Below are 72,089 nucleotides of genomic sequence, written 5' to 3' on the forward strand. Positions count from 1 at the left end.
TTTGATTTTTCAACCTTCCATAGATGAGAAAATATCTTTCAAAATAAATCTATCCCAAGTGAAATTCTAGGAATGCCCTTGAAAAGTTGGAGGAGAGAGAGAGAGTGATGACTAGGATAGTGATGACTAGGATTCCACTCAACCAAATAACAAAATCCCCAATGTGTCCTCTAAAAATCGTGGGGCATTAAATGCAGCCCATAAAAATCGTGGACACCTTGTAGGCCTTCAAAATTAATGGAATCTAATGGCAATGTGGGTCCCTCCATGTGGGTAGTAGTCATTCTCTCTCTTCAAGAATGCAAAATTATCGAAATGGCCCTGTACTTGCAGTAGATCTCCACCATTGTTAGAAATATCTTCTATAATGTCAAAAACGTCCTTGGGCAGTGGTAGACTGACTATGGGCTTGCACTATAGCTCCTTTCTGACCCATTATCCTTTCTTGGGCTGAAAAGAATAATCAATTGTACGGTGGGCTAGACGAATGCGTACTTGCGCTCCGTCACGTCCAACTTGCTCCAAATTTAATCCTCTTACAGCCATGGAAGAAAAAATGACAATTTTACATGTAACTTGGGACATGCAGCTCCCGATAATCCAGAATAGCCCAAAACCTGAAAAACACAAGAAAGCACCAAAGTAACTCTGTCCAATGTGGTAAAATGTATACTTTATGTCCTAAGATTTCACACATAAATGTGCTCATCAGATTCCCCCACACTTGAACGTTACTTGTCCTTAAGTAAAGCAAAAAGAAAAACTAACCTAAAATGCAAAAAAAATCCTAACTCACTTTCGTAGGAATCATAGTTGCACTTAGCATGTGCAATAAGCCTTTCAACCCCTAGGTTACCCCTAGTGGACGAGTTGTGTCTCGTGGGTGTTTGTAATGAATATACACCCAAAATTCAATAAATCAAAAAGAATGATGTAAATTTTTCTCATGGCATAAGTAAGATAGTGCACACAATCTCAAAGAAATATTCAACTAAAGATTAAGGAGCCAAATGTTTTCCCACACTTGAATTTTATCATCCCACATCAATTCAAGTAACAAGCATACATCAAGGTCAAGGGATCTCCTCATATTTTCTGAACACTACTCACCTTCAAGTAAACCACTTATAGCACCGATGGAACCAAAGACTTAGGCATTGAGTATTTTTTACCATACTTTCTTTTCCAGGCATTAAGGCAAAAGCTTTTTTTTTTTTCTCTTTCTCAACAACAAACTCTTTTTCTACTCCACTACTGTTCTCTGAATGACATGGTGGAGCATACACCAGACACCCAAATACTTGGTAGCTTTGCTTTTTGCATGTATTCATAAGACATTGAGACATTGATGCAAGAGTTTTTTTTTTTTTTTTTTTTTTTTTTTGAGTTTCCTTCCAAGGAATTTCGATCAAGTCACCCTGCTTCATGAGGCACAGTGCCCTATCTAGTCCCAAGAGATTCCACTTTTCTTTCTGTTTCTCTTTTTTTTTCATTCACTTTTACTTTCATGCCTTGCCACAAACAAATTAGTCTCAACTACTAGCCAAAAGATCAAAGGGGTCCACAAACACATAGAGAAATCTAACCATCACATGAAGTAGCACTCATATTTTCAAACTCAATACCCATCACCGGATACAAACCAACTACCATCCTTGAAAAGAGATTTTTTTATTATTTCGCATACTAGGGCACCTAATTCCCTCTCACTCTTGCTTTATAAATCGAAGATACTTATGCACATAACAAAAAACTATCGCCACAATCAAAATTCACAATTAAAGTCCAACACACCCCCCCACACTTAATTCATGCAGTGTCCTCAATGCATGCAGAAAAGAAAGAATAAGGACAAGGGAGGGGATACATACCAGGATATCAGGGGTCAAGGTAAAGAGGCTCATGGAGATCCATGACCTCTTCTTCAACTGGAGTAGGCATCTCTATGTACGGCTTTAATCTTTGGCCATTGACCTTGAAAGTAGCTCCTGTACTTGGATTGAGGACTTCAACAGCCCCATGAGGATAAACTTTTTGAACAATATAGGGGCCATCCCATCTAGAACGCAGCTTACCTGGAAAGATATGGAAACGAGAATTGTACAACAAAACTTTCTGGCCTACCTCAAAAGATTTTCTCAAAATGTGCCTATCATGGAAAGCCTTGGTTTTTTCCTTGTAAATCCGGGCATTCTCATATGCCTCATTCCTAAGCTCTTCCAACTCAGATAGTTGGAGTTTCTTATGGGCGTCAAAGTTAAGCTTCTTGATAGCCCAAAAGACCTTGTGCTCAATCTCTACAGGTAAGTGACATATTTTTCCATACACCAGACGGTACAGAGATTAACCAAGATCGGTTTTGAAGGCTGTTCTATGGGCTCACAACGCATCTACCAACCGGTTAGACCAATCCTTGCAGTTCGGGTTGATGGTTTTCTCAAGAATTTGCTTGATCTGCCTATTTGAAACCTCAACCAGGCCACTGGTCTGGGGATGGTAGAGTGTGCCAACTTATGAACGACACCATGCTTTCTCATGAGGGCCTCAAAAGGCCAATTACAAAAATACTTGCCCCGATCACTAATGATGGCCCGGGAAATACCAAAACGGGAGAAGATGTTCTCCTTCAGAAATTTCACAACCACCTTGTGGTCATTGGTCTTACAAGCAACTGCCTCAATCTATTTGGACACATAGTCCACAGCAAGTAATATGTACAGGTTACCAAAAGAGTTAGGGAAAGGCCCCATGAAATCAATACCCCATACATCAAACACCTCAACCACCAGAATTGGGTTGAGGGGCATCATATTTCTCTTAGTAAGATGCCCTAAGGATTGGCATGAAGAACATGCCTTGCAATAAGTAAAAGCATCTTTAAACAGATTAGACCAATAAAATCCACACTGTAAAATCTTGATCGCAGTCTTATTAGGCCCAAAATGGCCTCCACAAGCCTGATCATGGCAAAAAGATAAGACAGATTGTTGCTCATGATCAGGGACACATCTCTAGATTACTTGATCCGGGCAGGTCTTAAAAAGATAAGGATCATCCCAAAAGAAATACTTAACTTGTGAAAAGAAACGATTCTTATCTTGGGTGGACCAATATGCAGGTGTCACACCCGTAACCAGATAATTAACAATGTCAGCAAACCAAGGTTCACTAGACACTGCCATCAGATACTCATCAGAAAAATTCTCGTTGACTGGAGAATCAACAGTCAAGGAATTAGGCAGCCGGGATAGATGGTCTGCAACCAAATTTTTACACCCTTTCTTATCCCTAATTTCAAGATCAAATTCTTGTAACAAAAGGACCCACCTAATCAGGTGAGCCTTGGCATCTTTCTTCTGCACAAGATATTTGATAGCTGCATGGTCAGTATAAACAATCACATGCGATCCAACTAAGTAGGGTCTAAACTTATCTAAAACAAACACAACAGCTAAAAATTCTTTCTCAGTGGTGGTATAATTAAGCTGTGCATCATTAAGAGTCCTACTTGCATAATAAATCACATGGGGTAATTTGTTGATTTTTTGCCCAAAAACAGTCCCTATAGCAAAATCAGAGGCATCACACTTAAGCTCAAATGAAACTATCCAATTTGGAGCTTGAATAATGTGGGCTGAGGTTAAAGCTCTTTTCAATTGCTCAAAACTATCATGACACTCAGAAGAGAAATCAAAATGGGCAGTCCTTTGCTAAAAGAGAAGTGAGAGGTCTAGCTATCTGGCTAAAGTCCTTGATGAATCTCCTGTAAAAATCTGCATGGCTAAGAAAGGATCTAATGTCCTTCACACTCTTGGGTGGTTGTAAATTGGCAATAAGGTCCACCTTAGATCTATCAACCTTGATTCCTTCTTTGGACACAATGTGACCAAGAACTATGCTTTGCTTCACCATGAAGTGACACTTCTCCCAATTCAGGACCAAGTTCTTTTCTATGCATCTTTTAAGAACCAAAGAGAGATGATGCAAGCAATCAGAAAAAGTAAAGCCGTGAATAGAAAAATCATTCATAAACACCTCTAGGAAGTGCTCTACCATATCAGAAAAGATATTCATCATGCACCTTTAGAATGTAGCAGGGGCATTGCAAAGCCCAAAAGGCATACGCCGGTAAGCAAAGGTTCCATAAGGGCATGTGAAAGTGGTCTTGTATTGGTCCTCTAGAGCAATAGGAATTTAGTTATAGCCTGCATAACCATCAAAAAAATAATAATATTCATGGCCAGCTAGTCTCTCTAACATCTGATTAATAAAAGGTAAAGGGAAGTGGTCCTTCCAAGTTGTCGCATTCAATTTTCTATAGTCAATACACACTCTCCATCCCATTTGGATACGGGTTGGAATCAACTTATTATTGGCAATCTCAACTACAGTGACTCCTCATTTCTTAGGCACAACCTGCACATGACTCACCCATTGGCTATCAGAAATAGGATAAATGATGCCATGATCCCAGCATTTTAGGATCTCTTTCTTGATTGTCTCTTTCATCACAGGATTAGCCCTCCTTTGGGGTTCCCTAGAAGGTTTGGAACTCTCCATCAGATGTATATGATATTGAACAATGGAGGGGCTAATACCTTTGATGTCAGACATGGTCCAACTTATGGCTTCCTTATGGTCCTTTAGAAGCTTAATCAACTCTTCTTCTTGAATAGAAGCCAAATCAAAAGCAATAATAACAGGAAGAGTATGATCATGTCCTAAGAAGGCATACTTGAGGTTGGAGGACAATGCCTTCAACTCTAATGTGGGGGGCTCAATAATAGAGGATTTAGAAATGGAAGTGGATAGGGGTCCAAGGGGCTCCAAAGGTAGTTGGATGCTCCAAACCTCAGATAAGGAGGTATCATCAACACCCTCCAATTCCTGCATATATTCTTGAAATCCCGAATCAAAATCAATCTCAAAGAACGTATCAATATCATCGAAAAATCCTTGAAGCATATGCACCTCGTCATCTATATCAGACTGTTTGCCCAACCTAAACACATTGAAGTCAACAGAAGTATTGTCAAAAGATAATTTCATGAGACCATTCCTGCAATTGATTAAAGCATTACTGGTAGCTAGGAATGGCCTACCCAAGATGATAGGGATTTGGTCCTTGAAGTTGGCAGTAGGTTGGGTATCTAAAATAATAAAATCCACAGGAAAAATAAATTCCCCAACTTCAACAAGACATCCTCAATCATTCCCTTAGGAACTTTAACCGACCGATCTACAAGTTGAAGAGTGATTTTGGTGGGTTTCAGTTCTCCCAATCCTAGTTGTTGGTAGACATGAAAGGGTAAGAGGTTCACACTTGCACCAAGGTCCAATAAGGCATGATCAATAGTAGTATTGCCTATAGTGCAAGAGATGGTGAGGCTGCCGGAATCCTTATGCTTGGCTGCTACTGGCTGCGAGATGAGAGAACTGATGTTAGCAGCCAAGAATGCCTTTTTGGGCACATTGGTGGTCCATTTTTGGGTGCATAAGTCTTTGAGAACTTTAGCATAAGCGGGAATCTAGGCAATGACATCCAACAAGGGGATATTCACCTGAACCTGTTTGAACACATCCAATATCTTCTCCACAGAAGAAGATTTTTTGCTAACCAACCTATTTGGGAAAGGGGTAGGTGGGGTATAAATTCTTTCAGGGTTGGGCTTTTTAACTTCCTCAATAGAATCCTCTTTGGTTTCCTCAACCAAATCATATGGAATATCTTCAAGTTCATCAGACGAACCTGGAACAGTAGGCACTTCAATGGCCTCTTCAGAAGGGGGAGAGTCAATAGGAGTGTGAGATGGTAAAGACTGAGGTGCACTAGCCTGTTGATACTCATGGCCACTCCTTAAAGCATAAACAACATTAACCTGTCTGGAGGGCCCTTGATGCTGTTGGCCTTGTGCAACATTGGTGGGAGGAGCTTGGGTACCTTGCTGAATATGAACTTGATGCCTAGGATTTTGCTCAGGTTGGCTAAGTAACTTCCCTGTTTCCCTCTCATGCAGGATTATGACAAGCTGGGTGAGTTATTTCTCTATGTTATTGTGGCTTGTCATGAGAAGAGCTATCTTGTTGTCCATCTCATTCAGTCTTGTTGCCTCTCCTGTATTGGTAAACCTTGGGGGTTGCTGATAAGGTACAAGGAGAGGAGGCCTAGCAGAATTAATAGAAGGTCCTGGATGAAGACGAGGGGGGAAAGGGTTAGGAGACAGCCCTTGGTTGTGTGATACAAAGTTGGGCCTTTGGACACCAAGCTAGCCTTAATGGTTAAAGTTGGATGGGCCTACTTGGTTCCCTTAATTCCAGGAGAAATTGGGGTGATTTCTCCATCCTGGATTGTAAATATTGCTATATGGGTTATTTTGGTAGAGAGCACTTACATTCTCAATACTGAAATTTCCCACCAATGTGTTAGGGCATTCCTCAGAAAGGTATCCAGGGGTTTGGCACCAACTGCATACCGACACATGGTTAACCTGATTAACTGGTATAGACTCTTTAAGAACTATGGACTCCAACCATTTTATGAGGCTGTCAGGTTTGGCCTCCTTGGTTGGCATACCCTCAATGAGATACCCCTTAGTGGTCCTTTCAGCCTCTTGGAAAAATTCTCATTTCCTAGTCATATCAGCCAAGTTGGTTAAGAATGTTCGTGCATCATTCTCCTCAAAAAAAGAAGTAAAGCCTGCTGGACACATGGACTCTACAAGTTGCTTGGTCTGATAATCAATACCCTCATAAATAATTTGGCATAGTTGCCACAAGTCAAAACCATGGTGAGGGCATTCTAAGAGGAGGTCCTTGAATCTTTCCATGAATTTAGAAAAAGACTCATGTGGTTTCTGCCTGAACTGGAGGATGTCACTCTTAAGCTTATTGGTGTTGTGAAGAGGGAAGAATTTTCTCAAAAAGATAATGGTGAACTCATCCCATATATTAATGGAGTTTGTAGGCAGTCTATAAAGCCACTTCTTGGCCTGATCTTTCAGGGCAAAGGGTATAAACCTAAGCCTAACTGCATCATCAGTTAAATTCTGGACTTTAATTAGAACACAGACCTCCTCAAATTCCCTAAGGAAAAGATATGCATCCTCATTAGCCATCCCATGGAAATGGGATAGCATGCTGATGAAGTTGGTCTTGAGTTCATAGTTATTCCCTGTAACAACAGGCAGACAAATGCATGAGGGTTGTGCAGTCCTGGTGGGGTAGAACCTATCCTTAAGAGTCTTGGGTTGTTGGTCAATCATAGTCAAAGGTGGGGGTTAAAGGTAGTGGAGGAGGTGGTATTCTAATAAGACGATTAAATGAATCACGAGTCCACACCGTAGCCACCTAAACAGATATGAGGTCTCCTTTGAAAAATTAAAGAAAAAAATAAAAGACATAAACACTAAAAATAAGAGGGAGCCCAAGGTAGATAGTGCATCTATCCCTCAACAATTGAAACAATGGTTCCAAAGCTGTAAGGATGCCATATAGGTTGACAGCAAGGGAACCCGTATAGTCTTCTATAGCCACCTACGGGCGACCCCAAATGGATTCTAATGTAGAGTGGAGGACTACTATACGTTTATGTTTCCAACGCTCTCACTATGTCGCTTTTCTGTTATCAAGAGTGGTCACCTCCAAAGATAAGTCGCATGCCAATCCACCCAACTAAGTCAAGATGTAGCGTCATAGGTAACTTAATCCTATGAGGGACACCAAAAGATGGAGGGCTGAAGCATATGAAGGACTTTAAATTGGACGCACACTATTTGAAACAGAAGAGAAACAAGAAGAGGTTTTCAAAAACTAATTTTTTTTTTTCAGAAAAAGAAGAGAAAATAATAAACTAAAACACTTCGAACTACTTAAAAATCAGATAAATAAAATGGACAATAATCTCCCCGGCAACGGCGCCAAAAACTTGTTTGAGTTGAAATAAAATCGCAAGCGTACGGGTCAATCGTAGCTACAGGTCGAACACGAGGAGATATACGCCACTCTATTTAACTAACTTAAAATTAATGCAAAGTGAACCAAATTAAAGTGTTAAATTAAACTAATTAAACTAATGAAAATCAATACATCCTAATTCATAAGCATCTAACAAAATTAAGGGATTAAAGCGACATTCTAACACATGAGCATCTAACCTATCAAACTAAAGCGAATTGAAAGGAATAAAAATACAGCCACACATACTAACCACATAAAAAGAAATAAGGAAATTAAAATGCATCCACAAACCACAACCATATAAAATTAAAATAAAAGAAATAGAGGGAGAAGAAGAAGAAGATAGAGAGAGATAGAGGAGATGGAGAATGAGATTGAGAGTTTAGATAGTAAAACCTGGATGTGCTTGCATGAATGTAATTGAAAAGCTTGAATACTTGCATAAGCTTACCATGACCTCCTCTTCTAAATCTTCAAGTTTTGTCATCAACTTAAGAACTTAGACTAGAAGGCTTAAAACCTAAACTAGAATTAAGAAATTACAACACAATTGAAGACTTAAATTGAAATTAAAGCATAAACTAAACCTATTATAACCATTAACTAAAAATCATAAAAGCAAACTAGAACTTAGAAAAGCCAAAAATCACAAATTAGAAGGAGAAGAAGAGAAGAAATTTCACTAAGTGAATGAGCAAACTTTACAAGAGAGGTAAGGGGTATTTATAGGGAAAAGGGGAGAAGAGAGAAGAGGGAAGTGTAGGAGAAATATTCCCTAAGAAAAGAGAATATTCTCTTCTCCTTCCTCCTTTACATTGCCTTGGTTCCTAAGAAAAAGAAAAAAATAGAAAGAAGAAAAGAAGAGAATATTGTTTATATAAACCTTCTATTTCTAGAAAAGTTAATTTCTAATTCTAACTTGTGCTTCTTTTTCTTTGTAGATATCTTCTCCAAGCAATAAAATCAAAGCATCTTTGATTTTTCAACCTTCCATAGATGAGAAAATATCTTTCAAAATAAATCTATCCCAAGTGAAATTCTAAGAATGCCCTTGAAAAGTTGGAGGAGAGAGAGAGAGTGATGACTAGGACAGTGATAACTAGGATTCCACTCAATCAAATAACAAAATCCCCAATGTGTCCTCTAAAAATCGTGGGGCATTAAATGCAGCCCGTAAAAATCGTGGACACCTTGTGGGCCTTCAAAATTAATGAAATCTAATGGCAATGTGGGTCCCTCCATGTGGGTAGCAGTCATTCTCTCTCTTCAAGAATGTAAAATTATCAAAATGGCCCTGTACTTGCAGTAGATTTACACCATTGCATAGAAATATCTTCTATAATATCAAAAACGTCCTTGGGCAGTGGTAGATTGACTATGGGCTTGCATCCTCATTAGCCATCCCATAAAAATAGGGTAACATGCTGATGAAGTTGGTCTTGAGTTCATAATTATTCCTTGTAACAACAGGCAGACTAATGCATGAGGGTTGTGCAGCCCTGGTGGGGTAGAACCTATCCTTAAGAGTCTTGGGTTATTGGTCAACCATGGTCAAAGGTGGGGTTAAGGGTAGTGGAGGAGGTGGTATTCTAATAAGACAATTAGATAAATCACGAGTCCACACTGTAGCCACCTAAATAGATATGATGTCTTCTTTGAAAAATTAAAGAAAAAAAAAATAAAAGACATAAGGAAAAAAAAAATACTAAAAATAAGAGGGAGCCCAAGGTAGATAATGCATCTATCCCTAAAAAATCGAAACAATGGTCCCAAAGCTGTAAGGATGTCATATAGGTTGACAGCAAGGGAACCCGTATAGTTTTCTATAGCCACCTACGGACGACTCCAAATGGATTCTGATGTAGAGTGGAGGACTACTATACATTTATATTTCCAACGCTCTCACTATGTTGCTTTTCTGGTATCAAGAGTGGTCACCTCCAAAGATAGTCAGTCTACCACTGCCCAAGGATGTTTTTGACAGTATAGAAGATATTTCTAAGCAATGGTGGACATCTACTACAAGTACAAGGCCGTTTCGATAATTTTGCATTCTTGAAGAGAGAGAATGACTGCTACCCACATGGAGGGACCCACATTGCCATTAGATTTCATTAATTTTGAAGGCCCACAAGGTGTCCATGATTTTTATGGCTTGCATTTAATGCCCCACGATTTTTAGAGGACACATTGGGGATTTTGTTATTTGGTTGAGTGGAATCCTAGTCCTCACTATCCTAGTCATCACTCTTTCTCTCCCCTCTAACTTTTCAAGGGCATTCCGGAAATTTCACTTGGGAAAGATTTAATTTGAAAGATATTTTCTCATCTATGGAAGGTTGAAGATGCTTTGATTTTATTGCTTGGAGAAGACATCTACAAAGAAAAGGAAGCACAAGTTAGAATTAGAAATTTACTTTTATAGAAATAGAAGGTTTATATAAACAATATTCTTTTCTCTCCTTTTTTCTATTTTTTTTCTTTTTTCTTGGAATTTAAGGCAATGTAAAGGAGGAAGGAGAAGAGAATATTCTCTTTTCTTAGGAAATATTTCTCCTACACTTCCCTCTTCTCTCTTCTCCCCTTTCCCCTATAAATACCCCCTACCTCTCTTGTAAATTTTGCTCATTCATTTAGTGAAATTTCTTCTCTTCTTCTCTTTCTAATTTGTGATTTTTGGCTTTTCTAAGTTCTAGTTTGCTTTTATGATTTTTAGTTAATGGTTATAATAGGTTTAGTTTATGCTTTAATTTCAATTTAAGTCTTCAATTGGGTTGTAATTTCTTAATTCTAGTTTAGGTTTTAAGCCTTCTAATCTAAGTTCTTAAGTTGATGACAAGACTTGAAGATTTAGAAGAGGAGGTCATGGTAAGTTTATGCAAGTATTCAAGCTTTTCAATTACATTCATGCAAGCACATCCAGGTTTTACTATTTAAACTCTCAATCTCATTCTCCATCTCCTCTATCTCTCTCTATCTTCTTCTTCTTCTCCCTCTATTTTTATTTTATTTTAATTTTATATGGTTGTGGTTTGTGGATGCATTTTTATTCCCTTATTTCTTTTTATGTGGTTAGTATGTGTGGCTGCATTTTTATTCCTTTCAATTCGCTTTAGTTTGATAGGTTAGATGCTCATGTGTTAAGACGCCGATTTAATCATTTAATTTTGCTAGATGCTTATGAATTAGGATGCATTGATTTTTGTTAGTTTAATTAGTTTAATTTAACACTTTAATTTGGTTCACTTTGCATTACTTTTAAGTTTGTTAAATAGAGTGGCGTATATCTCTTCGTGTTCGACCCGTAGTTACGATTGAGCCGTACGCTTGCGGTTTTATTTTAACTCAAACACTGGCGACACTTCTCACCTAGATCTGACAAAACTAGTAGCTGCAAAATCTCTCTTGATGATGACGGAACAGTAGTGCACAACTCCGGTCGTCGACCGATAAGCTGCCACTGTGTCGGCCTTCGGCTGAGTTATGGAAGGGTGTTTAGATCCGTCACCAATTTGTGAAGCTCTGTGCTTTGCTAGATTCTTGTGTTGGAGCTCACAACACTATTCTCCTAGATCTACTGAAGTTCACGGTTGCTGCTACTACAATTGAAATGGAGCTGGCCACGAACACTCACGAATCTTGCAATCTTGCTATTGCGACTCAACTGCGCCTAAGTTGGAGATTCTGCTTTCGCAGATCTACCAATGTTCGCTACTATGACTACTTCAACGTTGGTGTAAGTTCTTGGTGAGGTAGTGGACGAGGGAGGATGGTGGATTGCAAAAAGAAATAAAAACACGCACTAAGGCAAAAACAAAACACGCACTAAGACGAAGAGACTACATCTTGGCGGACAAAAGGTTCTGATATAGACACTGTTAATACTTAATAACTAATTAACTATAACTTATAAGAGTTATGTTGTAATTACCAAGAAAAAAAATAAGGGTTGATGTTTGTTTATTTGTATGCTTAGGAATATATATTTCCTTCATATATATATATATATATAGACACAATGGGGATGAAATGACCGTCCCCCCCTGAAAGGTAGGAATCCTACCCCCCCGAAATGCCAACGCGTACACTCTCATTGGTTGCCGCACACGTGGTCCCTGCACTCCCCCACAGAAAACGTTCCCCCATATTTCAATTATTTGTATACTTAGAATTTTCAAATTATTGGAGTGCCCATAACCGTTAAGAAATTGAAATCAGACTGTCCCATTATTTAAGCAAATCATATCTTAATAAATTGATGGAGAAGGTTTTCCTTCACCATGCGGTAAAGGTTCACCATACCATCGTAGGGTTTATAAAACCCATATAGGATTTTAGTATGTTCCCCAAAATACCCTTTCACGCACATCTGAATCTCCTCAGCCTTAAGGGGTCATTCACTGTAGCTAAAGTAAAACTCAATCCTAAATGAAATAGTTCTATAAATGACCCCTTAAGACTAAAACCAATTAGATACCATCCTGATTACCAAAAAACCATCCTGATTGAGAGGCCTTTCTGCGATTCTTGGGGTTTACGGTTGGGGGCTCGGGCTAGGGCTCGGGCTCAAGCTTGGGTTTCATCCAGCCCGAGCCCCGCCCACTACAGCCACCTAATTCTAGGTTAGTTGGGCCTTTTCAAACCCATCAACACAAAAAAAAAAAAAGAAGAAGTTGAGAGTTCCTCTACACGTACGTTTACCTGCACCTACATGTTAGGTGCCAATTCCGGTCCATTTACGAGATAGGTTGGTCGGGTGGGAGGTCTATCTTTTTCCCATATTGGATACACCCTACAAGCATGAGTCATGATTGTCTTAATGTGAGTCAGTGTGATCACTGACCATCCGGTGCTTCGTAGTTCGAAGTAGCGAGAGTGTAGTAGTACTGCAATTCTGCAATAAACGGCAGCCATTCTTACCAAAACCACTCAAGTCTGTCCATCTTTCTTAGCCACTTAGCTCTTCTGAAAATGAAGTCCAATGGCCTCTCGGTAACTATCTTTATCATTTATAGCGTAATGTTTTCGTTTCCTTTCAACTTGTTAATCTTCTTTCTGATTTCCTCATGTTTATATTCTGAATCATAGTTGGCTGCAACCGATCATCTTCAAATGAGTGGCCGCGAAGGATTGGGGAGGAATCCCACTCTGTTATGTGCGCCTATAATGGGGCAATCCGTCGACCAGATGTTGAGTGAGATTAGTAAGGCCAAAGCCGGTGGTGCTGACCTCGTTGAGGTTCGTTTGGATTATCTCAATAACTTCAACCCTCGTCAAGATCTCGAAATTCTCATCAAACAGTCTCCTTTGACCACTCTCATCACTTACAGGTGCAACTAATGTATTGCATGGTTCTCCTATTAGTTCTCTGTTTCTGCAAGTTTCTAACTGCTTTTTTTTCTGAGTTATATAGTAATTCTTGAATCATGAAAAGTTGGAAGTGGTTTGGAATGGACAAGTTAGAATTTCTTTTGCCATGAGAAAGTTTAGGTTGCATTTAAGTAGTGCGCGTACTTTATGTTCGCTAGAGAGTGTTTCAGTGCGCGGAAACCAAAAATTGGAATTCAAAAATTACTTTTCTAAAGAATTTCAAGGCAGGCGACCCCGCTGAGATGTTGATAACTAATCAGTTGGGCCACACTCAGTTGCTTCAATGCGTTGATGAATTTAAACGCTGATGATCAGATAACCATATTGAATTTTATTTTTGTGGTTTGAACTCCCTTGCTTCTGTACTTGCATTTGGCTTTTTGAGGCCCTAGTCTGAATTTGAAAACTATAAGTGAATTCTTTAATCAGTTTCGTGAGGCAATATGGCAAAACGTATTGGATCAGTGGCTTTATTTTAAACCTCAAAGTGAAGGGTTTTAATTCCTGATAAATGAGACTCCCTGATCTATCAATGGGAGGGAAGAGGTTTTGATCTCCCATTGCATTATGATGAAAAAAACAAGGGTTAAAGTTATTACTTAAGTATTTTACGTAACCAGTTACCCCTTGCAGGTTCACAATTGAGCCATTAGACACTGCCTTTCCAGCCCTGATGATTTACCCTCATTTGTAAATGAGAAATTTATTTGTCAGAGATTAATGAATACAGTTTGGTGTTCGTGGCTCTTTGCAGGGTAATGCAGTCACTTTTAATTTTGGTTTTGTTTTTACCTTAAACATCAATTTGATTGCGTAGTACATTCTGTTTTATCAGTAATTTTGAATGTTAAAAAGGTTTGTTTCTTTGAATCCCCGGCTCTTATTATTTTATTCCAATACAATAGTATTAAAGCCGTTAGAAAAGTAGATCTAGAAACAGGAATCCTTTTTCTTTGACAATTTGGGAATAGAACCAAAATAAGGTGAGAAATATGAGTCAGACCCATGGATTGTCACAAAAAATTAACCTAATGTCTTCAACAGTGTACAGACGTCAATGGGTGTGCTTAAGGTATAAAATTTTGTTAAGGTCTTTTAAGTATCTCTTTTGTTTCATTCTGAAGTAATCTAGACGAGTCAGTTCTGTGCCTGGAATGAGTATTCACTGTTCAAATATTTGTTCAGTGTTCAAATCTTTCTATTGATGACATTCCACTCTGGTTGTTACAAGTCATGTCCTGATGCTTGAGAGGCTTGCCCTTCCTTGATGTTATTGTATCAATTAAGTCAAAATGTATTTCTTCCGCTCTGAAATGAGAAAGTCCACATTTGAATCTTCACCTATCAGATTCTTACATTCTTTTTTTTTTTCTTGTAATTTCCGTTGCAGACCAAAATGGGAAGGTGGTCAGTATGAAGGTGATGAAACACGACGATTGGATGCTCTTAGGTTAGCCATGGAACTGGGGGCTAATTACATCGATGTTGAGCTTCAGGTTACTTTCTCATTTACATGCCTCAAAATAGTTCAAGTCTTCAAATGGATATCATTAACCCAAAAAATAAAATAAAATTGGCATGATCTTCAGTGTTTACAGTTCTTGTCCACCCCCCCAATTGTATGTATGTATGTATATATATATATGAGATATGAAAAAGAAATGGCAATTTACTGTATTTCGTTTTTTTTGTTTTGACGTATTTATGCTCTGTTTGTTCCATTCTGAAAACCAAATGTCAAATTATGTACTTGTTTTTATCATAATAACTTTAGTACATTAACCACGTTAATCCACACAAAATATTCTCAGGGATCACTACTTACCTATTTCTACTTAATTTGGATCTCTTCGTGGATTTACTTTTTTTAGTAAGTTTAGGTTTGTTTATGTTGTAATATGGGTACAAGGGTAAAACTGTCATAAGGGTATTTTGGTCTTGTACTCTATTCTGGAATGTTCCTCTATCTATAATAAATAAAGGTGGCCTGTGTCACATTGACACATGTCATTCTACCTAATTTCAGGTTTCATCATGGTATCAGAGCTAAGGGAAATCAATCTAGGGATTTCGGTTATGTTTGAGAGTAAAAACACAGCAGCCGCCGCCTTCCTTCCAACCTCCACACCACCACCGTAACAGCAGCAGCACCACCACCTCTTCCACCTTCTTCTTTCCGCCACCACCAACCCTTCCGGCTTCTCTCTCCTTTCTTGCGTCTCTCTCTCCTCTCACGAGACTACAGCCCCCTCCTCTCCACCTTCTTCTCGTTTTTTTCCGCCTTTTCTTTTCTCTTTTTTCCCACCTCTACAGCCATAACCACAGGTTTTTTCTCCTGCTTCTCTCTTTCAGTCTCCCTTGGTGGTAAGTGTATCCCACCAAGGGCCCTTTTTCCTCTCATCCACTGTGTCCTAAATCTCCCACTTATTTTGGAGATTTTTTTTATGTGGTGTTTTGGTAAGTGAAGATTTGTGATATTTTTTCCCTTCTCTCTGGCTATGTCTGACGACGAAAATTTTGCCATCTCTTCTGGACAAGGGGGAACCTCTGTGCATCGTGAGAAGAATTTCCCTAGTTTCCAGACTAACTCTATCAAACTGGATGGCAATAATTACCTCATGTGGGCGAGGTCTGTTTCGCTTTCCGTTGGTTCCCGTAATTTGAAACGCCATTTGATGGGGTACCACTGTTTGTCCCACTGCTGTAGGGAAGGCCCAGAATAAATGGGATCTTAATGAGTGCTTGGTAATGTCTTTTCTACTTAGTTCCATTGATCCTGCGATTTCTTAGAGTTATTTGTTGTTGGAGTCTGCTGTCGATGTCTGGAGTGTTGCCAAGGAAACCTACTCTAAGGTAGGTAATGATGCCCAGTGCTATGAACTCTGTCGGAAGATACATAAAATGGAACAAAAGGATCTTACTCTTAGCCAGTACTACAATGCCATGAGAGGTATCTGGCAAACTTTGGATTTCTATGGGAAGTTTACTGCTACATGTTAGGCTGACACTATTGCATACCACCAATGGGAAGAAAGGCTTCGGGTGTATGATTTTTTGGCCGGACTGAACATGGGGGGTATGATCCCATTCGTGCACATGTCTTGAATAGGGATCCCTTTCCAATCCTTGCCCAGGCATATGCTATTATTGCTTATGAAGAACGCTGGCGTGAGGCTATGGTACACCCTCCTCCTATGGAGCATGCTGCCCTTTATATGGCTCCCTCTAAAGGGGCTTTGACTTCCTCTGCGGCTTCTCCTTCTGTTTAGAATCATGGTCTGCTGCCCCATCTGGCGACCTCCTGTTAAGTGTGACTACTGTGGGAAAGAGCGTCACACCAAGGATCGTTGCTGGAGACTTCATGGCCGTCCACTTAATTCCCTAGGGCGTGGTCCGCCCAAATCTGGTGGAAGTGCTGCTCATCAGTCCATCTCTGAGGATGATTCGTTCAGTTCCACCAGTACACCTCTCTCTACCAATGAGATGACCCACCTGTGGAGTTTGATGTCACGGTTGGAATCTACTACTTCAGCACCTTCGGCCCATGCAAGTGTTACCACTACTGCTCCTACCTTTGCCAGATCTTCTACAAGTATTCAGTTTTGTGGTCAGAGCTCCTCTGTCAAATCCCTTCTTGGATTATTGACTCTGGTACTACCGATCACATGACCAGTTCTCCCAAATACTTTTCCCAATATTATCCATTAGTTGGTAATAGGAAGGTTCGAGTTGCTAATGGCTCTTTTTCTCCTATATCTGGTAAGAAGGTTATACATTGTTCACCTTCTCTTTGTTTATCTTTTGTTCTTCATGTCCCACATTTTTCTACTAACCTGTTATCCATTAGTAGTATTAAACGTGAGCTCAATTGTAAAGTGACTTTCTTTCCGTCTCACTGTGTATTTTTGGACTTGGAAACGGGCAGTACGACTGCATGTAGTAAGATGGAAGGTTGCCTGTACCTGTTAGAGCAGCCTCCTACTGCATTATCTATTGTGGCTTGTCTCAGGATCTGGATTTAAAGCACTGGCTGATTTACATACGTGGCATCGTCGATTAGGACACCCACCGTTAAGAACTCGTATTAGCTTATTGCCTAGTTTTTCTAAGGATTATAATTTAAACAATTTTCATTGTGATGCTTGCATTTTTGCAAAGCAAACCAGATTTACATACCCAGTGTCGGATAATAGAAGTTTAATTCCTTTTAGCTTGATTCATTCTGATGTGTGGGGCCCTACCTGTGTGGTTTCTTCTTCTTGTTTTCGTTGGTTTGTGACTTTTATTGATTGTTTTAGTAGAACAACTTGGGTTTATTTAATACACCAGAAGAGTGATGTTTTTTCTATTTTTCAGCATTTTCATAACATGGTTTCAACCCAGTTTGATGTTAAAATCAGAATACTAAGGTCTGATAATGGCATTGAATATTCGGTTGGGGCATTTCAGTCTTATTTTTCTTCCCATGGGATTGTTCAGCAAACTTCTTGTGTAGATACTCCACCTCAAAATGGAGTGGCAGAGAGAAAAAACCGTCATCTTCTATAGTTTGCTAGGTCTTTGATGTTTGCTATGAATGTTCTTGTTCGGTTTTGGGGAGATGCTGTCACTACAGCAGCCTTTCTTATTAATAAGATGCCATCTTGTGTCCTAAATAATAAGAGCCCCATTGAAACTCTTCTAGGTAGTGTCACTTTCCTTGTTGGCCCTAAGGTTTTTGGCTGTCTTGCTTTTGTTCGAAATCATCATGTGCATGGGAAATTAGACCCCAGGGGTCTTCGGTGTGTTTTTTTAGGATACTCAGCTACCCAAAAAGGCTATAAATGTTACCATCCTTCTTCTTCAATTTTTTTTGTTTCCATGGATATCATTTTTCAGGAAAATGTTCCCTTTTACCCTGTCCCCTCTTCAGGGGGAGTCTATTCACGAGGAAGAGGTCCTTCAAATTCCCATAGATCTGTCTTGGGAAGAAGAAGATGTTCTTGAGGATAGGGTTACTAGTCAGGAACAGCAAGTTGCGATATCTATTCAGGGGGAGACTCCTGTGTCCCCTACTGTGCCCACTGAATCCATTGTTCAGCCAAGTAATTAGCCTGGTAATGGAAAAATGGTTTAGGGAGACAAGTCACTACTGACATATGGCAGGAAGGAAAATCTCGACTAGAACAGGCCTACTACCATCTTTCCACTAAAATTGACTGCAGAGGTTCCAAGTTCTACCATCTCTGAACCCTCTGGTAAGCTTCCATCTGTTCCTCCTAATTATGATCCTACTCTTGACCTTCCTATTGCTACTAGGAAAGGTAAACGTAGTTGTACTCAACACCCAATCTAAAATTTTGTTTCTTATGACTCATTATCTCCCATTTTTCAGACCTTCCTTACTTCCTTGTCTTCTGTGTCTCTTCCAAACTCTTGGCAGGAGGCAGTGGCACACTCAGATTGGAAAGAAGCTATGAAGGAAGAGATGAGAGCCCATGATAAAAATATCACCTGGGATTTGGTTTAGCTTCCACTGGGAAAGAGAGTTGTAGGGTGTAAATGGGTGTTTGCAGTAAAACACAAGGCTGATGGGAGCATTGAAAGATATAAAGCCAGGTTGGTTGCTAGAGGCTTCACCCAGACGTATGGGATTGACAATCAAAAGACTTTTGCTCTAGTGGTCAAGATGAATACTGTGAGGGTTCTCCTGTCTTATGTAGTGAATCAAGGATGAAATTTATTTCAACTTGATGTAAAAAATGCATTCTTGCGTGGTGAGTTGAATGAGGAGGTCTACATGGATATTCCACTAGGGGAATAGATTCTCCAAAGACTCAGGGAAAGGTGTGTAAGCTCCATCGAGCTCTTTATGGGTTGCAGTCTCCTCGGGCATGGTTTAGTAGGTTTCATAAAGCAATGGTCTCCATTGGGTTCAAGCAGAGCAATGCAGATCACACGCTATTTATTAGGAATTTAGGAGGACTACCATACATGTGACTATGTTGATTGTATATGTTGATGATATAGTCATCAATGGGAGCAGTCAGGAGGAGATTGATTCTTTGAAAAAATTTCTAGGCATTGAGTTTGAAATCAAAGACCTAGGGATTCTTAGGTACTTCTTGGGTATTGAGGTTGCCTATTCTAACAAAGGAATCTCATTATCTCAAAGAAAGTACACATTGGATCTATTGTCTGAGACAGGTATGTTGGGATGCAAGCCAGCAGATACCCCTATTGAACCTAATTGTCACCTGCGGTTAAAGGAAGGAGAACCTGTAAATAAGGAGCAGTACCAGCAACTGGTAGGACGTTTGCTTTACCTGTCCCACACTCGTCTAGACATTGCATTTGCAGTAAGTCTGGTTAGCCAGTACATGCATGATCCCTATTCTACGCACTTGGATGCTGTCTACAGAATTTTGAGGTATTTGAAAGCTGCTCCAAGAAAAGGAATTGCTATTTTTCCCTATGGTCACATGAAAATTGAGACATATACCGATGCAGACTGGGCAGGATCACCTGATGACAGGCGTTCTACTTCTGGCTACTGCACTTATGTTGGGGGGAATCTTGTCACCTGGAGAAGCAAGAAGCAAACTGTTGTAGCTCGTTCTAGTGCTGAGGCCGAGTTTAGGGCTATGGCCCAGGATATATGTGAGGCCCTTTGGCTCCAAGGTTTATTGCAAGATCTTGGAATTGAGGTTGAGAAGCCTATGTGGTTGTACTTTGATAGTAAATCCACAATCAGCATAGTTCATAATCTTGTTCATCATGATCGAACAAAGCATGTGGAGATAGGTCGTCACTTTATCAAGGAGAAACTTGATAGTGGTTGGATGTGCATTACATTCGTTCCTTCAGATGATCAGCTTGCAGATGCTCTTACCAAAGGATTGAGTCTTAGGTTATTTGTTTCTATTGTTAGCAAGTTGGGCATGATAGATATATATGCACCAACTTGAGGGGGAGTGTTGTAATATGGGTACAAGGGTAAAATTGTCATAAGGGTATTTTGGTCTTGTACTCTATTCTGGAATGTTCCTCTATCTATTATTAATAAAGTTGGCCTGTGTCACATTGACACATGTCATTCTCCCTAATTTCAGATTTCATCAGTTTAACTTTTGGTTTGTTTTTGTAATTTTTATTTTTTTCCCGGAGTAATTAGAATAGAAAGATAGAAGGTTTGCTTCTTTAATGCAGTCCAAGTTTAGTTTTAAGAAAGTATTTATTGCAAATCATAGTAGAAGTAGAATTGTAGAAGTTAGGGGATGTCTACACAGAGCTTGTAGGATGAGTCATACATGCATAATATTCATGAAATTACGAGCATGTGATGCTGATCAGAAGCAGGATAGGTACTTTAAAAAGTACCAGATGAAGAAGAACTTGAAGCACTCTTGAAACATTGACTCAGTTGTTAACTCAGTCCTTGCCTTAGCTTGCATTTCATTCTTTCAACCAGTTTAGCTGGTTCTGTTCCAGGTTTCTGGTCCAGCAATAAACCAAATCGTGGATGAGCTTTAGTTAGTCTATAACCATTTATTTCTGTTTTATTGTAAGTAGTGGGCCTGGCCCGTATTAATACATTGTTTGTTACTAAAAGCACTTTTAAGTAGTCCACGATAGGAGTTATGATAGTTTTAAAACTCTATTTCAGTTTCCTATTTTGTTTTAATTTTCCTTCTTAGAGTATGAGGAATATTAACTCAAATCTATTTATTGTTGTTTGAGCCACAAAACTCCCAACGAGTTTATGGATAAATTTTATTGACTTTTTGCTATATGGAGCCGTGGGAAGCAGGTTCTTCTACTGTGAGAGACAACGGCCTTCCCAGTGGGTCTCTGAGTCGACTGGAGGGATTCTGGTCAAGATCAGGAAATCTAATCATATCCCCTTCTCCTATTCCTTCTCTTCTTCCTGACAGTTAAAAGTACAGCCCCTGTTATTTGGCTTCTTATTTTGATTTTCTGTGGAATTACTAAGGATTCGTCAACCTGTTCATTGGGGGAGATTTCTGGAAATTTGTAAACTCGGTTGCTGTTTTAAAACCTGGCAGTACCCCTGTTTTTGTGTCATTCCTGCTGCATATAGGAGTCCTCCCCTAGGAACATCTAGCCCTTGGAGTGGACTGATCTTTGGAGGGTTTGTTCCTCGCTCCATAGGGAACATACAGTCCGCAGAGAGCTCCCACACCACAAGCACCACCAGTATCATTTGAGGTCCTATTTTGACAACAACACTAGTTTTCCTACTAGATGCAACAGTGATTCATAGAAGGTAAAGCTGGAGTTAAAGGAGTATGGTGGTAAGCTTGATCCACATGTATTTCTTGATTGGTTGAATGCTATTGATGATTACTTTGTTTGGTATGACATGACTGAGGCAAGGAAGATGAAGCTAGTCAAGACAAAATTAGTTGGGCCAGTAAGAGAATAGTGGAGATTGCAAGAACGGAGGATGGAAGATCGATGCACCCCCCCCCCCCCCCCACTACTTGGTATGACATGAAAGATGAGTTAAAGGGCAAGTATCTTCCACAATCTTTCGTAAATTGCCTTCATGATATGAATACACTACGGCAAGGCACCTTATCTGTGGCTGACTATACAGAAAGTTTTGATGCATTTTTAGCAAGGACAAGAGTTGAAGAAAATCGCATACAATTGATGTCACGATATAAGCTTGGGTTATGGCTGGAGGTTAGAAGGGCTACGGGTACAACCAGCGTATATGACATTCAAGGCTGCTATCAAAAGGCCTTAAAAGCAAAAAGATTTGTTGACAATTCCTACTAGACCTTTTGGTGATCAAGACGGGGAGTATAGGAGACCATCGGCTCCTACTTGACCACTCACATATACGGGGAGACAAAACACCACCCACAAACTGTTGATAAAGGAAAAAGCTCCTATGAGCAGAGGTGGCAAAATGAAACACTATTCTTTTTTGAGTGAATAAAAAATTCATTACCAAAGAGAGAAACAATAGGGACTCCCCAAGAAAATAAGGGGGAGAAAGAAAAACTACAATACAAGCTAAATTATTCTTAGAAGAGGAGGACAATTTAGCATCTCTTCTTACGTTCCTTTGCCTCTACCATCCCCACAATCTTGACCTCTGCCACGAAAACCAGCACCATGGCCACGGTCACCACTATTTGAAACAAAGGCTGAATTATTCTTAGAAGAGGAGGACAATTTAGCATCTCTTCTTACGTCCTTTTCTGATTTTTCGTAGTTTTTATATTAATTGTAGTCTTGAACATTGGATCTTCGGAATTGTGTTGCATATACAGTTATAACATTTTGGGAAAATTACACTGCCACCCCCTGAGGTTTATACTAAATACAGTGCGACCCCCTGTGTTTTCAAAATATACATCCAACACTTTTAAGTGGACGGTGTTAAATATAAAATTTAAATGACAATTTTACCCTTCAATTAAAATGACTCCATTCTAATTTTTTATTTTTCTAACACAAAAAATGGGATCCACCACTATTGCTTCCTCTTCTTCTTTCTTCTTCTTCTTCAACCACCGCTTCAACCACCGCCCCACCACCGCTGCAACCTTCGTCCCACTTCTTGAAAATGGTTCAGAGGCTCACTCCAAGTAATGCGATCGACAATTTCAATCAATCTCTGCATGCACTAGAAGAGAAAGGATGGTGCTTTGCAAACTCGCCCGGCTAAGGTTTTCCAAGGGTGTAGCTGAATTTGAAGAAATGATCTTTCCCCAATTAAATCGGACACCCACTTGGCAGATCCAAAATCTCCTCGACTTTCGTCAATGCCTCGTAAGGTCCGAATCCGCGGAAGCAAATCAGCAATTTTCAGAACAGAAAGTTGTGATCCATTCACCAAACTCTTCCTTCGACCCGTTGCAGCATCACTCGTAGTTTCCCACCGCTTCTTCAACTGGTTTTCATTTGCCTGATTCCGCCCCTGTTCAACCTGAGATCCCTGTGATTTTCCAACTGAGACCCGTTTCTCATCACACCTTTTTGTGTCGTACTTGTCATTTTAGGCAATAATCTGTTCTTCTGATCAGGTTTTGTGAGATTTCCAGTAACCTGTGCCGAAGTCTGATTGTAACCGGCTTGCTACATCCTACCCGGTTTTAGCGGTTTCGTGGAGGCGACCGATTTTTCTCCCTCTTTGAATAGTTTTTTGGGTTGAATGGAGAACATGAGTGAATCATCTTGTTTCACAGATGTCTTTGAGCCTACAGTCGTAAGTGCTTGTTTGGAAGCTTGGATCTTGGAAACAGACGAGCGTGATTTTGGGCTTGAACTCAAGCTCCGTCTCCTCTGCCTTATCTCAACTTCTTTGATGTCTTCAAGCTTCCAAAAGCACGATTTCCGGCGGTTCTGTATGGACTGAATAGGGGTGATTTTGAGCCTACTCATCTGCCGAGATCTTAGGCTGGTGGTGATTTCTGATGGACCCAGACTAATGCCCCTCTGCCGGAATTTTGTACCTGTGATCGTTGCTGGAGGTTCTTCCATTTTTGTTGCCATGACTGAATTCTTTGTGCTCTGTTTCAACTCCATGAACTTTCCAGGAACTGTCCGTCCGCCCCTTTCAATGGTATTCCAATTCTTCTCTCCTTTTTCAAACCGAAGTGCTTCTAATTTGGATGTCAAACGGCTGATCTCCAATTCAATTTGTTCGATCTCAGTATTATTTGCTGTCATCACTGATGGCTCATTTTCGGTCTTGGAGGGAGTTGGGAAAGAAGAAGCATACCCTCTTTGAAGAGCTGCTTTAATGGCCTCATTTGTGATCTTCCGTGGGCGTCGTTTTGTTGCAGGGACTTGAGGGGTGTTGGAGATTTTAAAGAAACATTCGCTTTGCTGAAAGCAGGACTCGGATTTTCTTTGCTGGAATGAGATGCCGTTGATTTCGAAAGATTGATAGAGAGATTGTAGGGAACACCAAGAAGCCTTGATGGCGGCCGATTCGTCTGAATCTCCATTGTCAAATGCGGCGTTGTTCCATACCTGAAGATCTGGGGCATTAATGGCGTCTATGTATTGAAGAATGCTCTTTTTTCTCTTCTATTAGAGATCAAGAAGAGAGATGGAAGAACAGGTGAATGAGAGTAGATGGATGAATTCTTGCTTGTTCTTTGTGTAAGAAAGGTTTCTTGAAGATGGAACGATGACCCCATTAAGGGCATATTTGTCATTTTAAGGCATCAATGGCCAACATGTCAGCAACTAACGGTAATTCTCTAACGGAGTGGGGCTGAGTGTAACTAAGTACCCTAAACGCAGGGGATCAAGGTGTATATTTTAAAAACACAGGGGGTCGCACTGTATTTAGTACAAACTTCAGGGGGTGGCAGTGTAATTTTCCCAAACATTTTATTGAAGAGCTATAAGTAACTAACTTCAAAGCAATCTATTGTGCTCTAAACCAAAGTAGCTTACCATTTTGAATAGTAAGCTTTCACTTGTTCAAATAAATGAACAATAAATATTAAAATAATGTACTGAAAATTGTATGTGCATGTTCCTGGAAGCAGTTGAATCTCACAAGAACTACTATTGATTTGCAAATGATCTTTGGATGATTAACTCTTGTATGGAAATATGCTGTAGGAGATTCCAAATGTCAAGTTATCATAACTTTGCTTTTCATAAATGAAGGTTGCTCGTGAATTCCTCAGTTCCATCTCCGGAAGAAAGCCTGGAAATTTCAAAGTCATTGTTTCATCTCACAACTATCAAAATACACCATCGATTGAAGATATTGCGAACCTTGTAGCTAGAATTCAAGCTACTGGAGCTGACATAGTAAAAATTGCTACAACTACCTTGGATATCACGGACGTGGCACGCATTTTCGAAATAACTGTCCATTCCCAAGTAAGTACTGCATAAAGTGTATCAGTCTTTATGATCTTAGAAATTTCCTTCTTCTCTTACATTCCACCAGTTATTCTAGATTGTATAAAATTTGAGTACTTATATGATACTATATTATGATGATAAATTAGCATGTGATGTTGCTGAGTTGAAGTTGATAAGTATTACACTATAATAGTGGTGTTGAAGTGCCTATATTACCCCTTCTCTAAATCTTTTTTATTCCTGAAATACAATATTTTGTTACTGACAAGTGCGATTATGCCAAAACAAACAGATGATCCATAGCTTCATTACTAAATACCTTGGTAACATTCAATACATTCAATTGAACTTGAGCAAAAAAATAAGTCTTAAATCCATGTTTGGTGAAAATTGGTCATTTTCGTTTGATATAAATGACACTTTAAGTAATAAGATCAGAATAGCATTATAGTACTGGTGTGGGACAGGTTTGGGAAATCTACTACATGTCCAAGGATTGAGAGAATTTGGGTTTGGGAAGGTCTACTAACACAAAATTCACAACATACATGCCGAAAATAAGGTCTAACAGCAGCCAATGATAAAAATTTCAAAATAAAACTGTAGAAAATTCATTCTTAGGATTCATGGATTTAACAAAGGATACATGATATGTCAGTACCTTACTTTGTTGTCCCGCGAGTTGGAGTATTGTGATCAAGTGCTAAGACGCTACCAAATTCCAAAGAATGTGTCCTCAGTGCCTACTTCTTGTCAATTGATGAATTCCCATAGTGTTTGGGGCTGTAATTTAAGCCAAAAGTGGAAAAACTGAAACTGGTATGAAAATTGGTGTAAATCAAGTTTAGGCAAATGGGGAAAGTTGGATTTCTTGAAGTTTTTAAGTTAAAAGATGGTGAAGCAGGTTTGGGAATCCACATCAAACCAAAAACCGGTCTTATTCTAGCCCAACGAGAAAAGGAATAGGGGAGAGAGAGGGCACACGCACTGACATTTATCCACAATGCAGTGATGTATGACTGTTTACGTCTGCGTTCTCCTTTCATATGTCCTAAATCCCTGGGTGATGTCTCATCAATTCTTCTCAGGTGGGAAGAACTCACCTTCGGTGAAAATGGACTTTGATATTTCTCTAGCAAAAATGAATTAAGGCGCTGAAGCTCGTTTTTGGTGATCCACGTGCAATCGGTACGAAGTCTGTCTCTCCACTAGACAAGGAACTTAAAATATCCCCTAGCACGAGTGGACATGATCTTCTCTTCTAAAATGTATTCTACCTTTTTTTTATTCTTCTTGGCATAGCTTGTAATGATGGTAAAGGAAGGATAGAGAATGAAAAAGTTTGAATGTTAGTTGGGTTTGGCTAAGAATTAGAAATTGATCCATGAGAGAATGATGTAGCAGGTGTTGGTGTGGTCTGAGTAGTTGATGAAGAATGCTTGAAGGGGTTTGGGATAGTGGCTGATCCTTTATAAGGTAAACGATATTCAACATTAAAAATGGGGCTGATGCCTATTTTTGGGGCAACTCCAAATAGTAGGCATTGACACTGAGTTTCATTAGAATCTTGTAGGGACCAACACTTTTTGCATGCAGTTTCTTCCATGTACCCTGTAAAACGACCTCTAAACCAGGTCTAATTAAACTTGTATGATTCTAGGTCTAGGTTCAGCATCTGTGTATGCCTCTATGTTGTGGGCCATTACTGTTAAGGATTCGAACCAATCTCCCAGTTCACCAATGACAGATTCCGAAGAATCGGCTGATGTAGCTATCTTGGGACCTAAGGAACCGGATGGGACCTCGTACATAAGTTTTGCATGCGAGAAATGTTGGGTGGAGCATATGCAAAACCTGTCAATCTCCGAGGCAGGGCTGTAGGTAAGAAAGCTTTAGTAACCTTATGTAAACTATTGTCTAGTTGGGGTCGTATCGGCTGAAAACACGATTTTCTCCCCGTGGGACCTACGTACCCGGTCTGGGTTGAGCTGCCTGCATACCATCACGTCCGGGCTCTCATTTACATTGCGGAATATCATTCACGGGACTTATCCATAAGTCCTCATTGGGTTAATTACCTTTTAAATAGCTAAGAGAATCGAATTCACAAACTAATTCTAATAAGGCCCAAACCAAACGGACCCTAGTATGGCTTACCTATATAAGAAAGATTTAGCCTTAGATTTCATTTCTAACTTAAACCAATTCTGGTTTTGCTCTAAAGAAAAGGAAAGAGAAAAGAGAGAAGACTTAGAGAACTTGGTTGTTGGAGAGAGAAGGTTTGGAGAACAGCTGATCGGTTGGGTTGCTGCTGCCTCTTCCCATTGAATCTCATTCAGGTAGGCTGCAAACCCTTTGATGCTGACCTAATTCTTCTCTTTCTTTGGTTTCTGCTGACTCAAGCAACCCAAAACCTAGATAATAGGCAATTTGATCTTAAAAGCCCTAAATCCTACATGCAATTAGGTTGATTCAACCCAATTGGTGTACTCTTCATCTCCCCTAAACCAATTCATAATTTGTGGTCTATGCATGGCAAGATCCATGAAAATAAAACCCAAATCCGTAGACTGTAACAGCCATCGGATGGTGGCACTGCCCTCCAACTGGTTAACCGGTCCATGGTCTAGCTTGACCATCCGGTTTTCCCTTGCTGGTTGTGTTTTGCCCCAAATTAGTGGTGCTTTGTTTCTGGTTTTAACCTTAAGACTCTACTAACCCTATGTACTATTAATCTAGGGCTGAATCTCTATATTTGTGAGGAAAACTTTGGTGTTGGATCATCTACTAACTTCAAGGTGAATGAGATTTGACCTTAGTTTAAGAGTGTTTATTACTTTGTTTATATTATGCTTGCTGCATCTGTTTCATTCATCATATTAGAGTTATGATTATATAGTTATAGTTCTTCTTTTTGCATTAGATGTATGCATGATGTTAGGTTGCATTCCATAATTTATTGCATAATATTATTTATGAGATGTTGAGATTGTGGTTTGAGATGGTATGCTGGTATGAGTTAAAGAGATGATGATGGGAATGTTTTGGATACTTTATATGTTGTGGAAGTTCATAATGCTAGAAGGTACATATGGTTAGGATTTCATAAACCCCATGCTACGACCCTTGCCAACAGGGATGAGGTGTTGGATAACCCGTGGTAAATCCGATGTGTGATTTCGGAATGCCATTTGCTGTCTCCTAGGTCTGATGTGTGATTCCGGAATGGGAAGTACAATAGGGTTAACTTTGGAGGTTTGTTGGGGACCTATGTATGATTCTGGTACCGGCAGGTTTCCACCGTAACAAAGTGGTATTCTTAGGGTCCGATGGATGATTACGAAACTGAGGATACCTATTATAGTAGCATTTAACCTCGTGAGACTTAGAAGGTGCATGTGGTTAGGATTTCATAAAATCCATGTTACGACCCTTGCCAACAGGGGTGAGATGTTGGTTAACCCCTGGTAGATCCGATGAGTGATTCCGGAATGCCATTTGTTGTCTCCTAGGTCCGATGTGTGATTCCGGAATGGGAAGTACAATAGGGTTAACTTTGGGGGTTTGCTGGGGACTGATGGATGATTCTGGTATCGGTAGGTTTCCACCGTAACAGAATGGTATTCTTAGGGTAAGATGGATGATTCCGGAACTAAGGATACCATACCTGTTATAGTAGCATTTAACCTCATAAGACCTAGAATTGTTGCTAGTAGCATATTTAGAATAGTGACATGCATTATGCGCCATTCGTATCTGCTTGTATGCATTCTCCCTCATTGGGCTCGGTGGAGCTCATCCCTCGGTATACCTTTCTTTTTGACATGGCAGCTGGCGTGATGATGATGGATGTGGATCCTTCATCTCAGTTCGTTGTCGAGCAAGGAGCAGACACTGGTGGTGCTGAGCAGGATGGATGTAGAGATACACGTGTCTATGATAGTTGTACCTTAGTGGCTACTAGCCTACTGCTTGAAGTTGCTAGGTGATGGTTTATGTTTTGATCAGCGTATGAAATTTCTTTTTATGTAATTTAATCTTTTTGGATATTATGTATATATATAGGAATGGTTGTAAAGCTTAGATCAACAGTATGGTTAAGTAAATACTTATGTTATCACTTAGTACTCTGTCACTGACGTTTATAGTAGTATTTTGATCTTCCGCTGCATTCTCTGATTTCTTTATTGATTATTATGATTTTTAACTGTGTGGTAGGCAACAGAACTGAGATCCTGGTGGTTTTGGGAATGTTTGTGGACATTCAGTTACATAACCCGGGTTAGTCTAGGTGGGGTGTGACATACCCTCTGAATCCGCCTGATTTTCACCATAACCATGTCCCCCTCATTAAATTCCCAACACATGCGATGAACATCTGCACTGGACTTGTAATATTCATTACTTATGGCAATTTTTTTCCTTATTTCTGTATGTAGCTCATGGATATGATGGGCAAAGGACTTTGCAGGTTCGGAGGTTTTGTCTTCTAATGGCAAGGGAGTTAGGGCTTTAGATTTCCTGGGTTGATAACCTAAGACTATATCCAAGGGACTGCAACCAGTAGACCTATTGATGGAACTATCGTAAGCAAACTCTGCCATAGCTAAGATCAAATCCCAACTTGAGATGTTGTAATGCGAAAAATACCCAAGACTGCAGTTGACCACCTTGGTCTGGCCATCTGTTTGGGGATGAAAAGCAGATGAAAACTAAAGCTTTGTTCCCTAAAATTTGCCAAGTGTTTTCCAAAAGTAATGTTGAATTATGTACACCAGAATACCCTGGGCCAGGGTATTCTGGTCTTTTGGGTGTTTTGTTTATGTAGAGTCTGCTAGAATAGGGGCAATTCTGTCATTTTGTAATCTCATTTTTTTTTGGTGAATAAAAAATTATATTACCAAAGCCCGAGAGGGGCAAGGGGGAGAAACCTGGGGGGGGGGGGAATCTCATTCGTTATCATAAATAGAGAGCTTGACTGATCTTTTTTGTCATTCAAGCATTGCATTCTAAACTTTTCTGCTAACATGGTATCAAAGTTAAATAATCTGATCTAGGTTTCAGAGCAACCCCCATCGTTTCTCTTTCTCTTTCTCTCTGCCTCTTCTTCTTCTCCTTTTTTCTGGTTTTTCACCCTTATTAAAGGGCAGCACTAATGAGGTGATTGAATGATCTAGTTGCTGCCCTCCATCTTACCTCTTCAATCAATGGTATAAAGGAGTTATTTTTGCGATAGCTACTGCTTCCCTTTCTTCTGCGATTTTTGGAGATTCTTTCCCTCTTGAAGATCAAGTCTCTATCACCACTAGAGATTGATTTTTTGTGTTTGAGATCCATTCTATCAGCCTTGGACTACATCTATCACAAGTCTTCATCAACAACTGAACCCCCCTACCCTACATCGATCTCAACTTTCAAGGTTTTCTAAAACCCTGATACTTATCGATTTTAGGGTTAGGGTTGTCACCTCTTGCTGATATTTTGAGGGGGGTTCTATCCATACCAGAGGAGCACTCGACCTTAATATCAGCCACATCTACTTAGATTTTTTGCAAAATTCAGGTCTTCTCTTTCTAGGATCGATTTCTCCAAACATCGATCTATTTTTTTCTGGTTCCTCTTTGGCTGACTGCATCGATCCCTTGCTGGTTCTGTTGATTGGTTTATGCAAGTGTGTCGGGTTCAGATCTTACTACTGCTACTTCTGGGATTGACAGACAAGGACTGAGTGTCTACCTTTCGCTGCTCCTATTAAACTTGGTGGAACAAATTATTTAACGTGGTCCAGATCTACTTATTTGACCATTGCTGGTTGAGCTCTTACAAGACAAAATATTGGTAGTGACACAATGCCAGCCAACACTGGTCCTCTTCAGGATCGATGGGTTTCCAATTTGCTATGGTGATGTCCTATTTGCTGCACTCTATGTAACCTGATCTCTCTAGCAATTATTTATTATTGGATACAACCCATCAAATATGGAGTGCTGCCAAGGAGACTTATGGGCACTGAGATTCGAAAGAAGCTTCATGACACCACACAGAAGGAATTGTCAGTCTCTAAATACTATGCTGCCCTAAAGAGTTTATGGCAGCAATTGGATCACTACTCAGATTTTCAGGTTTGAATGTTGAATGTGATCCTATCCGTGTGCAAGTGCTTAGCTGATCTCCTTTCCCTACATTAGACCAGTCCTTTGCTTTGGTCCATACTAAGGAGACTTGTCGGGCTGCTACGTTGTACACTTCCACTGTTGATAGATCTGCTTTACAAGCTGGTTCCAGCCCTACTCCCATTCCCACACCCGATGGCAATGCTTCCTCCAAGGAGCTTGTAAAGTGGAACACTGCAACAAACCCTATCACACTAAGGCTACTTGCTAGAAATTACATGGGAAACCTGCTGATTTTGAGGCCAAGCGTGGTCGTGGTAAAACTATAAACAAATCTCATCGCACTGAAAGTGTAGCTACAGCTCCCACTACTGACAATGGTCTCTCCCAGGAAGATTACAGGCTTGCAGGCGTATGTTATAGGCTTCTACTGCCTCTACTACACTTCCTGCCACATCTTCCACTCCATCGGGTTCCAACTTTGCTCATTCAGATATTTCGTTTGGTGGTCATTGCGCATCGGTTTTCTCCACTCCATGGATTATAGACTCCGGTGCCACTGATCATATGATAAGTTCTTTCAATCTTTTTCATGAATATTATCCCACTACTAGCAAGGATAAAGTCTGAGTGACTAATGGCTCCCTTTCATCTATTTCTGGAAAGGGATCCATTAGTTGCTTTCCTTTTATTACATTATCTTCAGTTTTGCATATAATCTTCTTTCAATTAGTAATTTTACTAAAAATCTGAATTGCAAAGTAACTTTTTTCCCACCCATTGTATTTTTCAGGACCTGGTAACGGGAAAAGCGATTGGATATGGTAGAGTGCATGGTGGATTGTACCTGCTTGATGATGGTGGTCACCCTCCAATCACTTTACCTTTTCAATTATATCAGAGTTCCTCGTTTTCCTCTGAACTACATCAATGACATTTCCGATTAGGTCACCCCCTTTTAGTCACTTTATCTACTTTATTTCCAGCATTAGTTAAACAATGAAATGAGGAGGAATTTTTTTGTGAGGCTTGTGTTCTGGTCAAACAGTCACGTTCAACTTATTCTATTTCAAATAAAAGTTCTTCCTTATTTCATTTGGTTCATACTGATGTGTGGGGTCCTAGTCGTAAAGTTTCTCAGGTCAATGTTGGATTGTTTCCTTTATTGATTGTCACTCTAGGAACACATGGGTTTACCTGATGCACTCTAAAAGTGAAGTTTTTTCCTATTTTCAGCATTTTCACAAAATGGTTTAGACCCAGTTCAATGCCACTCTCAAAGTTTTGAGGAGCGATAATAACAAAGAATATTTGGAAGGTCAGTTCCAAACCTACCTTCTTGCCCATGGGATCATACACCAGACCAGCTGTGTTGATACCCCAGTGCAAAATGGTGTGGCTGAAAGAAAGAATCGCCATCTTTTAGAGGTGGCTCGAGTACTTATGTTTGCTCGCAATGTTCCCCCACAATATTGGGGGCATGCAGTCCTTACTGCAGCTTACCTAATTAATAGGATCCTACTTGTGTCCTTGCCTCTCGTTTCCCAGCTAGGTTATTATATGGCTCCTCATCCTTTATAGTTCCGCCTAAGGTGTTTGGCAGTGTTTGTTATGCCCGTGATACTATATCCCCTGGTAAGCTTGAGCCTCGTGGGCTCCGTTGCATTTTTTGGGTTACTTTGCCCCCCAAAAGGGGTACAAGTGTTATTATCCACCTACTCAACGTACTATAGTGAGTATGGATGTTGTTTTTCATGAACATCTTTCCTATTATTCGTCTTCACCTCTTCAGGGGGAGAGCTTTAGTGAAGATGTGTTGACTATAGAGGCCCCCCTTCAGTATATTCATGATGAGTTTGGTCCTATTCCTCCCTCTACGGGTCCCATTATGGATCCCCATACAGGGGGAGACTACAGAGATAAATAATAATGACATTCCAATTCAGGGGGAACAAGCTCCTGTTCAGAAAACCATTAGTGAATTTCAAAGGAGGATTGATGATTCTACTATGAAGGTCTATGCAAAGAGTCGTACCAAAAATAAGCAACTTCAATCCACTACAGCACCAATGCCCATCCAGTTGCCAATCCCGGATCTAGAGCCTACCCTTATATCTGGTGAGATCCCTTCTCCTGAGTTACCTATTTCCCTTCGCAAAGGTACTAAGGCTTGTACTCAGCATCCCCTATCTCATGTTGTTTCATATAACCCTCTTTCTCCATCTTTCCATGCTTTTGTTTCTCCTCTTTCTTCTGTGCTTTGGATGTAAGTGGGTATTTGTAGTGAAACAGAAGGTGGATGGCTCTGTGAATAGATATAAGGCACGACTTGTGACAAAGGGGTTCACTTAGACATACAGGATTGACTACCAAGAGACCTTTTCACCAGTTGCAAAGCTGAACACTGTCAGAATATTGTTGTCTTGTGCAGTAAACTTGGGATGGAATCTCCAACAACTGGATGTGAAGAATGCATTTCTCAATGGAGAACTGGATGAGGAGGTGTATATGGACATTCCACCAGGGTTCTCTTGTGACAAAACCCAAGGCAAAGTGTGCAAGTTGAAACGTGCACTTTATGGGCTGAAGCAGTCACTTCGAGCTTGGTTTGGGCGATTTCACAGGGCTATTATTTATGTAGGTTATATAGACAGAGTAATGCTGATCGTACTCTGTTTATAAAAAGGGTTGGTCGGAAGATCACCATTCTCATAGTCTATGTTGATGAGATTGTTGTAACCGGAAATGATGGTGATGAAATCAGTTGTCTGAAGGCTTTTCTTGGACAGGAGTTCGAGTTCAAGGATCTGGGAAAATTGAGGTTGCCAGGTCTTCAAAGGGCATCTTTCTCTCCTAATGGAAGTATGTCCTTGATTTGTTGTCAGAAACTGGTTTGATAAGATGTCATCCTTACGATACTCCTATGGATGCTAATGTTCGGCTTAAATAAAAGGAGGGTGAACCTGTTGATAAGGACCGGTACCAAAGGTTGGTAGGGAAGCTGATTTATCTCTCACATACTTGTGCAGACATTGCCATCGTAGTGAGTCTTGTGAGCCAGTTCATGCATGATCACTACTCTTCTCATATGGAAGTTGTGCTTCGTATCCTTCACTACTTGAAGTCTGCTCCTGGAAAGGGCATTTGTTGTTTCCGCATAATCACCTACGGATAGAGGCCTATACTGATGCTAATTGGGCTGGTTCTCCTGATTGCAAGTCTATCTCTGGGAGTCTGTGTACTGTACCTTTGTAGGTGGTAATCTTGTCACTTGGTGCAGCAAAAAGCAAAATATGGTAGCTCGTTCTAGTGCTGAACCAGAAATTCGTGCTAGGGCACAAGGCATCTGTGAGTTGTTATGGCTCAAGGGTTTACTGCAAGATCTTAGTGTTCCTATTAGTCTTCCTATAATGTTGTATATTGACAATAAGGTTGCAATTAGCATTGCACATAATCCAGTAGAGCATGATTGTACTAAACATGTTGAGGTTGACAGGCATTTCATCAAGGAGAAGTTGGAAGGAGGGGTGATTTGTGTTCCTTTTGTGAAGTCTGCAAATCAGTTAGCTGATATTTCACTAAGGGATTGTCAAGAAAAGTGTTTCATCCTATTTTGGTCAAGTTGGACATGTTTGACATCTATGCTCCAACTTGAGATGGAGTGTTGAATTATGTATACCAGAGTACTGGTCTTTTGGGTGTTTTATTTATGTACTGTCGACTCTCTTAGTAGAGTCGGCTAGAGTAGGGGCAATTCTGTCCTTTTGTTATCTCATTCATTATTATAAATAGAGAGCTTGACTGATCTCTTGGATCATTCAAGCATTGCATTCTAAACTGTTCTGCTAACAAGTAACTCACAAACGTAACGTCCCTATCGGACACCATGGTTTTGGGTAAAACGTGTAGCCTAATAACTTCCCTAATGAATAGCTTGGCTATATGTGAAGCATGGTCCGAAAACTCGGGTCTCAGAGCCAACTCGGCCCACGAAAAAACCAAGTTGGGCCGAGATCTCGGCGAGTTTTTGCAAATTATTATTTTTTTACTCGGAGGCCCATCTCAGTGGGTTTTAGGGCTCTGTTGGGTCTGAAAATTGGTACACAGCCTATTTTAGGCCATTTAAACATAATGCCATTATTAGATTATGCAAAAACAAAGTCCAAGTATGACTTTTACATCGGACCCTTAGTTGCTAGGTGGCGACATATTAAAATAGCATAATAGATATATTAATGACATAATTTATGTACATAGAACGCAAACAAAACATTCAATTAATAGGAAACAAGTTAATAAGCATTACAAATGTTTAAGTTACAAGTTACAACTTCATCACATAAAATGAGATTGAATGGCATATTCATTCCCTATTTGTACCACATAGTCTTCCCATGACATATTGTTGCTAAACTGTTGTGTATAGTCCTCCACAGCATTCATATAAGAGTTCTCATCCACATATGCCAACATCTCTAACCTAGGGTATAGCTGTTCCACAGTGAAGTTAGACCGTTGCCATGAAGGATGAGATGCACTGCTTATGCTACTGTCATATTGAGGAATGCCTGGGACTTGGAATGTGGACGGATCGATAGACCCAATGCCAGACTCACTACTTTGATAGTCATACGCATGTGTTAGCTGCCCAAACTGACCATAGGAACTATATTCAGAACCGGTGCTCTGCTGGCCATAATCATACTCTTAATGAGGTTGATATGATTGCCAACATATAAGAGTTCTCATCCACATATGCCAACATCCCTAACCTAGGGTATAGCTGTTCCACAGTGGAGTTAGACCGTTGCCATGAAGGATGAGATGCACCGCTTATGCTACTGTCATATTGAGGAATGTCTGGGACTTGGAATGTGGACGGATCGATAGACCCAATGCTGGACCCAATACCAGACTCACTACTTTGACAGTCATACGTATGTGTTGGCTGCCCAAACTGACCATAGAAACTATATTCAGAACCTGTGCTCTGCTGGCCATAATCATACTCATAATGAGGTTGATATGATTGCCACGGCTGATGCTGACTACCAGTATCCATACTCATGCTTCTAAAACTTGCTACCATGGTGTTCATACTCGTGTCATCATACTGAGGTTGGTTCTGTTTGCGACCCGTCCTTCTCTTGTAAGTTTTGCTGTGGCTACCATGGTCTTGATCTTGTGTGGCATGTGTAAACTGAGACTCACCTGTGAAATGCACAGGGTCCTGCTGTGTTCTCACTTCTTGTTGGTATTGGTCGCGAATCCCTTCATGACGATCATCATAATAACCACCAGTAGGCATGCCACCACTAGTACCACCACCACCACTACCAGCGGGAGGGTCATCACCACCAGCAGGGTCATTACCATCACCATCACCATCATCATCATCATCATCAGGAGGAGTTCCTGTTGCAGTCTCAAATGGTCTCGGTGACTGAGAATGTGCACGCCCCTCTTGCGACATATAGTCCTCAACATCTATGCTGATTACGGACGCAATAGTGGAATCAGGCCTACCTCCAGGCACATCCATCTCTGGTGCACCACGATCCCTCACCCACTGGAATAGGGGATCCTCATCCTCATCAGAGTCCTCCTGGAATATGTTGGTTGCCTTCCCTTCTTGTGTCCTCATCCTCATCCATCTCTTGTGCTGCCTTCCCTTCTTGTGTCCTAGAGCCTGGCCAAGTAAACCATTGATCATTTGCAAACATTGACCTCAGACCTACCACCTTTGACTGGATGCTCTTCAATGCAATGTAATTGGTGGCAAATCTAGTGACACCTGGCCTCACTAAATCCCCCTTGCATTTCTCCCTCATCAAGGCTAAAGCATAACCATGGTTATACACAAAGGTGGTCACTTGCCTTGCTCTATTGACCACACCAGCCACCAAAGCTTTTTTCCCCATGTCCTTCAGCATTAGATTAATAGAATGGGCTGCACATGGAGTCCAAAAGAGGCGGATCCTCTTACTCTTCTTGTTCATTAGTTTCTCTCCAGCCTTCTTAAAATTAGAACCGTTATCCGTCACAATTTGGATAACGCTCTTTGCTCCTATATCTTCCTTTACCACTTGCTTCAGTAGCTTGTACAAGTATGATGCATCCTTGACATGCTTTGATGCATCAACAGACTTCAAGATGACAGTCTTCCCATTACAATTCACCATGAAATTTATAATGGACTGTCTAGTAGGTCCAGTCCAACCATCAGCCATAAGAATAATGTGTCCCACAATGGCTTCAGACCCTCTATGTACTCTTTCAGCTCCTCTACCTCTTTAGGCAAATATACATTATACAACTCATATGGTGTAGGCCCCTTCCATCCTGGGCCAGCCCTCCCTGCAGCATCAAGGAATGCATTATAATAGGTTCCTTGAGCTACATTAGCTGGAATGCCATTGTATAGCATGAACTTGCTGAAGGCTTTCCGTGCATCCTATTGTTTACCACCAAACACTTGTGGGATGGTTGGCTGGAAGACATCTTGTTGCCTAAAGGTAGATGGACCCTGCTCAAAAATGGTATCTGGGGAACGTGCTCGTGGTCGGGCTTGGGGCCGTGGGATATCTCTTGTGCCAGTGCTTTTCCTCCTCTCATCTTCTTGCACTGGTGCAGCTGAGCCAGATCCACCAGCTCCTCTTGCTTGCTCATATGCTCTAATATTATCAAAATGAAAACTTTGCCTACTCGCTGCCAAAGTCTGCTGGTAAATCCTCCATTCAGCCTCTGATTGGAACTCACCAGGTGTAGGCCTATATTCAGTATCATCTCCTACTCCCCCAAGGATGTCTACACCAGGCCTCTCTAGCACTGCCTCATCGAAAGCTATTTTTTGTCTCTCCCTCTCAGCTTTCTTTGTCCGTATTCCTCTTAAAATTTATGCCATTGCCAGTTTCACTTGGCTCGGAACATTTTGGCATTTGACAACATTCTTGCCCAGATCAGACAAATGTTCCTTTAACCTAGTTGCTCCTCCAGAATTTAGAATCTTCCTACAGTAGTTACACTTTGACTTCTTTTTGTCCTCAAACATTGGGACTCCATGTAACCATGCTATATCCCCCATTGTGTAACCCTTATCTGATTTTTTACACTGTTACATAAAAAAACATGTATTAGTAACTATTACAGACTTAAAGTAAGGTAATAAACACTTAAAGTATTGTATTTATAACTATTACACATAATATGAAGCTACTAGAACAATCAAATACCTATCTCTTATTTATTCCCTAACCCTAGTATTTATTTATTAATTAAAAATAATTATACCTTCAAATATAAAATATTATAACATAATGATGTATTTGACATCATTTGAAGTTGGACATTATGTACAATTGTTGTGCATAATTTTCCAACAAAAACAGGTATTTTTCCTTAATTTTATATATATTTTTAACTATTTAAATAATATAATTATTAAATCTGAAAAATAAAATATTTTTTTTAATGGGTGAAAAAAAAAAATGACTCCATGAGGCTGTAGAGCATGCAAACTAGTCTAACATACATCAAGATCACATCCAAACAATAAGTATTTATCCTATTTTTTTTAATTTCTTCTTTGAAAAAAATCTTTTTTTTTTCAGAAATTATAATAAATAATTTAATAACCCAAAAAAAAATTCGGCCTCCATCAAGTGATAGATCGGCCTAACTTGTATAACATAACTCAAAATCACACCCATCTACCAAGATTTCATCAATTTTTTTTCAAAAAAATAGGTTTAGGGAAAATGGGTTTACCTTTCAAAAAACCTTCACAAACTTGAGCAATCCTCCAAAATTGAGCTGCAGTCTTCACTTTGCCCCCAAATTCAGCTTCCAAATGTTTCAATCCAACCAAAAAATGAACATGGGAAGAGAAGATTGAGAGAAGAAGAGAGAAGAAGAGAGTGTTGGAGAGCTCTCTGTCGACAGAATAGGCAAAAACAGACTTGTTTTAAAGTCATTTGGGTCAAATCATGGTGCCCATACCCGAGATCCACTTTTCGACCCGAGATCTCGACGAGATTTTGCATTTTTCCTCTTGTTTTTTCACTGGTTTTTGAAGCTTTTTCGAGACGAAATCTCGCGGTGAGATCTCGCCGAGATCTTGCACTTTTATGTTTCCCCTTCCATCTCGACTCGGATTTCTAAAAAACCAAGAATCTCGCGAGATTTCGGACTATGATGTGAAGCATCAAATGTCTTGGAACAACAAAAATAATCATGTCCTTTAACCGTTCTAGGAAGTCTGAACATGAAATTCATACTCAAGTTTTGCTACAATGCATGTGGGCACAGGCAATGGTATATATAGACCGGTATTTTGCCTCTTCTGTATTGCCATCTGGAAAGTATGACATTGTTTGATGATCCTTGCCACATTCTGTTTTAGATTAGGCCAAAAGAACTTGTCTTCCACCATGGCGATTGCCTTGTCTTTACTGGAGTGCCTTGATGCACCTCCGGCATGCAACTCACATACAACAAACTCTCTGATGAATGTACTTGGAAGGCATTACTTGCTTTCTCAAAATAAGAAGACATCAAGGAGGGTATGTTTGGTATTCATCCCTGGGTGTCCCTCACTTAAAGATACATAATTGTCCCCATACAACAAACTCTCACAATGCATAGTCTCTTTTAATTCTCTTTAATTTTGTCACCTTAACACTCATAGAATGCAAAAGGGCAGACATACAAATCAAGGCATCGGCAGGTTTCTTTTCTACACCTGCTTTGTGTTTCAATACAAATGTGTATCAGTATTACTGCAAAAATTCAACCCACTTTGCGTGTCAGGGACCGCTTCTTTTGCAAGCTCAAATACCACAACTCCACAAGGCCTGATGATCGGAGTAGAGAACAAACTCATGCGGAAACAGGTGGAGTATTGCTTGGCCTTCTTTAATTTTTTCACTAAATGCATGACATGCCACTTCAAAGACTTCAGGAAAGTCTGCAAGGCGTCACAGACGCTTTGGTCAGTCGTTTCTTGATTTGTTTAAAGTCTTTGGCAGCAGCCTTTGTCCAATTGAACTCTCCTTTCCGATTGCAATCATGATAGGAGCCATGATCAAACTATACAATGTGGCTAAACCGTGTAAACTATTGCCTCATGAAAACACTCAGTGGTTTAGCCCGCTCGAAAATCGCTCTGACCTTTTCAGGGTCAGTAAACACTCCCACAAAAGACACAACAAACCCAAGTAATACCACTTGGGGACTCAAAAAGGTGCACTTTTCACATTCACAATCAACTATGCTTGTTGGTGAACAGTGAAAATCTGCTTCAGATTGAGAGAGATGATCATTCTTGGTCCTACTATAAATGACAATGTCATCGAAATAGACAACCAAAAACCTCCGATGAAAGGCCTTAACAAAAGATGGTGAAGCAGGTTTGAGAGTCCACATCAAATCACAAACCAGCCCTATTCTAGCCCAAAGAGAAAAGGAATTTGGGGAGAGAGAGAGGGGTGGTAGCCTAGGAGAGTAGAAATAGGGGACAGAAAGGGGGGGTGGGTGTAGCCAAAGAAAAAAGAAATAGGAGAGAGAAAGGAGGGCTTGGCTTCACATCAACTTTGATTTACTCCAAGCTTTGCAAGGAATCACTCATGCTGTAGAGAATGGGAGAAGATCCCACATGTTCCAACATATTTTCATTGCCTCCCATCCCAGAATACAGTTATTTAAAACCCAAAATAAAAAAAAAGAGAAATAACTCCCTAATAACTACTTCTCCGGTAATAATTACTCCCTAATTACTCCAGCAATAACACCCTAATAACTACTTCTCCAGCAATAACTTCCTAATAACTTCTGCACTTAGCATTACAATATTAGTACATAACAGTTTGACACCAAATAAAATACAATACAACAAAATAAAACAAACTACACATAAGTAAACAAAAATATGCATCCACACAAGTTAATAAAGACATCTAGCCAAAATGCAATGATGTGTGTTTGTGTACATCTACATCTCCTCTAATATGTCCTCATCAAGTACACATGCCTCTTGAGTTGTGGCTCTATCTCATTTTGTATCTTCTTTTACTAGAATCTTTGGCGATTGTGTAATTTCTCAGTATTTGACATCGTATTGGGTCCAGAATCCAGGTGTTGGTTTGGTTTGTTTTCATTTCTATAATTGAGTCACTTCTGTCCTTGTTCTAGTGGTGTAGCCATACTTTGGGTTGATCATGTAAGATCCGTGTAATTTAGTGAAAGTTTGTAACTTAAATTCCAAGGAGTACGTGTGTTGGATGTACAAGAGTAGAATCCTTATACATGTTTTGTACTGTTTGTCTTGTCCAAAACTAGTTACACTTTTAAAATTTCTGGCATTATTGAGAGCTTGCTTCTTAAGGTGTGATTGTCCTAAACTTTACGCTCGATTGCCTTGGTTTTTTTCTTATAATTCCTTGCTTTTCAACACAATTTCAAATTCTAATAATCCAAGCATCAACTGTAGCTACAATCAGCTTAGAACCCTGTCTACATTGCTGCCAGCTTGGGCATCTCCATCTTTTGACCTTAAAACTTCAGAAAGCCCCATCATATTACCTTCACCTCCTTTGCCACCCTTTGAACTCCTTTTGTCACTTCAACCTGTAATAGTTTGGCCATTACATAGCTGGTTTTAGAAATATCGCACTCAATATAACTTAATTGGTTAAAAAAAAAAGAAGATACATGGAGATGTAGGAATGTGTGGAGGCCTAGAGCTTTGGTTGGAAAAGTAGACAGGAATTTTTTTTCCCACTCCTTTTTACTTCTGTCAAAATTTTTATTTATAATCTATTTCCTCTTTATTGGAGATACTGGAAAAAGTGGTAGCTATATATTGGGAAAATAGTTAATTCATGTACTCGACACTTGTTAAACTGATTTTTTTTGGCCTATATTGAGGAAATTGATGACAATAAGCCAAAAAAATTAATTATATAAGGACGAGAAAAAGCAACGGAATGCTTGATTTTTGTGCCTTTGAGAATTGATTTTATATTCCGATGTTCTATGTTATTATTTTGTCTTTTATCACTTTGCAGATGACGCATGAAATGAATTTCAGGTTCCAATAATTGGGCTGGTTATGGGTGAGAGGGGTTTGATATCACGATTGCTTTGCCCAAAATTCGGTGGATATCTCACTTTTGGTACAATTGAGGCAGCAATTGTTTCAGCTCCTGGGCAACCAACACTCAAAGATCTGTTGGGTATATACAATTTCAGACAGTTGGGACCTGATACAAAGGTATTCGGAATTATTGGCAATCCTGTGGGGCACAGCAAGTCACCTATTCTTTACAATGAAGCATTTAAAGCAGTTGGGTTTAATGGAATTTACGTGCCATTATTGATCGATGACATTGGAAAATTTTTCGATGTCTACTCGTCCTCTGATTTTGCAGGATTCAGGTTTAATCCCCTCGTCCTCCTTAGAACAACTTAAATGTAGTCTACATGATTAATTGAAGTGCTATTGGCGCTTTTGTTAAATAAAAATCATTATTTGTAGGTGGTCTAGTCTTTGTCATGATAATGATTGATCTGAAGAGTTCCCACTTTCTTATTTAGTGTCAGTTGGTTTATTCATTGTCTTGTATGGTTTTACTGGTTTCTGTGTATTCGATGTTAATCTTTAATAGAATGGATTTGCTTCATAGATTTAGTTTAGTTTCCAATGGTTAAGCAAATTTCAAAAGAAATGATGTTTATAGAAATTGAGTAGTAATATTATCTTGACAATTCTCTGTTATTTAATTTGAAATGCAGCTGTACAATTCCTCACAAGGAGGCTGCACTTAAGCGCTGTGATGAGGTTGATCCTGTTGCCAAGGTAATCTGAACGGATGATCCATCATTTGATCATCTAAACCTTTGAATTCTTTTGATCTTGAAGGGGAGTTTACTATCTTTCAAATGTCGGTTCTGATTTATTTGTTCTGTTGACAAATCCTTTCAGGATATTGGAGCTGTTAATTGCATTATTAGGAGACCAAGTGATGGAAAGCTAATTGGTTACAATACAGACTATATTGGTGCAATTACTGCCATCGAGGATGGATTAAGAGGTTTTTTTTTTTTTATGTTTTACAAGCTATTGAAGGATTATAAAGACCTTATTGCTTAAAGGTGCCTTGGAATCTATTTTTTCTTTACAGGTTCGCATACTACAAACAATTCAAGTGGTTCACCCTTAGCTGGTAAATTGTTTGTAGTCATTGGAGCTGGTGGTGCTGGTAAGGCACTTGCTTATGGTGCAACGGAGAAGGAAGCAAGAGTTGTAATTGCCAATCGGACTTTAGGTACGATAGATTCAGAATGCTTGATACTAAGTGAGAATTCATGAAAATTTTTTTCCTGCCTTTCCCAGCTTCACACCTTTAATTTCATCTTTAGGCTTTAGCTCAGAGATGTATTGCTGCAAATCTATAATCCAGACTCATTAGGCTTTACTTAAAAGTGGGAGTGGAGGGGGTCAAACCCTTACTAGATCATCATTTATGAAGATATCTCTTAGGTTCTGTATAAAAAAAATACAGTGGTTGAAACAATTTTAACGGAAAGGAGAGTACGTCTTTACAGTGTTATAGGCATGTGATTTTTCTTGCATCAAAGAAAATTACTTACAATCAAACATGTTAGATATATGGGCCAGAATACCGTGGGGGTATTCTGGACTTTTTCCCTGTTATTTTATTGTTTTTGTATATGTGGTTTAGTCCCACATTGCTCATGTACAGATTTTACTATTTTATTATTCTTATAAATAAGAAGGTGCTTGGGCTGAATTAATCATCCAAGCATTCAGCCTAATTCTAATCTGTTAACATGGTATCGGAGCAGATCTCGAATTAGGGACCCCCCCCTCTCTTCCATTCTCGATTTCAGTTCCTTCTTTCCTTTTTTTCATTCTCGGTTTCTTCCTTCTCTTCTCTTGCTCTTCATTCTCCCACTAGGGCAGCACTAATGAGGTGATCTACAAGATCTAGTTGCTGCCCTCCATTACCTCTTTCTATGGTGTGATTTTCTACTCGATAGGGACTATTACCTATCTGCGATATTTGGCTTCTTCAGTTTTTTGGGGACTGCTTCCATCTCTGCTACAAGGGACCACTCCTCCTATTTGAAGACCAAGAACTGCAGCAGGCCTTCTCTTTTATATCTGTTCCTATCATCAGATCTGTTCAAGACCCCCTAAGATCGATTTTTCAAAAAAAAACAGGGTTTTTTCTAAAACCCTGACAACTATTGATCTAGGGGCTGGTGACTTCTATTGATTCTGATTTTTTGAAGGCTGGTTCTCTACTTATACAGACACACTCGACCTTGGTTGGGGCTGCAACACCTTAGTTTTTTGGCATCTTACATCCTTTATCGATTTCAGCATTTCAGGGTTTTGAAAAAACCCTGACCAATATCGATTTAGGGTTTGCAGATTTCTGTTGCGGCTGATTTTCGGCAGGGTGGTTATCAGCGGTTAGTGGGCAAACTGATCTATCTTTCCCACACATGACTTGACATAGCAGTTGCTGTAAGTTTGGTGAGCCAGTTCATGCATGATCCCTATTCCTCTCATATGGATGCAGTCCGTCATATTTTGAGGTATTTGAAGTCTGCTCCAGGAAAGGGAATTCTTCTATCTCCCAATGGTCATCTTAAGATTGAGGCTTATACTAATGCCGATTGAGCTGGTTCTGCCAACAGGAAATCTATCTCTGGCTATTGTTCCTTTGTGGGTGGGAATCTTGTCACATGGCGTAGTAAAAAGTAGAATGTTGTGGCAAGGTCCAGTGCTGAAGCTGAGTTTCGTGCAATGGCACAAGGCATTTGTGAACTTCTATGGCTTAGAGGATTATTGCAGGATATCGGTGTTGCTGTCCATCTTCCCATGATACTTTATTGTGACAATAAAGCTGCCATTAGCATTGCTCACAACCCTGTCCAGCATGATCGCACTAAACACGTGGAGGTTGACCGACATTTCATCAAGGAGAAGCTTGAAGCCGGCCTTATTTGTGTTCCCTTTGTGAAGTCTATTGATCAATTGGCTGATGTGTTCACTAAGGGATTGAGTAGCAAGCTGTTTCATCCTATCTTAGTCAAGTTGGGCATGCATGATATATATGCTCCAACTTGAGGGGGAGTGTTAGATATATGGGCCAGAATACCGTGGGGGTATTCTGGACTTTTTCCCTGTTATTTTATTGTTTTTGTATATGTGGGTAGTCCCACATTGCTCATGTACAGATTTTACTATTTTATTATTCTTATAAATAAGAAGGTGCTTGGGATGAATTAATCATCCAAGCATTCAGCCTAATTCTAATCTGTTAACAAAACGTATGTCTCTCTTTTTTTCTTTTTTTTTTTTTTTTGGGTGAAAATACACGCTTAATTATAGAAAACAAATTTACACTGAATATTTAGAAGTATAAAGTACAAGAACTTGTGAGAAAATATAACAAAATATACTGTTTACAGTGCCTTTCATTTTGGGGAAATATCATCCCCCTCCCCTATAAGTCTCCATAATATCAACCCAATCCCCAAGTTTTGAAAAATGATAATACCCGCCCCTACTTTTTAAAGATTCTATCAACCGTACCCTAACCGTTAAAAAACACCGTTAGGTGATGATGTGGCATGTACAAATTTTTAAAACCCCAAAATACCCTTAATATCATTTTATTCCAATTTTGCCCTCCCCTACTTTCCCTTTTACTTCTTCTTCTCCCATTTCCTCTTCTCACCACCATCATCGCCACCACTGCCGCCTCCGATCCTCTTCCACCGTCAGGACACCCACCACCACCGAAACCCCTCTGCGAAACCCCTCTTAGGAGAGGTTGCTCCAAAGCATTTACAGAGTTGTATGAGAGATTTAAATACATTAAACTAGTTTGTATGTTTCATGTTTCTTTCTTTTTATCTTCTGCAAGGAGGATACAAATATTCCAGGCATTCATTTAACAGACAGGTTTCAGTTACAGAAGAAACACCAAAGCAATTCAGATTTGAGTAGTTGAGCTTGAGGATCACCTACCAGAAAAATTCCAAACCCAACGGCTAGAAAAGGATCGCCCGCCCAAAAAATTCCAATTTGTATTTTCAAAACACTGATCTTAAAACGAAATTTATTCTTATCACCGATTGAAGAATGAGAATTACAGATGAAATGACCTGAGGATCTGTTCTCCTCCTTCACTGGTGAGCATGGCATGGGTTTTAATGCCTTATTGCAGGTCTGCTACTGCCAGAGAAGAACCATCAGTTCTGCAACTCAGTCCTCATCTCTTTTTTGTTGGTAGCGGAGAAGAGCCAATCAAAGCCCACACTTGGCAATCCTGCCATGTGCTGTTCCTGCTTCCCATACCAATTATGAAACCCATTTTGGCAATCATTAATATGGGTCAATTAACTACTCAGATGGGTTTTCCTCTTTTTGGGTATACCAGAAGTTCTGATTCAGAACCAGATGATATATCCTGTTGGACAACCCAGATTATCTAATAGAATATAGAGACAGAAGAGAAAGAGAAGAAATGGATTCCGAGAGAAAAAACGATAACAGTAGATGGGATTTTAACACCAAGTAATTTGCAATTTTACTGCTTTCCTCCACTCAAACCCAAATCCCAGACGACAAGATCACCGGTGAGAGCAGTGACGATGATGGTGGTGAAGAAGAAGAAGAAGAAATCGTATAGAGGAAGAAGAGGAGATGGGAGAAGAAGTAATTGGGAAAGTAAGGGTATTTTGGGGTTTTAGAAATTTGTACATGCCATATCATCATTTAATGGCGTTTTTTAACGGTTAAGGTACGGTTGATAGAATCTTTAAAAAGTACGGGAGGGTATTATCATTTTTCAAAACTTGGGGATTGGATTGATATTATGGAAACTTAGAGGGGAGGGGGGTGATATTTCCCCTTTCATTTTTCATATTGATTTTGTTGTTTTGAATATTTTATTGAATTTTTTTAGAGAAATTTGCATGCTTAGAAAATTCTCTGCTACCTAACCACATGAAGCTTTCATACATGCCCAAAACAAAATGATAATACAAAACCTGTTGGAACCGCTTCCTCTAAAAGGCCGACCTTTTAGAGGAAGCGTTTCCAACATGGTATCAGAGCAGGCAGGGGTCACGGTATCGAGTCCCTCTGGGAGCGGGCAGGTGTTGAAATTATTTATCCACCCGTGTCCCCCTTTGGATAGTCCGCCGTGTTAGAGCTCCTGTATGATAGACATATTGTTTCCTCCTTTTCCTACAAGGTCAGCCTTTTAGAGGAAGCAGTTCCAACAAGAGTGACTACAGCAGTCCTTTATTTATAACAAGAGAAAGAATGTTCTGGAACAGGTACAAGGACAATATTACCCCTATGCCAATTTTACCCTTGAACCCATATTACAACACTCCCCCTCAATTTTGTGCATATATGTCAAACATGCCCAACTTGCTAACAATAGAACAAAACAATTTACTACTAATTCCCTTAGTGAGAAAATCAACTAGTTGATCATTAGACTGAATAAATGGATCACAAATGACTCCTGGCTTTAGCTTCTCCTTGATAAAATATCAATCAATCTCAATATGTTTGGTGCGATCATGTTGGACTGGGTTATGGGCAATGCTGATTGCAGACTTGCTGTCGCAGTACAGTCGCATAGGAAGATCAACAGACATCTCTAGATCTTGAAGAAGTCCCTTGAGCCAGAGAAGTTGACAGATACCTTATGCCTAGCTCTAAATTCAACTTCAGCATTGGACCGAGCAACCACTGCCTGCTTCTTGCTCCTCCAACATAGGTACAATACCCAGATGTTGATCTTCTATCATCATCAATATAGGCTTCTACCTGGAGATGATTGTGTGGAGAATATAGGATTCCTTTACCAGGAGAAGACTTCAGGTACCTTAGGATCCTGTATGTTGCTTCCTAGTGAGAAGAGTAAGGATCATGCATAAACTGACTAACTACACTTGCTGCAAATACAATATCTCCCAACTAGTCTCTGATAACTACCCTTATCCACAGGATCGCCTTCCTTACTCTTCAAGTGTGTGTTAGGCTCCAGAGGTGTATCGGCAGGCTTACACCCAAGCATCCCAGTATCACTCAACAAATCAAGAGTATACTCTCTCTAGGAAAGAGATATACCCTTAAATGAATTAGCAACCTCTATTCCCAAGAAATACCGCAATCTTCCCAAGTCTTTGACCTCAAACTCTGTGCCCAAATAGGTCATCAATTTCTGAATTTCTTGTGCATCACTTTCAGTGATCACTATATCATCTACAGACAATCGGAATAGTGATATGCTGTCCCACTCTTTTAACAAACAGCGTGTGGTCAGCATTGCTTTGCTTATAGTCATTAGCAACCATGGCTTTATGGAAACGACCAAATTAGGCCTAGGGTGATCGCTTTAAGCCATATAAGGCTTTCTTCAACTTGTACACCTTTCCCTGAGTGTCTGGTGAAGCAAATCCTGGAGTTATCTCTATGTAGACATCTTCTCCAACTCTCCATGTAAGAATGCGATCTTGACATCGAGTTGTTGGAGACTCCGGCCTTGATTTACAGCACAAGAAATAATTACTCTCACAGTGTTCATCTTTGCTACCATAGCAAAGGTCTCTTAGTAATCGATCCTATAGGTTTGGTTAAACCCTTTGGCAACCAATCTCACTTTGTATCTGTCCACTGTCCTATCCGACTTGTGCTTTACTACAAAGACCCATTTGCAACCGATGGGTGTCTTCATCCATTGCCACCTTCCATTTCTGTTCTGCTTTTGCCTCCTGCCAGTTGTTAGGAAGATAAAGAAGAAACAAACGCATGGAATGAAGGAGTTAGAGAGTTATGAGAAACGAAATTCGAAATTGGGTGTTGAGTACAACTCTGCTTGGGTAATCTGACTGCAATAGAAAGATCAATACTTGAATCAAAAGGCTTACTAGAAGGATGACTAGGACTTGAAGCAGGTGTTGATTGTGGGGGGGCAGTGGTGGTGGTCTCTTTGTGCCAAGTTCCATGAGGAAGGAAGTATGTTCCACGAGCAAAAGTATTCAATTCTTTTGGTTCTTCAGACTCCCCCTGTTCTCCAGACTCCCCCTGAATTATAGGCTGCCCATTTTGTCCTAGTTCTTGTTCTTGACTGGTACTTCCATCTTCCAATTCAACAGACTCATCTTCAATGGTAGGCACATGTACATTCAATGGAGCAATCAGAGGTACATCTTCATCACTTGAAATCACCCCTTGAAGAGGTACCGATGGTGCAGAATATGGTTCAGACTCCCGAAAGACCACATCTATAGTGACAATTAACTTCCTTGTAGGAGGGTGATAACATTTATACCCTTCTTGTGTGGCTGAATGTCTAAGAAAAATGCACCAAAGCCCCCTGGGATCAAACTTCCCATGAGGATGATGATTTTTAGCAAATACCACACAACCAAATATCTTTGGTGGAATAATGAAAGTGGAAGATCCAAAAAAAACGTCCAATGGGCAATGACCAGTTACGACTGTGAAGGCAGCAGATTAATCAGGTAGGTGGCTGCAAGCATGGCATCTCCCCAAAAACGGGGAGGAACGTTCATGGCAAACATAAGGGAGCGGGCCACCTTCATCAAATGTCTGTTCTTGCATTCAGCCACTCCATTCTGGGCTGGAGTATCAACGCAAGAAGTCTGGTGAATAATACCATGACTGTCCAAATATGCCCGAAAAGCTCCATCCATGTACTCTTTGCCATTGTCAGACCGTAAAATTTTTACTTTTGCATCAAATTGAGTTTGAACCATTTTGTGAAACAATCGAAAACAAGCAAACACATCACTCTTGCTATGCATCAAATACACCCAAGTAGTACGGCTATAACGATCAATAAATGTGACAAACCATCTAAATCCAGATATAGACACACAACAAGTAGGGCCCCATACATCCGAATGAATTAATCCAAAAGGAGTCACACTACGATGATCAGAAATAGGATAAACATTCTGAGCTTGTTTAGCAAGAGTGCAAGCATCACATGAAAATTATTCGGGTTACACTGTTTGAATAAACTGGGAAATAAAGTGGATAAGACACTCAAAGGTGGATGCCCCAAACGGCAATGCCACTTATTTAATTCAAGCAATGCAGAAGTAGAATCAGAAGATAAGGCATAGGATGTCAATGTTGTTGGCGAACTATCAAGCACGTACAAACCACCAACCACCTTACCACATGCAATTTCACGACCCGTTTTCAAGTCCTGGAACAAACAGTGAGTAGGAAAAAAATATTACTTTGCAGTTCAAGTCCCTAGTGATACTACTAATGGACAATAACTTAGTAGAAAATTTAGAAACATAGAGTACATAAGAAAGACAAAGAGAAGAGGTGCATTTAACGGATCCCTCACCCGAGATTGGGGAAAGAGACCCATCAGCAACACGGACTTTATTATGACCAGATAAAGGAAAATATTTCAGAAAAAGTAAAGAGGAACCTGTCATATGGTTGGTTGCACCAGAGTCAATGAACCAAGATTCGGGTATGATTGAGGTACAATTCCCACCAAATGAAATACCTATAGAAGAAGTGGTAGGAGGATCAGATGGCAAGGAAATAGCCGATGCAACCAAAGGAGACCCAGATGAAGAAGATGTATCAAACCGCGTCATCATGTTCCGGAGATTCTGAAGTTCTTCCACAACTTGGGAAAGAGAAGGAACAGAGGGCTGCTCATCAGTAGCTGCTTGATTTGCCCGGGCAGTATTTGAACAATTGGAACCACCTTTCCCACGCCCTCAGGTATTTGCAGGGCGACCATGTAGCTTCCAGCAATTGTCCTTGGTATGCCAATCCTTCCCACAGTGATCACACAAATTGGAGGACGATTACCATTAGATAGACGGGAAGAATTCCCACAGGAAGGAGCTGAAGTCCCAGAAATAAGAGTCGAGCGTTCCTGAGTAACAAGAGTAATCATGGCAGTCTGGTGGCTATCTTCACTTGCAAGAATTGCATACGCATGCTCAAGTGTAGGAAGAGGATCCTGATTTAGAATATTTGCTCAGATCTGATCAAACTCAATATTAAGGCCGACCAGAAAATCAAACACCCGTAATCCATCTTCCCACTTCCGGAAAGCAGTAGCATCAACATCGTAGGTCGCAGTGAAGGTTCCCAAGAAATCAAGTTGCTGCCACATCGTGCACATCTTATTATAATATTGAGACAAGGATAACTCCAACTGCTTTGTCTAGTGGATTTTTTGACAAAGCTCATAACATTGGGCTGCATTGCCAACTTGAGAGTAAGTGTCTTGGGCTGTCTTCCAGATCTTGGCTGCCGAATCAGGAAGAAGATAATGACCAGCAATTTCTTGTTCCATGGAATTAACAAAATAGGACATAACCAAGAAATTGAAATTCGTCTACCTATCTTGGGCAGGACCAGCATCAGTAGGCCTGACAAAGGTTCCAGTGATGTAGCCAAAGAGACCACAGGGACTGATAGCAAACAAGCAAGAACGAAACCACAACAGGTAATTGGCCCCATTAAATCTAATAGAGCTGGCTGGAAATGGAACAAAATCATGCTGCGATGTGCCGTTAGGGCCAGAGGAAGCCGATGTGTTCTCAGAGTTGTCAGGCATGGTAGCTGGTCAAAGGGAAATTCTCAATGACAAAGAAAAATCGCAGAAAATTTTACTACATAGGCAGAAAAATGTATGGCAGATAAAGGGCCCTTAGTGGGAGTTGAAGGGGGGGGGGGAAAGAAGAAGTCGCAAGGCTGGAGAAGACTCCCGCGAGAAGGGGAAAAAAAAGGAGGGGTAGTGGAAGGGTGGCGGTGGTATGGGAAGGTGGCAGAGGCCTGTTTGGGGCTGGCGGAGGGTTGGCGGTGGTGGTGGTTGCTGGTGGAGGGCTGGCAGAAGTTGTGGAGGCGGTGGTGCTGCTAGGTCAAGATCATGATGGGGAGAAAGAAAAAAGAAAAATGGAAGGAAAAATATTAGGTCCCATATTCTCGGATTATTTTTGGCTCTAATACCATGTTGGAACATGATGCAGGACAATCTTGGACCGGGCCGACCCAACTGGTGTACTACGTTGGACCGACCCAAACCCAGTTGAACCGGGTCCAGTTTGAGTGTTTGGATCTAGTAAGATTTTAGGAAGTTTATTTTATTTGGGAAATTATTATGTAATCTTTTATTTTAAGGTAGTTATTAGACACAGGGAAATTTCCAATTTGAGTTTTATTGGTTTTCTATTTTAGTTAGCCTGGTTTTAGTAAGTAATTAGGAGTTTTAATTTTTTGGTGCCTTTTATTTCTCTTTATATATGATGTAATTCCTCATTGTTGGAGACATGCAAGAATGAATTAAAAAAAAAAGTGAGTTTGTGCATATGCACCCCCCCCCCCCTTCTTCTTCTTCTTCTTCTCACAGCTTCTTCCTCCCTCCCTCCCCCTCTGATTTCTTCTCAGATTTCCCCTCTCCTATTCTTCCCCCATTATCTGGTATCAGAGCCCAAACCTGAGTGAATCTCTTCCCTTCTCTCTCTCTCTCTGATTCTTCATCCTCTCAGTCTCTCTTCCCTGCTATTCTTCTCAGTGATCTTTCTCCCCATTCTGTTTTTCTTCTCCCTCTTTTCTTTTCATCGTGGTTGTGATCGAACTACACCAGCAGCAATCCCTTTCCTTTTCCCTATTCTTTAACCCCACCATTCTTGTGCCGATATCAGCAGTGAAAAATAATAAATAATAAATAAATAAAACTGTTTCTGTTCCCTTCCCACAGCAACCCTCTCTCTCCCATCTCCTGCTGAAACCCTACCCCCTTTCCCTGTCCTTCAACTCTACTGAAACCCAAGCAGCAACCCCTGCGATGCCCATTTAAAAAAAAAAAAAAAAAAACCCCTTTTGACTCCAGCGACCACGCCTTCCCTTCGTTCCATCCTCTTGGCAGAACCCAGTCCACCTTCCCTTTCCTTTCTTCCTTGCTGTAACAGCGAACCAAAAAAAACCAGACTCACTCCTTCCGTCAACCCACCTCACCCCTGCGATTTCTACAGACAAACCCCCAATCCCATCTCTTTCAAGTCCCTGAGCATAAGCCCCAACCCATCATCACCCACTTCCTTGGTTCAGCTAGAACCGAACAAAAAAAAAAAAGTGCGAGACTGCGAAAGAAGAATAGAAGAGAAGGCAGAGACAGTACAGAACAAAGATACATTACATACCTGGCTTCTGGTGTCCCGACTTCCCGCTGCGATTCGACGCCCTCACTCGTAGTCACCGTCTTCCCCTTGGAGTCGAAGTCGCACACTGGTTCTTCTTCTGACAAAGGTCCCTTGCTTCCGCCATTTTTGCACTGTTGGAGTAACAAAGTCCAACTCCAAATGGTAACCCCACCCACGATCCCACTTTTGTCTCTTTCTTCATTTATTTTTATTTCCTAACCTACCCTCCCCCTTTTGTCCAATGCTAACTTACCCTTTATTTTCCTTTATTCCAAGTATACCCCTCCATCTCTCACGTGTCATTCAAAATTTTAGTTGAATCTCCATAATTACAAATCTGCCATCTATTTAGCAATTTCAGTTTAATTACAATTCTGCCACCATCCTTATAACCTTCATTGTATTTACATTGTGCTATCAATGTTCTCCAGACCACCACCCAATCGAATTCTTTTAGTTACAATCCACCAGCTGCTCTATCCTATAACTGTGAAGCGTTGCATTAAGTGTTTTCTCCTCATGGATTTGTTGAAAAGATCAAGATCTTTCATCAGTCTGCTGTTGTTTGTCAAGCTTTTATCCAGTATCAGTCCCTCCTGAGTCTCGTTTCAGCAAGGAATATTCTTCAAGGCCGTAATATTTATAATGATTGTTGTACACTGAACATTCAATTTTCATGCCTAAGTGAGGTACAATTGAACTACAAACGGTCAACGGGTTTCACGAACACATCCGTGCCTTTAGAACAGAAAGACAGGAAAACTATGATTGAAGCATCACCGATTGAATCACTTCCAGGAAACTCTATTGCGCTGATAGACAACTCCACCGAAGATGTCTCTGTTAAAGAGATTCAAGTCGACAAAGTTGAAGTGCCAAAAGACAAGCCGAATGGATTAACGCAAGTGGAAGAGCAAAAAAAAAATGGGCGTGATGATCGAGATGAACTGAACGGTTCAATCAAGATTGCAACTGAAGAGCCAATCTTTGGTCCAATTGCAGTGGTAAAACTCCGCAATCGGATTCCAATCAAAATCTTATCATTTGTTGACGACCATCAAGAGATCGTAATGGCTGAGCGGGAGATGTGCGGGATCATGATCCCAACTAAGCTTTTGATCGTGGTGCTGATCAAATGGTGCTGATCCTTTCCTTCTTTAAAACTCGTGGACGAGTTTTTCTCAACATCGGGCGAGTTGATGCAGGAAAATCTTAGCTCGGGCCGACCCAATTGGCGTACTACATTGGATAGATCCAAACGTAGTTAAACCAGGTCCAGTTTGAGTGCTTGGATCTAGTAGGATTTTAGGAAGTTTATTTTATGTGGGAAATTATTATGTAATCTTTTATTTTAAGGTAGTTATTAGACACAGGGAAATTTCAATCTGAGTTTTATTGGGTTTCTATTTTAGTTAGCCTAGTTTGAGTAAGTAATTAGGAGTCTTTATTTTTGGGTGCCTTTTATTTCTCTTTATATATGATGCAATTCCCCATCGTTGGAGACATGCAAGAATGAATTAAAAAAAAAGTGAGTTTGTGCGTGTGCACACCCCCCCTTCTTCTTCTCACGGCTTCTTTTTCCTTCCTTCCCCCTCTGATTTCTTCTCAGATTTACCCTCTCTATTCTGTCCCCCATTAGAACCGCTTCCTCTAAAAGTTCGGCCAACCTTTTAGAGGAAGCGGTTCCAACAAAACCCAGTAGGTTTTCTTGTGTTTGTGTTTCAGTTTTTACATGATATGCTCTTTAATGTTTTTAAAGTATTTAGGGGAAAAATAAAATGGTATCATATATAAGGCTTGAAGTGACTAAGATACTAATACATATGTTGGGATTTTTTCCTGAAATTGTGTAATAACTATGTTGATCCTTGTGTTAAAACATGTCATGGTGAGTACTTTTTTTTGGGGGAGGGAGGGGGGGAGAAATTTCTTTTTGGTGATAGGTGCCAACCTGGAGTAAGTTTTGAATAGTTGTTTTTACTTTTCAATTATTGGTCAATAGTTTCATCGTAATTAATGATACCAGAATTTTTTTTTTAAATTATGTTTATCATATGTTCAAGGTTTAATTTTATAGATGTGTCAGTTTGACCTTTACTGAACTCATATACCGAACTAGCATTTAACCCATCCATGCTGGGAAACCCATTATGACCTGTTTGACAGGATGCATTTGTATCAACCAAAATGACCCAACTGACCAGACCCTTCAACCCAGGATTGATTAGTCATATATTATATATCCTTGTATAAAAAATTATTTTTGTGATAAGAAGAGTTAAAATTAAGACCTTCTAGAAAAAGAGACAAAATGGCACTAACCAATGTGCCATAGCTTGTTTCACATATATGTCATAACGATTTGGGTTTGACCTTGTCAACTCATGAACAGGCTGTTCAAACAAGTAGCCAAACACAAAAATGCATGAAGCCCATGAATTCAAGCATTTGCTGGTTTCTTTCTACCATGATGGTAACAGGGCTATATTTTTTAATTGAACACTGATTTGTATTTGTCATGTTGAGTGAGTGATCGTTTTTTCTCTCATGATTACAAGATCGAGCTAAAGAAATAGCCGAGCTGATTGGAGGACAATTTTTCTAGAAAATGAGACAAAATGGCACTAACCAATGTGCCATAGCTTGTTTCACATATATGTCATAACGATTTGGGTTTGACCTTGTCAACTCATGAACAAGCTGTTCAACTAAGTAGCCAAACACAAAAATGCATGAAGCCCATGAATTCAATCATTTGCTGGTTTCTTTCTACCATGATGGTAACAGAGCTATATTTTTCAACTGAACATTGACTTGTATTTGTCATGTTGAGTGAGTGATCGAGTTTTCTCTCATGATTACAAGATCGAGCTAAAGAAATAGCCGAGCTCATTGGAGGACAAGCTATATCTCTAGTTGAATTAGAAGATTTCCATCCAGAGAATGGGATGATTCTTGCAAATACAACGTCTATTGGAATGCAGCCAAAAGTAGATTTGACACCCATACCTAAGGTTTGTTTCTGTTCAACTCCTTACATATTCCGCATACTTCACTACTTTTTGGCTGTGTTAGTAATACATATATTCCCTAGTCATTTTTCTTCTATATTTTGGATATATGAGAAAAATCCTGGCTACTTTATGCAAGCAGATAAAAGGGGATGGCAGTTGGGTGAATAAAGCAAGAGTATCTTGGGCTATATGCTCAGCTTGAATGCATCCACCCACCCATTTATCAAATGTCAGGAAGTAGGCATGCCAGAGCCTAGCCCGTTTATATGACTGGGGTGAAGGTCTTATTTTGTTTCGGTGTATAAAAATTGGAAAATACTTTTCAGCCATGTGGATGAGTGATGTAACAGGGTGATCATTGGATAGACTTGGTACCCACTTGATTGGCCACTTGTCAAGTTTGATGGCTTATCATAACCGTAGGACCCACCATGTATGGGCTGTTTTCAATGATCTCTCAACGGTTCATATTGAGTCAATGTTTTATCTATTTTCTAGACTTTTTAAAACTTTTATAATAACACAAGGCTATATTTGATTGGTCTGAAACTTTGACCAAGAGTAGATGATGGTGTGCACAAGTCCACCAATTTTGTGGCACAACCAAACTGCCTAGTGGCAGTTATGAAGGGTGTGACGGAGAGAGTTCCAGATGCAGGCATGACGAAACTTTGCTTGCTGAAAGATAATGGTTCAGAGATTTGGGCAAGAATTGATTATTTAGTAACTGTGACACTATCAGTGTAATACTATTAGAATCTTAGATTTGTGAAATCAGGGGAATACATGCCAAATTAGGACAAAAGTAAGAGAGTGGATGAGGACTATAATAGGGTGAAATTTTTTAATTCAGTTCAGTTCTTTTATTCTTAAGTATTCTGCCCCAATCAGAACAAGGAATGGTAGAGAAGCCTGATCTGAGTATTAATTGGTTCGGATTACCCAATCTGATGTATGAGTATGACACATCAAGGTAAAGAAAACTAACTTATGCAGAACGTGGTGAGCAAGTTCCTTGCTTGTCATGGTATAAGCATCAACTTTCCATGGCTAGAGAACTCAATGGGAAATATGTTTATGCAGCGAGCTCTGAGCTCTTATTCCCTGGTTTTTGATGCTGTATACACACCAAAAATGACACGACTCCTGAGAGAAGCAAAAGAGTCTGGTGCCACCATTGTTTCCGGGTTGGAGATGTTCATTGGGCAGGCATATGAACAATACGAAAGATTCACACATTTACCTGGTAAGCTGGACCAACAATCTCTCTTTAGAAAACCTATCATGTGTTTACTTTTTGTATCCAGCCCTTGTTCTTCACTTGATTCTTTTATCCTTCTCCAAGTGCAGCACCCAAGGAACTGTTCAGGGAAATCATGGCGAAATACTGAATGTCTTATATACCTTGTTAGATGGCCAGTCTCCGTCTAGTTTTCTTCTAATAATTAAGGGAGGAACCATTTCATTTATCACCTTCATAAGTATATCGCGATTCTTCTGTTTCAGATATTTGCCCTAAATACATCGAATTCCTCCCCTTTTCTTTTCAATTTTCAAGCTGTTCCACATCTATTTTTGGAAAAAGAGCAAGCTCTTTTTCCTGTATTTTTGTATTTGTAAAAAACGTACATTGTTCGAGGGGAAATGATAGTCATAGCAAGTCCCAACTGGCGACTCCCAAGTGCTGTTTTTTACAGAGTTGAACTTGGGATCGAGAAGCAAGAAAGCTAGCAAAAGAAAAATGAAATCGATGAGGAAAAAGTTTCCTAGAAGGGCACTCTCCTCCTAGTTTTACAACATGGGGAAACAATGTGGCAATTCCAACCAATGGATATTAGGGAAAGTTTGAACTGACCACATTTCATATTTCAAATTAAAAATTCAATCGTAAACCATCCCACTTAAACGCATACGAGTACTCAGGTGTTAATAGGATTTTCGGTTGGTTCAGGATGCAATATGTATAAATCGAACCAAATAGATTTTTAAAATTTAAAATAAAAATCGAACTGGTTCAGTTGGATTCATAATTTCAGTTCAATCTACTGGGGTTTTTTTTTTGTTTGGCTCCTAGACCAATTGAGTTTATTCAGTTCAAAATTGGTTTTACTCGTTTTCAGTTCGAACTGAAGGTTTGAACTTGATAAGTGAACCACTATTTTTGGTTTGGTTCGGTTCGGTTTACTTTTTATACCGGCTTCAGTTCTAGTGCTAAATGGACACACTTACGCATATCCTCCGCTAAAAGTGTGTATGCATCCTTCATAGTTTTCAACACTTCGGGATTATTTCAATGTTTTGTTCTACCACATCAATTTCGCCTGAGTTGAAACTTTGATAAACTAGACTATGTGTTGAACAAAAATGTTTCAGAAAATGTAGTAACTTTGTTCTTGCCAAGGACTTTAAAATTGGGATCGGGTTCTGATTGGTATCAAAAAATCCTAGAATCTCCCGCTTCAGAATGTCTGGAATTGTGATCTAGTTGATTCGACTGATCTGATTCCGATGTTTGAAACCATAGTTCTTCTAGGCCCAACTTTTATGTCGGCACACCATGGATCATGGTTTGTAATCTTGGATCGGTATCGGCTGAGACACATCTGATAAATCCGTATGGAGGTTTAAAAAAACAGCATTTTTACAGGAAAACAGAGGCAAATGCATCATATTTGGTCCGATTCTGGGCGATACCGATCGAAGACATTGATCCGATCCGAAACCTATCGTATCCTTTCGTACAACCTTTTATCTCAGCCACACATCACTCCAATCACTCCATGGAAAAGCATATTGTTCATGCATATAGAAGGTTCTCCTTATGCCCTAAAATTCCTTCGTCTGTAGCGGAAGAGAAAACCAAACACATTGAGTCATTGATGGATTGCTGGGAATAATTGGAATGAACCATTGCTACATCACTCCGTGCTTTTAAGCTCTAACATTGCAGAAGATCGACTGATGTACAGCTGAAATGGTGTTTGTTTTACAGGTTAATAATTATACATCACAGATCAGGCCAGACGCTCAGAGCACATGATCCTATCCCGCTCATTTCTGAAATTTAAAACCACAACCTGAAAACCCTCTCGATCCAAAATCATTTGACCATGAAACTTGAGAGAATCTATGGATTCCAACTCCAAATGGTTTATCACAGGCAGATTTTTATTTTTTTTATTTTTTTTTTTTATGTTTCAGTGGATGGTACCGGAAATCCTAGGGTCTTACAGGAGGTGAAGCCTCCATCCACAACCAGATTGTGACCACTCACGTACTTGGCATCATCGGAAGCAAGATAGATCGCCGCATTGGCTATGTCTTGAACATCACAATTAGCACCAGCCAAATCTCCCGCACCATGAACGATCTTAACAAGTTGCTCTGCATCAACGCCAGGGTAGATCTTCACCATCTCATCCATCACAAACGGTGTTGGAATTGCAAAAGGAGAGATGCAATTCACTCGTATTCCATACTTACGAAGCTCCGCTGAAGCCGATTTAACGATTCCCACCACAGCAAACTTGGAAATACTGTAAGCGTGTGGAGCTAAGCCTCCCATGAGCGCCGTGATACTAGCAGTACAGAGGATACTGCCGGAACGGCGTGGTATCATCACACGAGCTGCGTGTTTGATCCCTGTGATGATACCTCGGACGTTGATGTTCATTACCTTGTCAAATTCAGAGAGATCAAGATCGATGATGCTGGGAGGAGTGTGACCTGAGATTCCGGCATTGTTGTACATGATATCGAGATGGCCGTGCTCGGAGATGGTGAAGTCTACGGCGTCGGAGACATCGGATTCTTTGGTTACATCACAGGGGAAGAAGGTGGCATCAGGTGCGAGCTTTGCCGCTGTGTCTTGACCGAGTTGATGCTGGATGTCGGCGATCACCACTTTGGCTCCGTTCTTAATGAATTCCGTTGCAGTTGCTTTGCCGATTCCACTTGCTGCTCCGGTGATCAGCGCCACTTTGCCTTCCAACCTGTTTGTTAATAGCAAAATAATATGTCGTATATCACAATAGGGAACATGTTGTGTAGGCTTGTCAACCGGTACGGTTTCGGTAATACAGTACGGTATCAAAAATAAGTACCCAATACCAATACCGTACCGTATCGTTGAGGAACCCTATTTTCAATATTGCAACCGTACCACTACGGTACAGTATGTATACGATATGGTTTTGGTACGGTACCAAAATAATATATATACGATACAAAAAATGGTATAAATTCGATTTTTATAAACGGTATGTATATGAAAATAGTATGTATATGAAAACGATATATATATGGTACGAAAATGGTATGCATACGGTACGAAAATGATATAGTTTCATTTTTGCATGTTTACACCCTAAAATGGTAAGGTTACGGTACAAATTCGATAAAATGGTACGGTTTTGGTACATACCGACGGTATGACCGTAAAAACCGTTATCGTACCGTACCATGGTAATACCGTTTGACCATACCGTACCATATCGTTTTTGCAACGGTGCGGTTTGGTATGGTTTTACGCGGGCGGTTTCAGTTTCGGTATACGATTTCGGTTCCAGATTGACACCCTTAATGTTGTGTGTGTTGTGTGGGGGGTGGGGGAGGTGTAGACACGGGGAGGGGTGAAATGACCGTCCCGTCCCCATGAAAGATAGAAATCCCACCTAGAGATTTCAGCACACTCTCATTGGCTGCCTTGCGCGTGGCCCACTGGCCTGCGGTCCCTCATAGAAGACTCCCCCATCACAATATCATGGACAATGATTCAATAAAACCATAACATGGGGAAAATATGAGTCCGGATCAGGTCCAATGACATGTTCCGTCTTTGGGACCTGATCTAAGCTCATTTGAAGTATTGAGTTGACCTGAAGGGAAAAGGATTATGTCCAGCCATGGCGGGAGCTAGAGTGTCCAGCCCCACAAATCAACAACAAAAACAAGGGTGGGGTGGTCATTTCACAAGTGGGTTCCACCTGGGCCCCACATGTGAAAAGGACGGTACATGTCATTGGACTTGATCTGAGCTGAAAAAGATTGTTATGTAGCCCTTGTATGGATTAATAAGGAACCCCACATTGATATTATCTTTTTTATTTTCTGATCATGTGCGTCCCATGTGGATTCCACATAGATAATATCATTTTCTAACCCTCATTGATACAACTTGTAGATCCTACTTACATTGTCCTTGTAGGAAATCCTTTTCCTTTATTTTATTTATCGTATATTTTTATTAGTATCACTTAATGTCTTAAATAATCAATGATCTTATTTTTTTTTACTATTAATATATCAAACTATTTTTTTTAACAAGGTCAAAAAATGCAAGACAAATACAACTTCTTTTTTTTTTTTTTTTGGTAGAAGACAAATACAACTTTGATAATGACAATATGACAAATTACTTTCAAATTAATTGAAAGATAAAAATACTTCTTACTAAAGTTATGAATTAAGAAATTATAAATTCCATTTAATAACTCATATCTTATTCCTAAAAGTTATTTAATGGAAAGGTCAAAAAAGATTTTGAAAAAGTTAAAAATTATTTAATGCAATATTTATGTGAAATGATAGGATATACCCTTGTTTTTTGGTAAAAGATAGGATATACCCTTGTTGGAAGAAAAAATTAATTATCTTAAAAGGGCTTAAAAATATGGTTACAACTTCTTAATTCATCACTTTGTATATAATAAGATTTTTCCTTGTTTAAAAAATATTTGTTACCCCAACTTTTGAGATTAAGACAAAAAGGAGGGGGGGGGGGGGGGGGAAGAAGGTGTAGAGGTTAAAGGTTTTGAAAAGTGGACCAATGGAAGTGTCGTCTAAAAAATTAAAATCGTCCCATCAACCTGTCACGGTTTGATGATTAAAAATACATGATTGAAAATCTATTAAATCGTAACCAAAATGGTTGAATTAGGCCATGAAAATTGGTGACTAGCACATCTACAATAGAATATATGGACAATGAGAATGTCAATACGTGGCAAGTTGGAAAGTCTCTGTTCCATCGCGTGTGTTTAGGGTTGCAATGGCTGATTCACTAGCCCATCCGGTGGCCATGCTCAAGCACAGTAGCTTATTGCTTTTCCTCGATTTTCAGATATCAGTTTCTTCTTATAAACTCTAACAGGTGGATCCAATGAGATGCTCGTATTTGGGATCTTTAGTCTCAACTACTAAAATATCTAAGAACACAAACCATGAAGCTGGGAGTCAAGACACTGAAGAGGACTGATGAGAAAAGCATAGAGGGAGGACTGCCTATTGGCTACATTCCTCCAATGGGTCCCAGTGTCCCACAATCCTCTTCCCCCTCCTCTGCTTTTTCTCACAAATGCTCCCTAGTGACAGGAGAAGATTCTTAGCCTTTGAATAATGAGGTTTCAAAAAACTAAATGGGAATCGAATCGATGGAATCTGAAACGATTGGAATCAACCAGAATTAGCCTAACTGGTTGATTCATCGATCTGATTCTCGATTTTTAAAACCATGTTTTTGATACTCTACTCACGAATTTCAGTCCTTTCGGATCATAGGTCATGGAAAATGTTCAAATTCGAGCCCTAAGAACGATCATTTTTTGCAATTTTAACAAAAATACCAAAGATTAGGACCACCTTCAAAATCATTTCTCCTATGACCCACTTAAGAAGGGCCAGCATTGAATAATGGCTCTTCTGATCATGGGTCATGACCCAGATTCAGATTCGAGTAGGGATAGTGAATGGGAGTCCAGTTCCTTTCCAATGAAATTTAATCACCAGAATCGACCTCACACCATTCATGACTGTGGGGATCACAATGATAAGTCATTGGAAAAGAACTATACTAAGTGAATGGAATGGTGAGATTGGTGACTTCTACCAAAAGTAAGTCTAAACGGCATATAGCTATTCAGGTCCTTTAAGAGAATGTGGAAGCCTAAAATTGGAATACTAAATTAAGGTCCACAAAAACAACAAAGCAGAGGTAACTGATAACTACAAATCTCTGGAAGGAATATCACAAGATAACAAGCACGTTAAAACAAAATAGCTTAGCGAGTGCAACGAGGAACAAGAAAAGCATTAATATTTCTTCCCCTTTTTTTTCTTTCAATAATGAAAATGAAAGTTAGAACTTAAAAGCAAAGATTATTATCAATCATTGACGAAGAGGTAACAGTAATTAAGATCACAAAATCACAGAGAGAGACACACACACACCTTCTTCTTGTCTCAGATGAGAAACTCTGCTTATTGTTGCAGTTCTTCATAGCTAGATCTTTTAAAATGGAGAAGTTCCTGCTCTTCCAATTCCACAACAACAACAACAACAACAACAAGAACAATTGATAAATAATAGTCTTTAAAGCTAGCTAGCTAGTAAATCTATATTAACAAGTTATACTCTCTCTCTCTCTCTCTCTCTCTCTCTACTTCTTAGAGGAGATGAAACCCAGATTTTTAAAGTTCAAGATAAAACAAAGACACCACTTGCAGTTACATATATCAATCTTGATTAGAAACTTCAAAAAGGAGAAAGCGAAGAAGAACCCACCTGGGTTTGAGCTTGAACATGATTTTCCTTTTGGAAAAACTTCTGTCTGGAATATGGGTTATAGGCTTATAGCTCAGACAGAGACAGAGACAGAGACAGAGTGTTTCAGGGTTCAGTTAGAAGGGAAACGAAAATTGAGGCAGGGCAGTGCAGTGCAGTGGAGTGCAGTGATCCTTAATGGATTGTGAAGGAAGGAAGAAGGGTGGTGCTTTTAAAAGTTCAAACAAACAGACAGAAGTTGCAGAATTCCCATTTCTCCACGCAATTCGTCGGCCATTAAAATAGGATGAAATGATGGGAAGATGTCTAATTCCAATGACTGAAATGCCCTCTACCAGTAGTACCCTGGTAACGTTAAGGGGAAGTCTGATCATTAATTAGATTAGGAAGTATTTTTGGTAAAACAAAATTAATTAATTAACTTTTCAGTTCTTCCTCTGTGGTGTCAGAGTTGTTACTGTTACCTGTCATTCTAAAATGGTGTGTTTCTTTGTCTTTCTCGGACTCGGCTCCTGTAAAATCCTTTTGGGTCTTTCACCATCTCCTTTCGGTGATGTTCCCTACTACTTTTTTCCTGCAACAGTCGAGAAACTGGTTAAAGTAGTAGTACTGTTGTAGTCATCATTCATGAAATTAGCAGCAAAGTCAATGAAATCAAAAAAGAAACTAATTAATATGCTTTTATGTTACCCAATACTCCCACTTCATTTTCATAAATTAATTTTCCTTACCACCTTCATGGCTACATACACATCGGGTGTCGAATCGATGGGAACTAGACCAAACTGAAACCGATATGAATTTGTTGAATCATGTTTTGGGTCACACACATACTCACACACATTTTCATACTTATGAGTATATTTACATGGTAAACTGAAACCAAACTAATAGCAAATCGATAAGAAACCAAAATCGATGCACCATTATTGGATCATGTTAAGGGTGTTAAACAGTCAATTTCAATTAAACAGTTTAGTTCAATTCAATTCGGTCAACATGGTTAGGAGTAGAAATCAAAACAAATCAAACCAGACCTTTAAAATAAATTGTTTCAAAAATGAAAATTGAACCGTTAATTAAATGGTTTTAGTAGGTGTTTACCGGATCCAGATCCTCTACTGCCAAAGTCTTGGCAGCCATCGCGCTACCATGCTCCCATGGTGTGCCACTTGTATATATTCCCATCTAACGGTTCTTTTTAGAAAAATTCAAATTTTAAAATCCTTATTTGGTTATCTCCACAACCAACCCCAATCGGTCTGGGTAAACCAAAACAAAACGAACCAAATGGGTTTCAAAAAACCCTCAGCAAGGAACCGCGAAGAGAGAAACCATTTTCAGATCCTCGTCTTCTTCCTCTCCTCTCCTCACCTAGCTGCTGCGGATCCACTCCTCACCGTGCGCGACGGCCGCCACTCACCTGCCTCTGTGGTTCCTCCGACTGAAACTCTAACCATTTTGGTCTTCTACTTCTGACTTCTAATCTTGTTTGAATCCCTTTGTTTGCAAGAAAGTTTCTCTTCTTTATCGCTTCCTTCCCCGAGTCTTTCCAATTTTGGAAAACTTCGTCTCACAATCACTGATAACCGTCTCACCTATTTATCCCCTTCAACTTGCACTCAGAGAGATTCGAAGTAGCATCTACAAGGAGAATAGTCTCAGGTCTGCCGTAGAGGTAAGATTCCTTCTTAGCAAATCTGCTTATTGGCAATGGAGAACCGTTATTTTAATAGTGTTTTAAAGAGTAGTTTCCCTCCAAGTTTTCTACTCTAAAGAGAGAGAGAGAGAGAGAGAGAGACCCAATTCCCAGTTTTCTATAATCCTTGGAGCTCATCAGAAATATAAAAGCAATTAATGGATTCTTTTCACTGATTTTTCAAGTTCTTGAAACCCTTGTTTTCATTCTTCTTTAATTGTGATCGTTCTATTCATCAAGTTTGGTTTACTAATTATCTTCTCTCACATTAGGCATTATGTAGACTTGAAGTTGATCATGGCACCAAGGAAGACAAAAACTTTGCAGATAGAAAAGATCACCACCACCGCATTCACATGTTTTGAGACAGAAGAAAATGGATAATAAGGATGGATGAGAAAGATTTAATTGGATTATTTTAACAGTGTTTTAAAGAGTATTATTGTTTCTCTTTCTTAATAATTTGGTCATCGGTAATAAATAAAAAAAAAAAAGGCAGGACAGAATCCTTACATAAAGAATCTTTCTCCATTTGGTGTTTGGTATGCAATCCAGCAATTCCAATCTTTTTCTTGGAAGGAGAGGCAGTAGAGGACCGAAATGGTTAGAGTTTCAATCGGAGGAACCGCAGAGGCAGGTGAGTGGCTGCTGTCACGCACGATGAGGAGAGGATCCGCAGCAGTTGGGTAAGGAGAGGAGAGGAAGAAGACGAGGATCTGAAAATGGTTTCTCTATTCACGGTTCCTCCCATTTGGTTCGATTTGTTTTGGTTTACCGGACTGGTTGGGGTTGGTTGTAGAGATAACCAACTGAGGATTTTAAAATTTGAATTTCTATAAAAGGAACCCTTAGATGGAAATATATATACATGGCACACCATGGGAGCATGGCAGCACGATAACTGCCAAAACTTTGGAAGTAGAGGATCTGAATCCGTGTTTAACCCCCACCCCCCAAAAAAGAACAGTTTTATTTGGTTTTCATAATTTTGTATTCAAATGATTTTTTCTCTAATAATTTTTAGGGAGAATGTTTTTTGTGCCACAGTGCAACCTACACCCAGGCACATGGGCAGCCTGTGTGGGGGAGTAGGGTGGTCATTGCGCCCCCTACATTTCATTGATAGATGTAAACCAAATACTTTAAAGTAATAGTTTTTATATATTTTTATTTTTTTATTCAAAATATTTGAACTTTGAATGCCTTTTAATTTTGGGTGAAGTTATTTATAACCAAGATTTTTTGTAACCTCTTTTATCTAATCATGCCTCTCTCTTTTTTGCAAATTGGAGTTAAAGGACAAAATGAGTAATTTTACTTTTAGGCTCAGTCGATTCATGCAGCTTGACTTGGAGAAACGGCTCAACTTAAGCCAAAGCCACAAAAATATGATGACCTAACTGAAATCTCATCGACTTCTCCTACCCTTGGATTCTGTAACAATAGAAATGGCGTCCTTTCTCTGTTGCTCCAACTTCCTCCCTTCCCTCCCTCCCTCCGCCCTCTTTTTCTCTCTCCCCCAGTTCTCTCTCTCTCTCTCTCTCTCTGAGCATAAAAATGAGACAAAGTTGCAAGGACTCTATAGCTTTGTATACAGGGTTTTGGCATCCAACAATAGAGCTGCTCGTCGCAACTCCAGAGAAGATTGGAAAGGGAAAAGGCGAGCCTAGATCTGCATCACAAGAGTTCTAATTTCTTTTTGTGTTTTGCTCCCATTTTTCCTCTTTGTTGTAGAAGTTTTGTTTTGTTATACAAGTGGGAATGAGATCTCTTCTGTACTGCTGTTGAATTTTTGAAATATCTTCCATCCCTGTAAAATCCTACATCCTTTTACGAATATTTTTAAGATCTGTTGTGTATAACGAACGGCTATACAAGAAATATCAATGGAAACGTTCCAATTCCGGGCTCTTGTTATAATGAATTTTTTTTCTCCATGTCACTTTCAACCTTCCTGTCTAGCAGGCTTAGGTGGTTTCTCAGTGCTCTCCCTGATGTCAATTCTTGTTGGAACAAAGTCGATCCCTACCGATGGATGGACGAATTTTCTTGTGAAAACTAACTGAACTACGAGAGGGGATGCTGCGGCCAGCGGGGAGTGGGGAGACAAAAAGAGACAGGGCGGAGGAGGGGCCGTCGCTCTCGAGACCAAGGGATGCTGCGGCCAGTGGGGAGTGGGGAGACAAAAAGGGACAGGGCGGAGGAAGGGCGGTCGCCCTCGAGACCAAGCTCTGATTTGAATATTTACAAATATTTTTTTGTGCTGTTTAACGGAAACACGAAGCCGAATCGACAAGGAAGACGAACTATAGAATGTTTTACCATGATGAACTGTCAGTGGGGGTAGGGGACTAAGGGTGGGGGTTGAAAATTTGAAACGAAATGGAGGGTTATTTTGAAAATAAAATTTTTCATTCGGTCTTTATACCAAGTCGGCTGAAGTTTGACTGGGAAAATTAACTTAACGTGAATTTACCACATCTATCCTTCCATACATGTGAATATAAGTAATGTTAAAAGGCAACTAAAGTAAGACTACAAAAATCTGTTTGAAACCTTCTTAATTACAATCATTACCAAAAAAAAAAAAAAAAAAAAAAAAACCTTCTTGATTACAATTAATTTTTAGTAAGATTTATGTATTCTTATTAAAATTATTTATTTTAACTATGAATAACTTATTATGTATATATTAATCTATTTTAAACAGTTTAATTAAACAATTTATCATTGTTTAAACAATTCAATTAAATTTAAATCGATAAATTAAACATTATTAAATTTGAAATCAAAATTAATTTATTAAACGGATTCATAGTTTCGATTTAAAAGACTTACATGAACATCCATTTAATTAAAGGGTTTTGTATATAAAATGAGATGGACCCTACAACGAACAAATTTTTTTTTTTGATGAGACCTACAACGACCAAATTGATTGACTGGCGTGCATGTGCTTAGAGTTTAAGACAGATCCCATGACAAATTTTTTTTTTCCGGTAATAGATCCAATGACAATTAAATGAGACAATAATAATACGTTAATGAGTTTAACCACAAAAAAAAAAAAAAAAAAGTTAAAGAATTTTCCCCGGTGTCAATTGGTCGGTTCGATCTTGTTTTGGTCAGATTAAACCGATTTCAGGCTGATATTTGGCCAAATCGAAACCAAAACATTACATCAATATCGGTTTCGATCCAATTTGGATCATTTTTATCAAGTTGATGCAACAAGTTCTTATCGAACCATTATCGAGCTGTTACCGGTTTAGTTTCAGTTTTTCATAGACATGTATTTAAAAAAATTAAAAATTTTGGTTAACGGCCCTTATCTGCTATCTGTTTGGTCTCGGTTTTTCATATATATGCATTTAAAAATACTAAAAATACTGGTTTTATATTGGGTTGACATAACAGCTCTTATCGGACTGTTATCAAGATGTTTTCGATTTGGTTTCAATTTTTCATATATTATGCATTTAAAATACAATCAAAGAAAGGTCCACAACTTCTTTTCAAAGAGCTTACCCAACATACCATGGTTATCAAGCTGTTGCTTAGGTGTCCAAGTGGTCTTTGTTAGAATCGCACCTTAGTCGGTATCTAGATGCTTTGTTGGTGCCGTTTTGATTCTAATCCCCCTCCCCACTTCAATGCCTAGGGTCATCTTAGACGCCGTGACAACCATGCAACATATGATATTAAAATGCATTTTATTTTGATGGGGTTTATTTTTTTGTCATTTTCTTTTAAATAAAAAACAAGTTTGGCACTCCACAGTCTTTGGTCTCTCCATTATATGAAAAAAGTGAAACCCTTTTATTTAAAAGAGGATAGGGTAGGGTAGGGTAGGGTAGGGTAGGGTAGGGTGGGGTGGCAGGGGAGAATGCCAATGGAATATTCTGAAGACTTTAACTTGATGGATTGATTCTGTCATTCTTATTTATTGTGGGAAAATTATCCCTCGAGTTCCTGACCAGCCCAATTCCTCCGGTGCCTGTAATAAAAGGGGTAGATTTTACTTGGGTTGAGTGTTTAGGTAAAGATAGGGTGATCATTGCGCATCCCTTATTATAGGCACTGGGGAACTAGAGGGGATAGAGATCCTTTAGTATGGAGGCCTTCGGGTCTCCTTCGGTTTATTGTGGGAAAATTATCCCTCGAGTTCCTGACCAGCCCAATTCCTCCGGTGCCTGTAATAAAAGGGGTAGATTTTACTTGGGTTGAGTGTTTAGGTAAAGATAGGGTGATCATTGCGCATCCCTTATTATAGGCACTGGGGAACTAGAGGGGATAGAGATCCTTTAGTATGGAGGCCTTCGGGTCTCCTTCTGTTTTAAAAGTAAAACCCATTATTATATTAGAAATAAGGATTGCTCCTTTTTGTCCCATCTCTTTTCATTCTTCTAAATACTCATTTCTATTTGGATAGATAAAACAAAGAGAATCATAGTCTTCTAAAATAAATCAACTTGACCAATAAAAAAGTGCTATTACCCAATGCCAATCTAGTCTCCATTGTGAACTTTCATTCTCTCATATGTTGTGTTGATGGTGATTTATGTGTTTAAAAATGAATAACTTGGTTGACCAGTAGTCATTCATAAGTTCAATTTAAAAAGTTTTACCAAAGATGGGATCGAGAGGGTTCCCTTCCTTACATTGCCTGAGTGCAGTTTCAAGTGAATGAGAGAGCCTCCTTTAGAATCTGAGAATATAAGGAAGGGCATTTATGACATATCACCCCCTCACATGAATAGATATGTGTGAGAGTGAAACTTCATTTTTGATCCGATATTGTGCACAACTTTTACCCATTAAGGACAATTAGGTTCTCCATCGAAAATGTTTAAATAAAAAATGTTGTTAGGATCTATAATAAGAACTGTGGCACCTGGAACATGCAAATTAGCTAGGTTACCCTAATTGCCGAGATTTTGAGGTTGTTGTAGTATTTTTTCAACAGAAATTATTTATCAAAATTTCTTTGTTATAAAGTAAGAAATAAATTATTACTTAGAATACAAACAAAAAAATTGAGGATGACTTTATTTTTAAGTATTTTTCTTTTTTTAATCAAACATGTTGAAAAGAATATCAGTGTTGTGTCAAGAAATCATCGATTGGTCCTTCGGGTGCCGCAACCTGCAAACGAACACTAGTGACAAAGGAGAACCGGTGTGGTTCCGGCCTAAGACTCTCTGATACCTTTGTTAGATTTCTCTTAGTAACAGATGAATTACTGGAATTCAAGATCGTTAATGGGGTAGAATACCTGAGTATTTATAGTTGAATATGGCGGTGTGGAGAGTCCTAATGGGTGATGAGTGTGCTACGCAAGGTAGATTATCATGTAGTTGAGTTGTATTTGGAAGGGTTCCTTAGATGTAGAGTCCTAGTAGGGAAGAGGTTCCCTAAGCGTGTTCTTCACGTACTGAGCTTGGTTGGACTTATACCTTTTTGGGATAATCCTCCCTTTGGTATATATCCATGCTGCAACCTTCTAGTGATAGGATAACGTAGACATTGGTGATGATGTCATGGTTGAACCTCGTTAGTTTGCATGGAAGACTTGGTCTCTGGATGACTTCATGGGTCTATTCCTCTTGGATTACCGAATGAGTTCTGTTGTGGCCGGGCTTGGGCCAGCCTCTCCTTTGGGTCAGGACACGTGGCAAATTACTATCTCAAGAGATTGAGTTTTGTCGTGGCATGGCTTAAAGCAAGGAAGACATGCAAAAATTGAAAAATAGCTTTTTTAGGAGAGCGCTTCTGTTTTTTTATTTTCTTGAAAGGTATTGTCGAATAACAACTCTATAGATGTATTTCTTTTTTTTTTTGTAGAGACTCTATAGACGTATTTCAAACATGCAATATTGTTCTATCAAAAATAAAATAAAAAAAATGCAATATTCTTTGGGAAAATTTCACAGACACCCGCTAGAAATGAATCATATATCACGGACACCCCAAAAAATCCTAAAATATCAACTTTTCCCCTGACGTTAAGCACAGTTAGCACCCAAAGTTGAAATGTTCATTTTAACCTCATTAGTTATTTAAAAAAATAAGATGAAATGTCCATTTTAATCCCAAAGTTAAAATATCCATTTTTACACTAAAATATCAATCGTCCCAAAATCTAACAATTCATGAACGATTAGAAATTTTATAATTTCAGCATCAACACTATCGCTCAAAACACCAAGATGAATAATGACAGAAATTTCAAGATTGAAATTGTAAAAAGAATAGATAAG

The 72,089-nt window shown here is 39.5% G+C and overlaps 2 protein-coding genes across 3 annotated transcripts; one reads left to right on the top strand and one right to left on the bottom strand.

Annotated features, from left to right (window-relative positions):
• Positions 1 to 12,911: 12,911 nt before the first annotated feature.
• LOC122668115 (bifunctional 3-dehydroquinate dehydratase/shikimate dehydrogenase, chloroplastic-like) lies at positions 12,912 to 58,002 on the top strand. Its single transcript, XM_043864688.1, has 11 exons — positions 12,912 to 12,948; positions 13,045 to 13,286; positions 14,717 to 14,822; positions 24,970 to 25,188; positions 42,373 to 42,719; positions 43,077 to 43,140; positions 43,267 to 43,375; positions 43,466 to 43,609; positions 56,421 to 56,569; positions 57,653 to 57,815; positions 57,920 to 58,002. The coding sequence occupies exons 1-11, from the start codon at positions 12,928 to 12,930 to the stop codon at positions 57,958 to 57,960; spliced, it is 1,605 nt and encodes a 534-aa protein (XP_043720623.1). The 5' UTR covers positions 12,912 to 12,927; the 3' UTR covers positions 57,961 to 58,002.
• Positions 58,003 to 59,750: 1,748 nt separating this feature from the next.
• Positions 59,751 to 64,220, bottom strand: LOC122666836 (secoisolariciresinol dehydrogenase). 2 transcript variants are annotated; one of them, XM_043862923.1, is made up of 3 exons: positions 64,131 to 64,220; positions 63,797 to 63,874; positions 59,751 to 60,561 (listed from the first exon to the last, which is right to left on the bottom strand). In XM_043862923.1, exons 1-3 carry the CDS (start codon positions 64,148 to 64,150, stop codon positions 59,760 to 59,762), a joined length of 900 nt encoding a protein of 299 aa, XP_043718858.1. In that variant the 5' UTR covers positions 64,151 to 64,220; the 3' UTR covers positions 59,751 to 59,759. The 2 variants fall into 2 exon arrangements, with proteins under 2 accessions (XP_043718858.1, XP_043718859.1); XM_043862924.1 differs by lacking the exon at positions 64,131 to 64,220 and adding an exon at positions 63,911 to 63,960 and having other exon boundaries at positions 63,797 to 63,879.
• Positions 64,221 to 72,089: the final 7,869 nt, after the last annotated feature.

This window comes from Telopea speciosissima, chromosome 7 (assembly GCF_018873765.1).
Source record: "Telopea speciosissima isolate NSW1024214 ecotype Mountain lineage chromosome 7, Tspe_v1, whole genome shotgun sequence".
NCBI classification, from domain to species: Eukaryota; Viridiplantae; Streptophyta; class Magnoliopsida; order Proteales; family Proteaceae; genus Telopea; species Telopea speciosissima.

What these genes read in the sequence shown, in the direction of transcription:
- LOC122666836 (XM_043862923.1), bottom strand. Translation starts at nt 64,150, where the DNA reads ATGTTCAAGCTCAAACCCAG. An exon ending in ATGTTCAAGCTCAAACCCAG is followed by an intron (nt 63,875 to 64,130) that starts GTGGGTTCTTCT and finishes TTGGAAGAGCAG; the next exon opens with GAACTTCTCCATTTTAAAAG. An exon ending in TCATCTGAGACAAGAAGAAG is followed by an intron (nt 60,562 to 63,796) that starts GTGTGTGTGTGT and finishes ATTAACAAACAG; the next exon opens with GTTGGAAGGCAAAGTGGCGC.
- LOC122668115 (XM_043864688.1), top strand. Translation starts at nt 12,928, where the DNA reads ATGAAGTCCAATGGCCTCTCG. An exon ending in AGGTTGATCCTGTTGCCAAG is followed by an intron (nt 43,141 to 43,266) that starts GTAATCTGAACG and finishes AAATCCTTTCAG; the next exon opens with GATATTGGAGCTGTTAATTG. An exon ending in ATTTGACACCCATACCTAAG is followed by an intron (nt 56,570 to 57,652) that starts GTTTGTTTCTGT and finishes ATGTTTATGCAG; the next exon opens with CGAGCTCTGAGCTCTTATTC.